The 65,382-nt window shown below is 48.5% G+C and overlaps 2 protein-coding genes across 2 annotated transcripts; both read left to right on the top strand.

Moving 5' to 3' along the window:
- Window positions 1-4,661: 4,661 nt before the first annotated feature.
- Window positions 4,662-34,394, top strand: prrt4b (proline rich transmembrane protein 4b). Its single transcript, XM_072471183.1, has 4 exons — window positions 4,662-4,963; window positions 9,156-10,405; window positions 19,043-19,141; window positions 31,006-34,394. Exons 2-4 carry the CDS (start codon window positions 9,220-9,222, stop codon window positions 32,973-32,975), a joined length of 3,255 nt encoding a protein of 1,084 aa, XP_072327284.1. The 5' UTR covers window positions 4,662-4,963; window positions 9,156-9,219; the 3' UTR covers window positions 32,976-34,394.
- Window positions 34,395-45,539: 11,145 nt separating this feature from the next.
- Window positions 45,540-61,680, top strand: gtf3c6 (general transcription factor IIIC, polypeptide 6, alpha). Its single transcript, XM_072471182.1, has 6 exons — window positions 45,540-46,576; window positions 52,767-52,847; window positions 54,248-54,311; window positions 54,905-54,949; window positions 59,883-59,993; window positions 60,920-61,680. The coding sequence occupies exons 1-6, from the start codon at window positions 46,430-46,432 to the stop codon at window positions 61,255-61,257; spliced, it is 786 nt and encodes a 261-aa protein (XP_072327283.1). The 5' UTR covers window positions 45,540-46,429; the 3' UTR covers window positions 61,258-61,680.
- The last annotated feature ends 3,702 nt before the right edge of the window (window positions 61,681-65,382 follow it).

The following is a 65,382-nucleotide window of genomic DNA, read 5'->3' as shown; positions in this document are numbered from 1 at the left end:
TTACAAACTCTCACCATTTTACCCCATTGCGCACATACTCATATTCACACCATCACACACACTCACTCACACACGACACACCCACACGATTGCTCACATCATGACACACTCACATTCGCACCATCACACTCACTCATACACACCATGACACACTCACACAATCACTCACACCATTACACACACACTCACATACATACCATTACACACTCACATACTCACACCATTACATACTCACTCACACCATTACACAGTAACAGTCACATTATCACACACACACTCACATCATCACACTCACACACGCTCATACCATTACACTTGCACATTCTCGCACACACTCACACGGACACCATCATGCTCACACCATTACACACTCACACATACCCATACACACACACACACCATCATACATACCATCACACACACACAATCAAACATTCATTCTCACACTATCTCACACACACTCACACCATCACACTCACACACAATTGCACACTCATACTCACACCATCACCCTCACACCATTACACTCTCACATTCTCACACACCATCACATACTCACATGTACTCACATATATACTCACATTTTCCATTAACACCATCACACACACTCACACATACTCACACCATCATACTCACCATCACACAACATAATCAAACATTCTCAACACTATCTCACACACATTCACACCATCACAGACAATTGTACACTCATACTCACACCACCTCATACCCACACTCACTATCACACACAATAACACATACAATCGCACATGCACACTCACACCATCACATTCACACCAACAAACACACACACCATCTCACACTTCGTTTCACACACACATACCATCTCACACACATACACATCTCACACAAACATTTTCACACACATACTCACACCATCACATGTTCCACTCACGCCATTGCACATTTTCAACACGACCACCATCATTCACATACTTGTAGATTCAAGCCTCCCAAAAGGGCTTGAGCAGGCTGAGGAGATTTCCCTGTGTCAGTGTATGGTGCAGAGGATACTGGAGAATTGCTGCATTGCTTTCACAGGATATGGGATTCGAAGGGATCTCACAGAGGAAGGAAAAGTGGTGGAGTACTTGGAAATCCCTTGCTGTTCCACATGGCCAGTCTAATGTGGACCTTACTCAGCTAATTTCACAATATTGAGGGAAGCATGATGGCACAGTGGTTAGCACTGCTGCCTCACGGTTCGATCCCAGCTCTGGGTCACTGTCGTGTGGAGTTTGCACATTCTCCCCGTGTTTGCGTGGGCTTTGTCCCCACAACCCAAAGATGTGCAGGGTAGGTGGATTGGCCACGCTAAATTGCCCCTAAATTGGAAAAAATTATTTGGTACTCTAAATTTATTTTAAAAATAATTTCGCAATATCTGCTACATCCTGGCGATCCTGCCGATCCAACAATCCAAAAGCCCTGGTGCAGATTCAAGGAACCTCCAACTTCTTCACTACAAGTAAGTGCATGATGGTGGTAGTGTTGAAAATGTGCAACGGTGTAAGTGGAACGTGTGAAGGTGTGGATGCGTGTGTTTGTTTGATGGTCTGAGTGTGTATGTGAGACTGTGTGTGTGAGAAACAATGTGTGTGTGTGTGTGTGAGACAATGTGTGAGATGGTGTGTGTGTGTGTTTGATGGTGTGAATATGATGGTGTCCAGTGTAGTACTGAAAGGTTGCTGCCTTACTGGAGAGTCCGTTACTCCCTTGTTCATAACCATCAAAGATGTAATTCAAATTGATTATTCATTCTCACTGGTGTTTGGGATCTTGCTTTGTTCCTTTGCCTCCAAAACAAGTCAGTGCACTTCAAAGCGTGAACTGTTTTAGTGTCAGTCTCCCACAGTCACCTTATCCCTTCCTCTCCTCATTCTCAGTTACTGGTCAATGGTAAGGAATTGGAAATTAGACCTTCGCTAGCCCAGTGACATTAAGGCCAGTGGTAACACCAGTACCGCTGCACAGTCGAGACCTGCCACTCACACACTTCTTTGGCATCTATGGTTTAGTTCCATACAATCCATCCAGTGCGGAAGACGGATATTCGGCCCATTGAGTCTGCACCGACCCTCTTAAAGAGCAGCCCACCTAGGCCCACTCCCCCTGCCCTATCCCCTCAACCCCACCTAACCGGCACATCTTTGGACTGTGAGAGGAAACTGGAGCACCCAGAGGAAACCCACGCAGACACTGGGAGAAAGTGTAAACTGACACACCCAAGGCCAGAATTGAACCTGGGTCCCTAGTGTTGTGAGGCAGCAGTGCTAACCACTGTGCCACCATGCTGTCCAATGTTTATTCTTCAACCAACATCACTAAAAAAAACAAATTATCTGGTCATTTATCAGATTGCTGGCTGTGGGAGTTCGGTATCTGCAAATTGAGGGTGCAGTGGTTAGCACTGCTGCCTCATGGCGCTGAGATTTGTATTTGTATTTGCTTTATTGTCACGTGTACAGAGGTACAGTGAAAAGTATTTTTCTGCGAGCAGCTCAACAGATCATTAAGTACATGAAAAGAAAAGGAAATAAAAGAAAATACATAATAGGGCAACATAAGGTACACAATGTAACTACATAACACCGATATCGGGTGAAGCATACAGGGGTGTAGAGTTAATGAGGTCAGTCCATAAGAGGGTCGCTTATGAGTCTGGTAACAGTGGGGAAGAAGCTGTTTTTGAGTCTGTTTGTGCGTGTTCTCAGACTTTTGTATCTTCTGCCCGGTGAAAGAAGTTGGAAGAGTGAGTAAGCCGGGTGGGAGGGGTCTTTGATTATGCTACCTGCTTTCCCCAGGCAGCGGGAGGTGTAGATGGAGTCACTGGATGGGAGGCAGGTTCATATGATGGACTGGGCTGTGTTCACGACTCTCTGAAGTTTCTTGCGGTCTTGGTTCCAGGTCCCAGGTTCGATCCCGACTCTGGGTCACTGTCCATGTGGAGTTTGCATATCCTCCCCGTGTTTGTGTGGGTTTCCCCCCCCCCCACAATGCAAAGATGTGCAGGCTAGGTGGATTGGCCACGCTAAATTACCCCTTAACTGGAAAAAAATGAATTGGGTACTCCCAAATATATATTTTTTTCATTATCTGCAAATTGGTTGCTGTATTTCCGAGCCAGCGACAGTAACTATAGTTCAAAAGTACTCTTGTTATTCTTTCATGGGATGTGGGTGTCAGTGGAAAGGACAACATTTATTCCCCATCCCTAATTACCCTTTAGACAGTGTTGATGATCTGCCACCTTGAATCCCTACAGATATCTGCCGCAGGTACACCCACCCTGCTGTTAGGGAAGGAGTTACAGGATTTTGATCCAGTGACAGTGAAGGAACGGTGATATATTTCCAAATCAGGATGGTGAGTGATTTGCAAGGGATATCGCACCTTGTGGTGTTTCTAGGTGTCTGCCAGCCTTGTCCTTCATAATGGTCGAGGTTGCGGGTTTGGAAGACTCTTGCTGAATTGCTGATGTACATTTTGCATATGATAAACATTGCTGCTGCTGTACGCTGCAGGTGAAGGGAGTGAAGATTTGAGATGTGGTTGGGGCGCTGATCAAGTGGTTTACTTTGTCCTGGATGGCGTCACACTTCCTGAGTGTTGTTGGAGCTTCACTCATCCTGGCCAGTGGAGAGTATTCCATCACACTCCTGGCTTGTGCCTTGTGGATGATGGGCAGACTTTGAGGAGTCAAGAGGTGAGTTATTCACGGCAGGATTCCCAGCCTCTGACCTGCTCGTGTGGGCACAGCGAATCCAGTTCAATCTGTGGTCCATGGTAACCCCAGGATATTGTCAGTGGGGGATTCAGCAATGGTAATGTCATTGAATGTCACGAGGAGATGGTTAGATTCTCTCTTCTGGGAGACGGACATTGCCTTGCGCGAATGTTACTTCCACTCTTCAGTCCAATCCGGGTCTGAAGAAAAGTCAGGCGGACTCGAAATGTTAACCCTGTTTATCTCCCCACGACTGCCTGACCTGCTGAGTTTATCCAGCATGTTCTGCTTTTATTTCAGAATGTTTTCCCAGTGTTGAATGGGCATGGTTGTGAAGGGCTTTGGGATATCCTGAGGTCGCTATATAAATGCAAGTTAATCCTTTATTACGAATTAAAAAAAAAAATACACATCAAAGAAGAGAGCTTGATCCATCGCTCAGGTAGTTAATTTTTTTTGGAATGATTTATTGTCACATGTACCGAAGTACAGCGAAAAGCATTTTCTGTGGCGACGGGACTTGTAACAGTAGACAAAAAAAATAATCGGCAAAGCACATGGACAAATAGTAATTGGTTACAGTGCAGAACAAAGACCAAACTGATACCTGTGGGATCTTGCTGTGCGTGAAACAGCATCATACCAGTCAGTGCACCAGCAAAGGAACCCGGATTCTGGGAGATTTCTGGGATTGTGTCAAGCCGCTGCGTGGAATCCAGACCGTCCTTCCTCCAGGCTGCCGAGAAAAAAACATTTTGCTCCGATTTTGCAACCAGTTAACAGTGTGCGAGCTCCCAGTCCTTAGAGAGAGAGAGAGGGGGAAGCTTCCTCCTGCATCCCTCCCCACCCCCTCTCATCGCTCGGTGCCTGACAACGGAGCTGCTCCCACAGTGGCTGCAGTAACATTTCTCCCATCTGACCATGATGCAAAGTGACCAGCAGCAGCCCTGCACCAACTCCCCCTCCCTCCCGTCTAGTGTACACAATAAAATAAAGACAGGGCTGGAGCTTCGCATTCCACCCTTTCCCAGCAGCTTTGACAGTTGGGTGATGCTGCTAAATGATCTGCTCGCTTCAGTCCTCCCCTTTTGTGCTGTTTGGGTATTTTTTTGTGTGTGTGTTGCTTTCCTGCATTGCGAGTTTGGAAAGGGAGAAGCTGGATTTTCGCTCAGGGGGTGTTACTGGGGGAGGGGGTAAATTGATCGCAGGAGTAAGGTAACAGAAACCTTTCTGAATTGCAATTTTCTGCCTGTGTGTGTATATATTGAGTGAGAGTGACTCACACAAGTTGAACAGAGTATCAAAATAAGTGCAGGGAGGCTTCACTCTGTCCACCGCGGCAGTCATGGACTTGAGCTCTTCTGCTGAAAGATGTGCTTCCAGACAATTGAATCACAGGCTGAGCGCTCGGAGAGGCAAGGACAGGGGCAGAGAGAGGGGTTAAATACTCCCTCCGTTAACACAGCGGGTAACCAGCTCTGTGTGAGTTGGATTGAAATTCGAGAGCAGCAGGAGCTGGAATAATAGCGCACAGTTAACCGTGTGTTTCTATTTGAACTTTGGTAGGTTAATGGTTAATCTGAAAACAATCGGTGGGACGTTTAAAATGATTTGATTGTTCTTGCTGGACGGTGAATGTTTTTTTTTCTTAACAAGTTCATGTTATGTTCGATTGCTGATGCTGGTTAGTGTTAAACACCCTCGTTTGATAAGACCACATTAAACAAGACTCGTTAAGGTCACGTACGAGATGCTGGCTGGCAATTAAATGCTGAGTTAAAACATCAACTGACCAGTTATTAAATAGTATTAATTGCTTCAAAATGATTAAACAATACGCCAGCTCTAAGTAAAGCTGTACTTACAATGTTGGAGCTTCAGTTTGTGATGCTAGTTAACACATTAAACCGGGCCAGTTATGTTGGAGATTGTATTGGTGATACTAGTTCATATATGAAACTGTTTGTATGTTTTTGTTGGTGATATTGTTTGACATGTAAAATGTTCAGCCTGTGCTCTGACAATTCTGAAACTGACTTGTACAAGTGGGTTGTTCTAAAAGGCAGTTTTATTATCCAAGCCCCCCCCCCCCCCCCCCCAAGGTTCCTACTGTCTGTCCACTTGCACCTTCTAAACCCAAGGCTCCATTTAAAGAGGTTAGTTTTCCCGATTCAACATTCTTCCCTGAGCCACTGCTGCAGGTCAGATCTGATTTCTCTCTCCCGGCCCAGGGTGTGTTTCCCGGCCCAGGGCGTCTCTCCCTGGGCCCAGGGTGTGTCTCCCGGCCCAGGTGCATTTGTGGTGCAGATCCTCGAGCGTTGTGCCAGAACTGGACGATGCAAAATGGTTGGGGTGACGTGAGGGGCGATTAGTTGGTATGAGGAGCTGGAGTAAATAAAATTTGCAAACCATTGGTTTCCTCCCAGACTCTGTCGTCTGCAAAGGGTTCTGACACCAAGCCAGGTTCCTTGGGGCACTCCAGTTCGATAGCACAGGGGGAAAGTGTTTTTTTTTTGGGGGGGGGGGGACTGAGAACGCCCACCTGCTCATCTGAATGCCTGTGTCATCTCTGGGAAGCCTATGAAATCCAGTTCAATGAGTCTCTACCCCATTTTCTCTTCACATCCCCGAAGCTCACCTGACCCTATTAAAGTTGCTGTTTGTTGTGCATTAGAAATGGTCCATGATAACAGCTTGCACTTGTATAGCCTTTTATATAGAAAACATTCCCAAGGCACTTCACAATGAAGAATCAGAAACATTTGATGGACAGCCAAGAATGGAGATATTAGGAGGGCTGACCAAAGCTATTCTCTGAGAGGAGATGGGTTATAAGTAGAATCTTAAAGGACAATGGGGATGCAGAGGGGTTTAGGGGGAACATTCCAAAAAATGGGATGGAGGTGACTGAAAGCATGTTTCCAATGGTGGGTGAAATGTGTGTGGATGCACAAGGTGCTAAATTTGGAGAACAAAAGGGAAGGATGTATAGTGTTTGAGGAGGTTGCAGACATGATGAGAGGGAAAACCATAAAGGAATTCGAACAGATGATAAAAATTCAAAGGATTGGGAGTCAATGTAGATCAGCAGGAAGATGGGTGCAGATGGACAAGCAGCAGGTTGTGTGTGAAAGGGGATATGGACAGCAGGGTTTTGGATGAGTTGAAGGTTATGGAGATTGAAAGATGGGTTTGTCCAGGAAAGCATTGGAATAGTTGAGTCTGGCTGAGGCAGGGGTGCAGACAGACTGTTTTACAGAGACGGAAAGTGGCAGTCTTTATGGTTGAGAGGATATGGGGTCAGAAGCTCATCTCAGAATAGCTTATCAAGGCTGATTCAACCTCCGATTCAACCAGGGCTAGACAAAGAGTCAATGGCGAGACCATAGAATTTGTGGTAAAGGGTGAAAACAGTGGCTTTGGTCTTCCCAATATTTAACTGCATGGAGCAATGGAAGGTTAGGGGGAGGTGGTAGAGAGAAAGAGCTGGGTGTTGTCTGTGGATGCAAATGGGGAAGAGGAGGAGCCAGTGGTAGACACCAGAGGTGAATATCTGGAAAAAAAGAAAATCGCTTATTGTCACAAGTAGGCTTCAAATGAAGTTACTGTGAAAAGCCCCTAGTCGCCACATTCCGGCACCTGTTCGGGGGGGGGGGGCTGGTATGGGAATCGAACCGTGCTGCTGGCCTGCCTTGGTCTGCTTTAAAAGCCAGTGATTTAGCCCAGTGTGCTAAACCAGCCCCTGATCTGTGAGGGGGAAGAGAATCCATCAGTGAAGATGCTTTGGCTAGTCAGAAGAGATGATGGCATAGTGGCAATATCACTGGACTAGAAATCCAGAGGTCCAGGCTAATGTTCTGGGTCACGGGTTCAAATCCCACAATGGCAGCTAGAATATAAAGCTGGCTAAATGATTATAGATTGTTGTAAAAACCCATCTGGTTCACTATTATCCTTTAGGGAAGGAAATCTGCCATAGTTGCCTGGCCTACTTATGACTTCAGACCCACAGCCATGTGGTTGACTCTTAACTGCCTAGGGAGTCATTCAGTTCAAGAACAATTAGGGATGGTGACAAATATGGACCTTGCCAATAATGCCGAAATCCCATGAAAGAATACATTTTAAAAACCTCAAATTCATTGAGTGCAGCATTTTGGGAATTTTAGGTTGCTATAAAAAATCTTTTGTTTGTGGCATATCAATTTAAATTCAAAGCTTCTGCAATTTGTGCCTGGATCCTGAGAGCTTGGTTCCATGATGTTTTGCAGACCAGTGGATAAGATCTCTGTTTGAGACTGTGTATGGAAACAGCTGTCAGTAGAAATGTATGGAACCCGTATGTGTTCAGATTGTCTATTAATGTGCACAAACAGGGTAAGAATTGTTACTGTTGATCCAGTGCTACTCGGTACAGAATGACCAATTTGTTAGACTCAAACACCAGATCATCTATTTTGATAAACAACAATAATGTTGCCTGTCCCCTTAGCAAAATGGGCATTATTTGTGTAGTGGTAAATTTAAATATATAATTTAGTCCTCAAATCATAATGCAAAGGAGTTAGAATTTGAATTCTCCCGGACAGGATTGGAGGTGGGGAGATTAAGCCTCAATCCTATCATTCCTTCCCCAACAACATCCATTTGCATTTATATAGCACCTTCAACACAGTAATAATATGTATTAGTGTCACAAGTAGGCTTACATAAACACTGCAATGAAGTTACTGCGATTGGACAGTTCTAGTCTGTCAATCTTTTTTCCATTTCCAATATTTCTACAATTAACAAATGGAAGTGTTGAAGAAAATATTTTTTTTTCAATGTCTCTCTGAGTTTGCTCACAGTATTGCCCTGGAGATTAATCATTCAATCCTGCAGGATTGGCAACCATAAATCCCAGAGATAATTTTCTATGGACCGTGAAACCAATCAACTGTAGAGCTGTTCTTTAGTGGCAATAATAACCGATTTTACAATTGATTTGGAAAATTACATGTTTATAACCAACAATAGCGTGCTTTCCAACCCCTCTATCAAAATGCTTTGCCTTTTCAGTTTGTTTCCCTTGCATAGTTTTCTCTTCTGAAGGCATTAGTGTTGATTGCTTTTCAGTACCTCACCCAGGTTTTCACATTTGAACCTGGGCAGTGATTGATTTTGGGAGGCATCTCAACCACACCCAATCCACCCGATTGTCCCATGGGCAGACTGTCGTGCAGCTGATTTTTCTCATTTCCCATCCTTCGGGATACTGGGGACCAGAGTAGAAAACCTACCACCACCGCAGCTGAGATTAAGAGAGATGAAAGCTGAAGTTCTCCATTGTTGGTACAAAAATATTGTTTGAGCAGAAAACACTGGAATCTTGTTATACTCACTGATAAATATATCTGTTTTTCAGGCTTTTTGAAGACCATTCCTAAAGAATTAAGGGTCAGTTCACAGAGTGCCTGGAGAACATCAATATGTTGTATAAAGGTATTATTCTTCTGAATGTTATTTCCACATTAATAATTGAACCAAAAGTTGCAGCTCTTGGGGTTAAGGAACATGAAGCATCTCCGATCAGCAGTTCTTCACCAGATGTGATTGGTCTTGTCAAGTTATCAACCACAAGACAACAAGAATTCCAACTAGACGTACCTATGGCGTCCTCTGCAATTCCTGCAGAAACAGATAGTAGTGCGGGCCCTTTGCTAGTGTCTCAGATGTCTACAACACAGCCTTCAGAAACACGAACTGGCACAAGACCATACTTGACACCTTGGGTACCTACATTGCCTGCTGTTGAAAGAGAAGCTGGTACTCAATCATTGCTGATTTCACACATCAGATTGGGGTCCAACAGCAAGACTGCGGATATCCTGTTGTTTGACCATGATGAAGTTGGTTCGCCCCAGAGTGCTGGACAACTGCATGCTATCTTGTTTCCAAACGAGAATCAGATGGACAACTTACTTACTACAGAAAGTCCTCAAGGATCCATTCCCTCAAATCTTCCAGAGTCAACGAGTAAAACTCTACACAGGAATTCAAGTGACTTTTCCGTTCAAAACCTACCTAATGCAGAATTACAACCAATGGGATCCATGGCTACATCATCCTTCACCCCAGTGTATCTTGCCACGCTGAAAAACACTCCTAAGTTTCCACAAGAACCTTCTCCTGCAGGACCAATGGTGTCAAGCTATACATTTCCTAGTCCTCCACAAAGACTAGCCACTGTGAAACCAATCAGCACTCAAAGTGCTGAGGTGCTAACAAAGACCCAAGCGCCAAGTGAACTGGCCTTCGACCTTTACGATACTGACCGCTCTGTGCTTTTCTCAGTGTCAGAAGTGCTGCCTGGGATCTTGAGGCCATCTTTGAGAAGTACTACCCATCAGGCTGTCACAATGATAGCGGACCAATCAAGCAATAGGTCATCAACTTACACTGTAACATTAAAGGATATCACCCAGTTCAGTAAAGATGTACTGTTCAATAGCACTGCGACACATAATACTGCACAGGGAAAGAGTGTTCCAACCAGCAGATCAGATGAAATGGGATCTCCCAACGAAGGAAGGTGGAACTCTTTACCCGTAATTATTCTTTCTTCGACTCCAACCTACCAAACGAAGATCAATGAGCAGCCAGAAAGGACAACAGGTGAGATTTTTAAGAACTAGATTTTCTGTAAAATAATGACCATATTTCAGAAAATCCTAATTACATAATAAAATGTTGTTTGGTACATGTTGTGAGGGTAGTGGATGCTGAATTGATGGATATATTCAAGGCTGAGATTGGAATCTAAGGGAGTTGAGGGATATGGGGATCGGCTGAGGTTGAGGATCTGCCGTGATCTTGTTAATTGGGAAAGTAGGCTCAAGGAGCCGAATGGCCTAGCCCTGGCCCTATTTCTTGGACGGGTTCTCCGTTGGCTGACACCAAAATTGGGAAATGCGATTGGGCGGAGAATAGGTTCCGATGCCAAAATAGCGGTGGGTGCCGATTTGACGGCAAATCACAATTCTCCGACACCTCGACAGCGGCGTCAATGCGGTCTGGAATGGACGTACATTAGAGGGCCTGACCCGGTATTCTCTGGGGCTTCCACGACTCTCTGCCTATGATGGTCCGAGTTCCCGACGGCGCAGTTCACTTGTGCTTTTAAAAGTCGTGAAACCAGCGTCATGGCTGCTGACGGGGAGAGGGGGTATGGGAAATGATCAACATCGCCATAGTTTGCAGACAGTTGTGCCGCTGGCCGGGGGGCTTCTGTCAGGACCGGGGAGGGGGGTTGGCCAGGAAGTGGGCTATGGGGTTGGGGGGGGGGGGGGTGGGTTGGCCAGGAGGTGGGGGGGGGGGAGGGGTTGGCCAGGAGGTGGGCTGTGGGGTTGGGGTGGATAGGCATGGAACACTATTGCTGCAACCGGAAAGGTAGCCATGCAGCTGTGCATGCCGCCACCTTGGCTGGGATGAGTGTGTGTAATATGTATATGTGGCTGCAGCTTGTCAGCCTCCCGAGCGTCAATCACGGACCTGACTAATCCCGCACCATTTTTCGTTGGAATCGATTGTGTTCCATGTGGCGCCGGTGCTAGCCCCTCCACCGTCGCTGAATCGGTCCAGGTTCAGCAACTGTTTGGCTGTCATTAAAGTTCATGAATCCTGCCCCGGCGTCAACACTTAGCCTCGGGAACAGAAAATCCAGCCCCTTAGTCCGAGTAACGACTCAAATTGGTGATGTAATAACCGGCTGCTTTTATTTCTGGTATATGTAAAACATTCTATCAAAGAACAACAAAAATAAATGAGTGGACAATTGAGCCTACTTACCACAATGTGCTTATAAAATTAGAGAACAGCACTGCCCAAAGGAAGGTAATTTCATCAAGTGTGCTTTTCAAAGAGCAGTCTGTTAGTCCCACTCTCTAGTTCTTTCCCCAAGTCCCTGCAAATTGTTTTCTCCTTCAAGTCCTTATATTCATAGAATATTCATAGAATACTTAAAGTGCAGAAGGAGGCCATTTGGCCAATTCAAGTCTGCACTGACCCTCTGAAAGAGCACCCGACCTCGGCCCACTCCCCCACCCATCCCTATAACCCCACCTAACCTGCACATCTTTGGACGTAATCAATTCCCATTTCAAAGCTAATATTGAATCTGCTTTAATCACGCTGTTGACTTGCTCCTATTGGGGGTCTGTCCAGCGTTCAGTTTGCAATATTCAGCACTCGGTTTCAATGGGCCCCAGTGGCTATGTTTAGCCATGGCTTACAGCCCCAGCTCAGGAATGAGGGGGAGGGAGCTGCAGTTGTATCATCTGTCCAGTGACTTTGGTGTCAAATTCTGTTTGATAATCGCACTTTTGGTCATTTAACCATCGTAGAGGTGCTATATAAATGCAAGTTGCTGTCTTTCGTTGCTACAATTTCCATCAGTTTCCCTTAGATTAGGCAGGAAATAAAATTGTGAAGCCCTTCAAAGTTGATCCACCTTTTGATACTCGCAGTCTGGGCTAGGAAACAGGGAATGGCCACTAAGCTGAGGCAGTGGACAGTAGACGCTTTCTGTGGAATGGACTTTCGCGAGAAGAGCAGAGACAAAGTGGAGAAAATCTGAAAAAGAACTAAAACGTTAGTGAAGTAATTAAGAGGCAGTGCTCTTCACTCAGAATATCAGATGGTTCACCGAGAACAATAATAGAAACTGTAGAAAATGTGAGAAAAATCTTAAAAGGAGAATCACTGCGGCATTTATCAGTATTCTGTGCATACCTGGACCTGATTTATATCGTTTGCTCCTTGGAGGGTTATGAAAGGAGCATATTAGAACCCAGCGCATGTACACCTAGATCTACAGGCTGCTTGCTCTCCTTATCGCTCCACCTCAGTCATTCACTGCGTCTCTAGCTCTTGCTGTGCCTTGGGCTCTCGTTCCCATTCTTGCTCCCCACGCAGCATCCCCTCTTGCTATGCATCCTCCTCTCACTCTGTCTCCGGCTCCTTCTCACACTCTTGCTCTGCCTCCCCCTCTTACACTCTCGTTCTAGCCCCACTTCATCTCGCATGCTCTCCCCCTCTCATGTGCTCTCTCTGCGTCTCCCTAATCCATGTTCTTTCTCCCTGCACTCTCACTGTCTCCCCTTCTTGCACGCTCTTGCTGTTTTCCCCCTTGCTGTCTCTCATCACTCACGCACTTAGTCTACCCCTCTCTCTTTCTTCACCAGTCCAAGCCCTGCTGTCGTTCCTCTTCCATTGTGATGTGAATGAAGGCCAGAGGCAGGATTAATTTACGGGTCACAGCACTCTGTGAGCTTGTTAGCTGAGACCCAGTTAAAATGAGGAAGACCTTCTGCAGTAGGTCAGGTCTATACATGAGTGTATGCTCACAAAATAAAAATGGTCAGCAAGGCCGAGAGGAAATGACTGGAGATGCACTTGTGAATTGATAAATGGTGACAGGACCAAGGATTTTACAGATTTACTACTGATGCTCCTCCATTCTCCTGTACCATGGGTCTCCCTCCCAATAGTCTGGCTCATATTCCAAATAATGAACCCCTCAATTGTGTTACAGTCTGTAATTCACTTCCAAAGTCTGTCACTCTATATAATGAAGTTCTCTGTTGTGTTTCCAGTACACAAGATGAAATCTTTCCAGGAAACATGGAAGTCCCTGGACATGCCATTATTCTAAAGATTATTTTATAAAATAATTATAAATTATAAGTCGATTGCATGGTTCTCCATTATATTTCAAAAGAAAAAATGAAGACTTATCACAACCACCAATGTCTGCAGCCACTTTACAGCCAGTGAAGTAGGTTTTGAAATGTTGCCAGTTTTGTAATGTAGGAAACGCAGCAGCCAGCTTGTGCACAGCAAGCTCCCACAAACAGCAATCTGATAGAACTAGGTAAGCTTCTTTGATAGAGGGATGAATGTTGGCCAGACCAGATGGGGTAACTTCTGCTCTTCTTCAGTGGCAAGGTATTTTTTTCATTCGCCTGTGGGGGCAGATGAGGGCTTGGTCAAACAGCTCCTTCAAAAGACGCACCATCTCCGACAGCACAGCATTCCCATGGTGCGGAATGTCAGCCTTGATTTTTGTGCTCCAGTTCTGGAGTGGGACTTGAAGCCAGAACTTTGTGACCCAGAGGTGAGAGTGTCGCCAGCTGAGTCGGGGCTGAGAGCAAGGTTAAAATTAGATAGCATTGGAAAATTCCAGTTATATTTTTACATTATTAGAATCCAACTGACCTACAATTTCTAGCCTCCGTTCCCTTATCATCAGCTGCAGATGACCTTTGTCTGGACTAACCCTCAGTTCAGCACATATTGTTTCTATTGAATGAAATGAAAATTGCTTATTGTCACAAGTAGGCTTCAAATGAAGTTACTGTGAAAAGCCCCTAGTCGCCACATTCCGGCGCCTGTTCGGGGAGGCTGTTACGGGAATTGAACCGTGCTGCTGGCCTGCCTTGGTCTGCTTTCAAAGCCAGCGACTTAGCCCTGTGCTAAACAGCCCCTGTTCAGTACCACGCCCAGGTGCTAATGTTGATAGTGGTGGTTTTGGGTTGAAATGTTATGTTGTATTTAGGTTGATTTTAACAAAAGCTTCTCGTGTTAGCCTGGTTTAGCAAGCAGCCAACTGGGGGCAGCAAATACATTTTGGATTGATTCACATACCGGGTCATTGAACCAAATGGTCACAGAATCACAGAAAAATACAGTGCAGAAGGGCCCTTCGGTCCATCGAGTCTGCACCGACACAGGAAAAACACCTGGCCTACCTACCTAACCCCATTTGCCAACACTTGGCCCATGGCCTTGAATGTTATGACGTGCCAAGTGCTTGCCCAGGTACGTTTTTATTTTATTTTAATTAAAAGTTTGCATTTTTACACTGTACATAAAAATAGATGAGACGGTAACAGTTTACCTGTTGATCCTTTTCTGCACCCCCCACCCCCCCAACCTCTCCTCTGCTGTTTCCGGGTCTTACCCCAGACTCTTTCTTGCAGATGGTTTGTTTGGTGTTTGTCTTCTTCTGGTGACTGTGTTGGACCCTCTGATCCCCATGTCGGTCTCTCTCTGGGCTCCCCCTTGGTGTTTCCTCCGGTCCCTTTCCCCTCCACACTGTTGGCCCCCCTCCCCTCATTCCTGTCTGCTTTCTGTCTTGGAACAGGCCGATGAATGGCCCCCATGCTTTGTGGAAGCCATCTTCAGACCCTTGGATCTTCTCCAGGTGGAGAAATTCCAATAGGTCTGCCAGCCAGTCTGCAGCTGTTGGCGGTGCTGCTCATCTCCAGCCAAGCAGGATTCTCCGGCGGGCGATTAGGGAAGCAAAGACAAGGGCGTCAGCCCTTTTCCCCACATGAAGTTCTAGCTGGTCCGATACCTCGAAGACTGCCATTCTTGGGCATGGCTCCACCCTCATTCCCACAATCTTGGACATTGCCTCGAAGAAGGCTGCCCAGAACTCGACAAATCTGGGGCATGCCCAGACCAAACATGGGCATGGTTGGCCGGGCCTCCCTGGCACCGTTCACATTTGTCCCAGGTATGTTTTAAAGGATGTGGGGCAACCTGCCTCTACTGCCCTCCAAGGCAGTGCATTCCAGACCCTCACCACCCTTTTGGGTAAAAACGTTTTTCCTCAAATCCCCCCTAAACCTCCTGCCCACATCTTGAGCTTGTGTCCCCTCATGATTGACCCTTCAACTAAGGGGAACAGCTATTCCCTATCCACCCTGTCCATGCCTTCATAATCTTGTACACCTCGATCAGGTTGCCCTTCAAGTCTTCTCTACTGCAGCAAAAACAACCCAAGCCTATCCAACCTCTTTTCATAACTTAAAATGTTCCATCCCAGGCAACATTCTGGTGAATCACCTGTGCACCTGCTCCAGTGCAATCATATCCTTCCTATAAAGAATTTCACACAGTACTCCAGCTGTAGCCTCACCAAAGTTCTATGCAACTCCAATATGACCTCCCTGCTTTTGTAATCTATGCCTCAATTGATAAAGGCAAGTTCCCCATATGCCTTTTTCACCACCTTATTAACCTGCCCTCCTGTCTTCGGAGATCTATGGACAAATACACCAAGTTCCTCGGAACTTCCAAGTGTCATTTTGTTCATTGAATATTTCCTTGTCAAATTACTACTTCCAAAGTGTATCACCTCACATTTTTAAGGTTAAGGTCCATCTGCCACTTATCTGCCCATTTGACCACCCCATCTATATCTTCCTGTAGTCCAAGACACGCAACCTTCCTGTTGACCACCTGGCCAATTCTTGAGTCATGGGTAAACTTACTGATCTTACCCCTCACATAGTCATCTATGTCGCTTATACAAATGAGGAATAATAGGGGACCCAGCACAGATCCCTGTGGTACGCCACTGGACACTGGTTTCCAGCCACTAAAGCAGCCATCTGTCATCACCCTCTGTCTCCTACAACTGAGTCAATTTTGAATCCACCATATCAAATTATCCTGTATCCCAAGTGCATTTGCCTTCTTTATAAGTTTCCCATGTGGAACTTTGTCAAATGCTTTGCTGAAATCCATATAAACTACATCAATTGACTACCCTCATCTGCACAACTGGTCACCTCCTCAAAACATTCAATCAAATTTGTTAGGCATTTTCTCCCTCTGAGAAACCCATGCTGACTATCCCTGATCAAACCCTGCCTCTCCAAGTGGAGATAGATTCTCGCCTTCAGAATTTTCTTCAAGAGTTTTCCTACCACTTACATGGGACTCGCTGGTCTGTAGTTACCTGGCTTATCTCTACAACCCTTCTTAAATAGTGGAACCACATTAGCTGTTCTCCAGTCCTCTGGCACCTGCCCTGTAGCCAGAGGTGAATTAAAACTTTGGGTCAGAGCCCCTGCAATCTCCTCCCTTATCGCCCACAACATCCTGGGACACAATTCATCTGGACCTGGATATTTGTCCACTTTTAAGCCTGCCAACATCACCAATACCTTGTCACTCTCTATGTCAATTTGCTCAACAGGCTCACAGTCTCTCTCTTTGAGTTTCATATCTACATCCTCATTCTCTTGGGTGAAGACAGATGTGAAGTATTTGTTCAACATCCTACCAATGTCATCTGGTTCTGCCCATAGATTGCCCCCTTGGTCCCTAATATGTCCTATTCATTCCCTGGTTATCCTCTTCTCATTGGTATACTTGTGGAACATCTTGGCATTTTCCCTACTTTTACCAGCCAGAGCTGTCTCATATCCTCTCTTTGCTTCCCTAATTGCTTTCTTAAGCTGCATCCTGCACTTTCTGTACTCCACTAATGCCTTTGTTGATTTGTCCCTCTTGTACATGCTAAAAAGACTCCTATTTTACTTCTCATCAAATCCTAAATACCTCTCGTCATCCAAGGTTCGTGAGCTTTTTAACTGCTTCCTATCACCCTAGAGGGAACATGTTGGACCTGTACCCTCCCCATTTCCTTTTTGAATGCCCCCCGCCCCCCCCCCCCACTGTTCTTCTGTAGATTTCCCCACAAGTAACTCTGCCCAGTCTACCTTGGCTAGAACCTGCTTTATTTTACTAAAATCCACTCTTCCCCAATCCAAAACCTTTTTTTGCAAATTGTTTACTTTTTTATCCATAACAAGCTTAAATTGTACTATGTTGTGGTCGCTATTACTAAAATGCTCCCCCACCATCTGAACTGGTAAATGGGTTGTTGAATTTACCAGTGCAGTGACTGTACTAACAACAAACTTGTATTTCTATAGCACCTTTCATAACCAAAGAATGACCCAAAGAGCTTTAAAGCCTAAAAAGTACTTTTGAGATGGAGTCACATTTGTGAATGTAAGGAGCATGGTAGTCAATTCTCACTCATCAAGGTCCGCAAACAATGGCCAGATAATCTGTTTTAGCAGTGTTGGTTGTAGGCTAAATATTCGCCAGGACTCTGGGAGAACTCCCCTGCTCTTTGAATAGAGGCAACCGGGGTCTCAATTTAACAATCACATCTGAAAGATAGCACCTCATACATTGGCGCATTCCCTCAATACTGCACTTGGAGTGTCAGCCTGGATTTTGCACTCAGTTCACTGGAGTGAGGCCTTTTAACTCTGTGGTGAAACCAATGGAGCCACAGCTGACACTAGGTATACGCTGGGTAAGCCTTCCCTTGTTGAAGAAGCAGTGATTGTGTAGTTCAACAGTAAATCAACCTTTAACCCACTCAACAAACAGTAAATCTATAAGTATGGTTACAGTGATCTTGCCTAATTGAATAAGCAGAACGGCGGTACAGTTAAATTGTTAGAAACACTTGCGCTGTTAAATAAACAGCACCAGAAACATCATAATAGATAGCACTGGTCAACAATGAAGAAATTATAGACCTGTTAATCTGGGACAAATAAGGATTGGTCATGTTTAAATAATTGTATTGAATCCCTTGAGGAAATGACTAATTATCAAGACAAAGGGAATGCAGTAGGGGTTTCCAAAAAGTGTTTTATTAAGAGCCCCATGAGAAGTCAGTAAGGGTCGAGGTTTGTGGTTTGGATTGACACTGGCAAGATTGCTTTTATTGCACTTACCCAAGTGTCCTGAGAAGGTGCTGGTGATTCTCCTCCTTAAACTGCTGTAGTCTGTGTGGTGAAGGTGCTGCCACAATGATGTTAGATAGTAAATTCCAGAATACAGTGACAATGAAGAAATGGTGATAAACTTCCAATCATAATATATGGCATGGAGCGGGGCTTGGTGTTGATGGTGCTTTCACACCATCGTCCTTCTTGATGAGAGAAGGTGCAAGGGAGGGAGATGCTGTCGAAGGAATCCTGGCGAGTTGCTCCTGTGCATCTGGGACATTGCATTGTAGCTCACAGTGCACCAGTGATGGAGGGGATGGATGTGGAGCCTAGTAGCAGGGGCACTAATCAAACAAGCTCCTCTACCCTTAACTGTTGGAGCTTCTCGATTGTTGTTGAGACCTATTGCCATTGTTGCTTCAATCTTAGTCCGTATGCCAAGCAGAAGTCCCAGAGAAATGGTTGTTGCTTCTCCAAAACGAGATATTGGGAGAGATGCCATTCCTCAGCTACAATGGGCTGAATGGACTCCTTGTGCTGTAATTCTGTGATTCTAGGAACTATTTGTGAACTAGTTAAATACTATTAGTATGTGGGGGAGGAGCCATTACTGAGCTTTGGATGTTGATGATTTGTGATCCATGTAAATTTCTTTCTTTCCAATGATGCTGTGCCAATGGAACCACACAAAATTATGCTGCCACAGTCGAGCAGGACACCAACAAGGGAAGCCTAGAAGATTGGGACTCAGCCAGGAACCTAATAACTCCCACCTCTGCTATTCCCTGGCAAGCAGAGCACACAGGTTGGTCTGAGATCATGGGTTGAACTGACAGCACAAGTCAATCTAACAACACAAGATGCAAAGATACAGATGTGGTCATTATCTCTTGCTTGTCATCCTGCTTTACGTGGCAGCCCAGTCACCTCTGGATCAGCAGGCTGTGGGTTTTAATTGAAGAAGAGCAGAGTGTCTGTCTGTGAACTGGACCAATCTCAGCCACTGAAAACGCTAAACTTATTTACTTATCTTTCATTTATGGCATCCTGCTGTGTGCAAATTGGCTGCTGAGTAGAAGTACAGATCAACAGTAATTCACTGATAACAAAGTGCTTTGGGATGTCCCGATAATGAAAAGGTGCTCAGATACGAGTTGTTTCTAATTCTGGAATACTAGTGCATTCCAGACAAAAAACATTTAAGCTTCACACTCCATTCCCATTGCTGCCTCTAATAAAGGATCTTTTGCGATGTGTCATTGAGCAGATGGATATGTGTTTGGGTCTCAATTTCCCACCCCGCTGTCTCCTTTCACCTCCAGTGAAATTGTGCTGTTGTCTATCACCATCCTTGGAGAGTTAGTTCCTTAGGGCCAACCAACTGTCCCCATGACAGGAGCAAATCTCTGGGGGAGGTTTTCCCCTTCTCCCACCCCCACACGGTACCTTACTGGACATTACTGACAGATATTACAACAGCCACTTGCAGTCTGTATTAATGACTCAGACAAAGAGACTGACAGTAATATATCCAGCTTTGCTGAGGGTACAAAGCTAGCTAGAAATGTAAGCTGGGAGGAGGACACAAAGAGGCCGTAATCCAAATAGGTTAAATGAGTGGGCACCAGGGTGGTGTGTGGAGTATAATATGAGTGAAGTGTGAGATTATTCACTTTGACGGTTTTGTGAGGGCCACGAAGAATCCAGCACGAGTTTTAAGGATACAAAGTAATAACATTTATTTACAATAACATATATATATAACAGCAGCAGCAACTTCCCTTGCTGCACACTCCTTCCTGCTGGTTCCTAAACTGGCTAGCTTTATTTATACTAGAAGTTTACTAATGGTTTCTCCGCCCCCCTCATTGGGGAAGCTCATACTCCCACAGGATTGTGGGATTGTCATTAGTCCCCAGCCAATGGTAAGTAGGCAGGTTATAACAGACGGTAAGTATAGAAAGGCAGAATATATGTTTTTTAAAGGGGTGGAACTTGTAAATGTTGATGTTCAGAGAGACGGGAATATATTTGAACGAGGAACGCAAAAGGTTATCATGCTGAAAGTTAAAATGCAGGTGGAAGGCAAATGGCATTTTGGACTTCAATTGTGGCAAGCCTTCTTTATTCTTGTACTTCCATTGTATAGGGCCTGGAGAACTGTGCGGAGGTTTGATCTCCATATCTGAGGAAGGATATGGTTGGCTTGGAGACAGTGGAGCAAATGCTGACTAGACCGGTTCCTGGGATGAAACGGTTGTTTTATGATGAGATGCTGAGTAAACTGGACCTAGAACTGTCTCGAGTTTAGAAGAATGAAAGATTACCTCATTGAAACATGCAAGGTCCAGAAGGGGCTTGACAGGGTAAACACTGAGAGATTGTTTCCTCCAGCTGGACAATCTAGAACATGTGGCAAGTCTCAGGATAAGGGATCAATCGGTTAGGACAGAGATGAGAGGACGTTTATTCAATCAGCGGGATGTGAATCCTTGGAATTCTCTACCCCAGAGAGTTGCAGATGCTCAATCATTAAATATGTTTCAGGCTGAGACAGACAGATTTTCAGGGTTTCAGGGAATCGGAGAGCAGGCAATAAAGTGGGGTTGAGGCAGAAGATTAACTATGATCATACAGAATGGCGCAACAGGCTTGAAGGGTCTACTTCTGCTCCAGTTTCTTATGTTCTTCAACTTTTGATCTGTGTCCCCTTCCAGCAGGGAATTCAAAGAGAGAGAGATATGTACATTTATATAATGACTTTCCGAACCCCTGGACATCCCAAAACAGCCAAGTATGTTGGAAGTGTATTCACTGTTGTCATATGGGAAACGTGGCAGTCGGTTTGTGCACAGCAAGATCCCACAAACCGGGCAGCACGGTGGCGCAGTGGTTAGCACTGCTGCCTCACGGTGCCGAGGTCCCAGGTTCGATCCCGGCTCTGGGTCACTGTCTATAAACCAGGAGTTTGCACATTCTCCCCGTGTTTGCGTGAGCTTCGTCCCCACAACCCAAAGATGTGCAGGGTAGGTGGATTGGCCACACTAAATTGCCCCTTAATTGGAAAAAATGAATTGGGTACTCTAAATTTATTTTTTTTAAACCCCACAAACAGCAATGAGTTAAATGAGCAGATTGTCTGTTTTTGGTGATTTCTTTTGGCTGAGGGGTAAATGTTGGCCAGGACATAGGAGAGAATTCCCCTACTCTTCCTAAATAGGTTTATACAGAGGTTAACAGCACAGAAATGGGTCATTTGTCCGCACTGGTCTCTGTACTTGTTTACGCACCACATAAGCCTCCTGAACCTTATTTCATTAATTTCACCCTCTCAACATTCTTTCTATTCCTTTCTCCATCACGCACTTATCTGTGGTATCTTTTATATCCAACTGAGAGGGCAGACATTAACCTCAATTTAACACCCTGGCTGAGAGACAATGTACTGCTTTAGTAATGCACTGGGAGTGCCAGCCTAGATTATGTGTTCAAGTCTCTGAAACAACTATCTCTTTATGCGGCTCATTATTAAATTTTGATTGATTATGCTCCTGTGAAGTGCATTTGATGTTATTACTATGTTAACAGAGCTGTATAAGTACAAGTTGTTGAACAAACTCATCGGGAATGGAATGTCTATAGAGAGAGTCGTCAAAGCAAAACATATAAACCTTTAAGAAACAATTGGACACTGAAATCGCATGTTGAGGAGCTACCTAGATGGATGAATTCAGAACAGTATCTTCATCTAGAGATATCTCAAAATTGGATAAATTACCCTCCCTATTTGATCTATCCTGTAGTGTGGCTCAATTATTTTCCTCTCTTTCTCCTTCAGCCTTTCTCATTACTTCCTTGTGCCACTATTATGAATGTTCCTTCTTGTATTTGCTCTTGCATGAGGAAGCTAAGGCAATGCATTGGAATTGGGCCATTTCTGGCGAAGACATGCGGGCCCCCGCAAGTTTTAATAGGGAACTTTCATTACTGCTGTGCATGCTGGGATAATTCTACTTCCATTGTGACCTCACACTCCAGTGAAGGAAATGCAGGCAAATGCTTGGAATTAGTGTAACATTGAGCTCCTGAAGTGAGAGGGCAAGAGATCCTGTCCTCACATGTAAGCCTTTTATCAAACAGCTGGTTCATGCGGAACCTCTGTGCGCCTCAGCTTTTTAACAGTAAAAGGAGCAATCCTCAAGCAGTCATACTGAGTCTCTCCGCTATGTATTGGCTACAGTGCAACACTTTCTGCTCAGAATGTTTCTCCGCTCAGTCACTTGGAAATTATGCATTGTAAACATAGGACCCATCTCCCATCGAGTGAAAGAAGGGATTTGGCTGAGTCTGTGCAATTCTGAAAAGCCACAAATCCCTCTCAATCATTCACATTGAGCTTCACAGTTGACAGGGTTTAACAATGTCCAGGGGATTTTGGATGAAGCTACGCAGTGCTCTGTTAAAACACTGCTGTCCAGTAGAAACTGCTGACACAATCAACATTGTTTAGCCCCTTGCACTCATTCTAGTAGAAAATGTCTTGCACATAATCCTTCACATGTGTATATTTGCTAAGCAAACAGTAAATAAAGCACTTGCAACAATCTATGAGACAAGTTCTGCTTTTCATGTTACCATTTTAACAACGAATGAAAAGATTAAATGTTCACAAGCACACACTGCCTGAATATGAATTCTGGTTCCGATGGCGGTTCTATTATTAATTTTTGTTCCCTGATCAGAAATGCAGTTAACCACATCTGGTTTCCCAGTTTGCCACATGTGGCCAGAGGGCTGTAGAAGCTGGATTGTAAAGTATGCTCAAGGTTGAGATAAACAGATTTATAATCAGTAAGGGAATCCAGGATTATGGGGATAAAGCAGAAAAGTGGAGTTGAGGATTATCATATCAGATCAGTCATAATCTCAGTAAATGGTGGAGCAGACTTGATGGGCGGAATGGCCTATTTCTGTCCCTCAGTCTTATGGTCTTATGCCCACTGCCAGGATTAGGGGGCAAGGTCATCCAGCCTGGACTGTGTAGCACTCTCCATAGAATTGATGTCTCTGTCCTGGTTATTTTGACTTTGTGGAAGAGTCTAAAATGGGCAGTATTGATTAAGCCGTCCATTCTATGCCTTTCTGGATTCTTACTACCATTCATTTTGCAGAGGTATTGTCCATATTAAACTATTCAAAGTCAAAGTGGGTCAGGGAGGAGTTTCGCTCATACTGCTTTCTGTTAAGACCTCGCCAATGGAGATCCACTCTGACCCTCATTTACCAGAAAACAGCAATGAATATTATTAACTAGCTCTCCCATCAATAGTGGGGCTGGGGTTTGACGAAGGAAGCAAGACTGCAATTATCACCTCATTGTGAGGAGAGCTTGTAGGTGACTTTGAAACCAGTAACTATCATTGGTGGAATTATTGTACTAATTGTACAAAGGAGGCCATTCAACCCATCGTGCCTTTAGAAGCTCCTTGGAAGAGGAGCTATTTGTCTCACTCCGATGATCTGTCCTGCAATTTCTTTTCAGGTATATCCTGCCGGCTTTTGAAAGTTATTATTGAATCTGCTTCAATCACCCTGTAAGGCAGTGCATTCCAGATCACGCCAACACGCTGCGTTTTAAAAAAAAAAAAATTATAATTCTTTTGAGAATTATCTTTTTTTTAAAATAAATTTTGAGTAACCAGTTTTAGTTTTTTTTCCAATTAAGGGGCAATTTAGTGTGGCTAATCCACCTAACCTGCACATCTTTGGGGATGAAACCCGCACAGACACGGGGAGAATGTGCAAACTCCACACGGACAGTGACCCGGGGCCGGGATCAAACCCGGGTCCTCGGTGCCATGAGGCAGCAGTGCTAACCACTGCACCACCGTGCTACCCTTTTTGCCAATTATCATAAATCTATGTCCCCCGTCTATCGATCCTCCTGCAAATGGAAACATGTTTTCCTTCTTTTTTTCAAAGTCTCTCATAACTTTGAATCCCTTTTTTTTCTCTACTCAAGGAGAACAATCATAGCTTCTCCAGTCTCTCCATGTAACTGAATTCCCGTATTCCTGATACCATTTTAATAAACCTCCTCTGTGCTCTTGCAAGGCTTTGACATGCTTCTTAAAGTGTGGTGCCCCACATTGAACTCACCACTCCAGCTGAAGCCTAAGCAGTGTTTTATAAAGGTATACTCTCACTTCCTTGCCTTTGTTTTCAATTATTCTATTTATAAATTAATGTTTTAAAAATAATTGTTCTTCTGGGGAAGCTGCACAGTAGCTGACTAATCACGTGTGGAGTTTTGTTTGTGTCTGTACTGGGAGTTACCCATACTATTTAAATTTAGAATGTTCCTTTCTTAATAAGAAGGATAATTAACAGTTTCACCATTTCCTGCATACGTTTTATTGCAGTTCCTGTTTTTATTTTAGTTTCCTTCTGTCTCCTAGTCAATTTCAGCAGCAGTTCTTTAAAAATGTATTTTTAGTGAGAGACCTTTTGATTCAGAGGGTGAGAATGGAGCCTCCCTTCCCTTCCCCACATCCATCTTCCATCGCCAGGAAGTTTCTGGGTATTGGGAACCTGTCCGTGGTATTGGATAACAGGAAGCAGTTGGTGGGGTAGGCCTCTTCCTCATGTTTTTCATCTGGATCTTCAGAGAGTGAGATGCAGAAAGTATAGAGAGGAATAGTGAAGGGTTGTTTTTCAAACTGGAAGGAAGTATACAGTAGAGTTCATTAGGACCACTGCTTTTTTGATGTATGTCAATGACCTGACAGGCAGGGTCGAATCTTCCGTTCTTGCTGGATGTCTTGCTCGCTGATGACATCCCGCTCGCTGAGAGCTGTCGGCCAATTAGAGGCTGGCAGCTCTTGCACTCAGCAGCACCATACAGGAGGCTTTGGCTGTTGACAAAACAGCCCCCAGAGTCCCAAGATCTTGGAGCAACCCAGGAAAAATGTGCGCTGTTGGAGTGGGTCTTGTGGGGTAAGGGGTAAAGGTCGTGGCAATGGTGGGGGGGGGGGGGGGGGGGACTGTGAGGGTCAGCAGCAAGGGCTGGATGTCAGCGGCCTCCCCCCTGTCCCATGCCCAATACCAGATCGAGGGACTCCTCCTACACCCCCAGCTGACATGCAGCACACACAGTCGTACAAACCTTATGTTGGCTGATCCGTCTGGAGCTGGGAAGATTGCAGTAAAGGTGGAAAGTGGCTCTTAAGAGGTTGTTAATTGGCCAATTAAGGGGTTCCAATGGAAGGTGCTTTATTTTCCAGGACTTATTTCAAGTGGAAACGGGAAGGTGCAATTATTGGTTCCGTCGCCAACCTGCCAAGTTCTGAGCCACACCCACCTCCTTCCTCATCTCCTGTGGGAACAGAAGATTCTGGACCTAGTCTTTCTCTTTTTTTTTTTAAATTAAAAATTCAAAGTACCCAATTCTTTTTTTCCAAATGAAGGGGCAATTATTGCACTGGTAGTCTACCTACCCTGGGTTCTGGGGGTGAGATCCATGCAGACACAGGGAGAATGTGCAAACTCCACACAGACAGTGACTCAGGGCCGGGATCGAACCCGGGTCCCCGGCGCCGTGAGGCAGCAGTGCTAACCACGACTTCCGGTGATGGCCATGGTGTGAGTGGTCGCACACAGGGCAGCTCCAGCTTGAAGGCGTAGGAAAGAGCTCTTTTTACCTGAAAACAGGTGCAACTTTGACAGAAAAGTGTAACTGAAGGTAGGAGAAGAAGTTCCCCATGGGAGTGATATGTCTGATGGTTATCAAATCCGGCAGAAAGATGACGGAGAGGAAAGGGCGAGTGCAAGTAGCAAAGCCCCAGATGGAACACTTGATGGTCTTCATCAAGGAAGAGATCCGCCAGCAGAGGAAGGAGATGCAGGAGGATTGATCAAAGGGGCTGCGGCTCCCTTCAAGGCATCGATGGAGAGGGTGGAGAAATGCTTGGAGGCACAGGGGTCGCAGATCTGAGAGATGGCAAGGGTGATATCAGACCACAGCAATTGGGTGGTGGCATTGGAGGCAGAGGTGGGGCTCTTGGGAGACCTTTGCAAGACGTTGAGAGCAAAGGTGGAGGAGCAAGAAAATAGGTCGAGAAGACAGAATCTGCGGATAGTGGGCCTACCCAAAGGAGTGGAAGGTACGAATGCCACGAGGTACGCTTCAAAGATGCTGGTGGTGGCGGCGTTGCTGGACAAGGCCCCTGAGGTGGAGAGCACATAGATCTCTGAGGCAGAAGCCTAGAGCAGGGGCGCCGTTAAGGGCGGTGATTGTGAGGCTCCACAAGTTTGTGGGGAAGAAGATTCTGCAGTGGGTCAGGGATAAATGCAACTGCGAATGGAAGGGGAACAAGGTCCGAATATACCAGGACATTGGAGTTGAGCTGGCAAAATGACGTGCGGGGTTCAACAGGGCCAAGGCGGTGTGGGGATGAGGTGAGGTTGGAGAAGAAACATGGTCAGGGGCAGAGAAAGGGGCCATCTTGGAAGGGCCAAGTACCTTAATAAGGGTAGAGCTGAAAGGTGAGGATGTGGATGGTAGGGGGGAATGGAGACCTAAGCACCCGGTACGGCTGATAATATGGAACGTGCGAGGGCTTAATGGACCAGTGAAGAGATCTCTGGTCTTTGCGCACCTAAGGAGTCTAAAAGCAGAGGTGGTCTTTCTGCAAGAGACACACCTCCGCATGAAGGACCAGGTTAGGCTGAGGAAGGGTTGGGTAGGTCAGGTTTTCCATTCGGGGTTTGATTCAAAGTCGCGGGGTTGGCAATTTTGATGAGTAAGAAAATGGGGTTTGTGAGCGCAAAGGAATTGAGGGACCCGAGTGGGAGATACGTGATGGTGAGGGGGGTATTAGAAGGGACCCCGGTGTTATTGGTGAATGTGTATGCACTAAATCAGGACGATGTACGTTTTATGAGGGGGTTGCTGGCAGCGATCCCGGACTTGGCCATGCACCAGTTGATTTGTAGGAGGAAATTTTAATTTGTCCAAGAGCCAAGGGTAGATAGGTCGAGACCCAGGTCAATGGGTAGAATATGAATGGCAAAGGAGCTGGGGGGGTTTATGGAAAAGATGGATATGGTGGATCAGTGGCGCTTCAAAAGCCCAAGGGGAAGGGAGTATTCTGTTTTCTCACATGTATTCAAGAATCAACAGAGAGCTTTTGGAGGGAGCAGAATATGGGGGGATAGTAATTTCGGACCATGCACCCCTCTGGCTGGAGATTCCGCTTAGATCGGGACCGAGAGGCCAGGGTGGAGGCTCAATTCAGGGTTGTTGGCAGATAGAGGGTTTTGCATAAAGTGCGGGCTGTGATTAAATATTATGTAGAATTGAACCAAAACGGGGAGGTGTAGGTGGCCACATTTTGGGAAGCGCTCAAAGCGGTGGCCGAGGGGAGATTATCTCATTCAAAGCACATGCAGATAGGGCAAAGGAGGGAGGAATATGAATGGCTAATGAACAAGATAGTGGAGGTAGATAGGGAGTACTTGAGGGCGCCCGCATTGAGGGATTAGCGAGGAGGAAAATATTACAGGGGCAATTTGATAGGTTGACAACGGGGAGGGCGGTAGGGCAGCTGCGTAGAGCAAGGTGGGTGCAGTAGAATACGGGAGAAGGTGGGTCGAATGTTAGTGCATCAGCTAAGGAGGCAGGCTGTCCAGGGATAAATTGAGGATACAGTCTGGGGCAGGGGATGTGGTGTTGGAGCTGGGAAGATAAACAAGGTGTTTAGGGTTATTATAAGGAGCTTTACAGGGTGGACCCGGGGGGTGAAGAGGGGGACATGGGACGGTTCTTAGATGAACTGGAGTTTCTACAGCTGGAGGAAGAGAAGAGGCAGGTGCTAGAGGAGCCCTTGGGGCTGAGGGATGTATTGGATAGTATAAGGGGTATGATGTCGGGGATGGCCCTGGAGCCCGATGGTTACCTGGCGGAATTCTATAAGGAGTTTGTGACAGACCTGGCACCACATCTCTTGAGGGCGTTTAGTGAGGCTTTGGAGAAAGGGGAGCTGTCGGAGACGATGATGCAGGGAAAAATTTGTTAAAACTCTATAGTTGTGTGTTGGAGAGTTTGTTCCCCGAATTGTAACCTTTTATGTACATTGGGAATAAAATACATTTTTTTAAAATAGAGTGTTAACCATTGCGCCATCGTCCTGCCCCTTGCCTTAGTCTTTCTCTTCCTATCTCTCCATGTGTGTCTGAGATTGTTGCTCTGGATCTGTGAATATGAGATTGCTCCACATGTGTTTGATACACGGTTCACTCCCTTTTCCGTTTCCTCTGTGTGGTGTGTGTGCACTCCAGTTGTCTGTTCTCTATCTGTGTGTACAACCTTATTTTTCTTCTGTCTTTTTTCTCTGTGATGGTTCTTATTCTCTCTCTCTCTCTCGGCTCCTAAACTTCGACGCTCCCACACTCAAGTCATTCAGCATTTTGATTGTTTTTTTCCACATCTAACCTGCTCCCTTATTAGCGATATCTACATTGGCTGACTGATGTTATGAAGGTTCTGTCTTTAGATAAAGTGAATTCATTGACAATTCGTCTCTCCTGAGAGTAATAATGAAAAGTTCTTTCTGTAACTATCAATAATCTCAATCAAACAGACCTGAGGTTCAGAGCTAGGTTGATGGATGTTAGAATGAGTATACAAACACCCAGTACATTGTGTTTGAAGCTGAGTGAAATACAACCTGTATTACACTGTAGCATGTTGATGCTGAAATGATTAACGAGCATGGATAGAATTATTGGAGGGTTGTGCTCAGTGCAACTTTGAATGGTCACAGCAAACTGGGATATCACGGACTCCACTGGGCGGGAGTCTGTTGACTTTCAGTAAGTGCTCTTTTTAATTAACAAACCCAGGCGAATGGCCAAGGGTCATAGTCCAGAAGACCAGCAAGGTTCAAAAGACTAGCAGGGGAGGGGGCATCAATCATGAGATGGCGATTAGGTGATGACGAGGAATAGTGCTTGGCTTTTTAAAAGGTTGTAAGAGAAAGGTAAGAATAAGTGAGGTGGGGTAAGATTACTGTTTGAATACAGCCATTAGTTGTCAGGCTTAGTCACCAAGTCTTGTCTCGGAGGCCGAGGGTTTGAAGCCAGCTCCAGGGTTTGCGTTTTGATCTCGGTGGACAATTTAGTGTAATACTGAGGGAATGAGGGATTGTTGAGTGTGCTGACTTTAAGCAGAGGCCCAGTTTGTATATTCAGGTGGATTTAAAAGTTCCACAGTATTATTTGAAGAAGTGCAGGGATTGTATCCAACTTTAGTCCCTCAGTCATAAACAGATTAATTGGTCGCATGGTTTGGAGGAGTTTGCTGTGTGCAAATTGGCTCCCGCATTTGTCTCCAAAATAATGGTTGTGCTTCACAAATGAGATCTTAGTTGTGAAAATATTTTGGGATGTCCTCAGGAAATGATGGAGCACAAGATAAATGCAAATTCTTTCTTACTGTGCTTTCCCATGTACAGAGCAGTTGAAAAATTGGAAAGGACATGAATAGAGATAGTGCATTGTCCTTTTTAATTTCTGAGGCCTGTATTTGAGGTAGAGCTTCCAACCCTCCAGGTTTGCCCTGGAATCTCCAGGAATTAAAATCCAATCCCCAGGAAACTGTTGTGAGCAAAAGCAAAAATGCCATTTGAGAAATAAAAGGCTATTTAAAAAAATAATTTGTACAGTTTTGTTTATAAGTTATAAAAATATCAGACCTGAGGGAAGAAAGGCTCTTTGGCAGTCGGTCAACAATCATCCAATGAGGTCTCTAATCGCTTCCTAATTAGCATGGAAGGTGGTGCACGTCACCTATCGAAATGTTGGGTGATCAATAGGAGTGTGGGAGTAGGGCAGTTGGAGGGAGAACCAGAGTTGGCAACTCTAATTTGAGCTAAATTTGCCAAGAGGAGGTAGAGGGTTTACAAACATGTGTAGATAGGTTAAGTGGCCCCACCCTCGTTGTTGCGTGTCATTGTATCTCAGCACCTTGCTCACATGCTCAGATGCCTGTCCTTGGCCTGCTGCAATGCCCCAGTGAAGCCCATCCAGTTGGGCACATTGCAGCCCTCAGGACTCGATGTTGAGTTTGGCAATTTTAGAATTTGACCTTTCTCCTCCATCTTAAGTCCCCCAAATCTCACCTTGTTTTAATTATCCCATACATGTATTGCTTCAATGCAAACCCCATCTCACACCAGACCATCTGTCTTTTGTTCTTAAAGTTGCTGAATTTTGTTGCAGTTTCTACAGCTCTAACATATTCACCCTCTTTCCAGTTTTGCTGAAGAGTCTCAGGACTCAAAATGTTAACTCTGTTTCTCTCCTCATGGATGGTTTTTCAAACAACCTCTGTTCTTGTTTCAGATTCCAGCCTCTGCAGTATTTTTTTAATTCAAAACTTAAGAAATAAGAATTATAGTAGAATTATACTTATTGAGTGGGCACTCCGAGACAAAGGAGATTTTTACAATGGGAACGATTGCAATGATTTAGTCCTTCAAATTCTGTACAATGGAAGTAAATTGCATGATTGTATTATTTTAAGTGTATTGTTAATGGGTTGAATATTGTGATGCGTGTGTTTCAGCTGTTGTATTCCTGCGTTATAGCTTTTCCCTCTCTCTTGTCTAGATCCCAGCTTTGGAGATGCAAGTTCTTCTGGTCTACACCCCACCCTGGCATCTACTGTGTCCAATGGGAACCAGAATCGATACAGTAGTTCAGATAACGACTGGAACTCCATTTATCCTGATACTGAAGGAACACAAGGCACATCTTTCAACCCTCACTTCCTACATGTCCCTCCATTGTTTGTGATCCTTCACACAGATTGGAACACTGCAATGGCTGAATGGGGGCTGGCTTGGGACCTCCACGTTTATGGACTGGGGTCACTCTTTGGCCTGGTGACAGTCATATCTGCACTCGGTATTCTCTGTCTTCCCTTCAGATCTCCACCAGGTCTTGGTTATTTCATGGTCCTCAATGGATTACTTTTCCTGACGAGCTCAATAAGAACTTTTGTCTTCCTTTATGATGCATACTGTTTCCAGCAAAAATTACCAACAATTGTTGCCTTACTTCTCTACGATTTGGTCTTCCCTTGCCTTACTTCCGCTTTTGGAGTCATAATCTTGGTTCTGTCTCTGAGGTCTGGGACACCAGCAATGGCATCAAATTTCCAGCGTTCATGCTTGCTAACCACAATTGTTTTTCTCCACTTCACCCTCACCGTGAGCACAATTCTGGTCATTACTCTGCTGAACCAAGCTCCCTTCCTCCTCTTCGTGTCACATGGTATCTTTGTGGTTTTGTTGACCATTTTGTCGATCCTGTATTTCACATTTTACTGTCATACCCACATGGTTGGCAGGCAGGTCTACAACCTGAAGACTTCAAAACCTTCCTTGGAGACTTTGAACACTGGGCCCTTCAGAGACACGGAGCACTGGGGAAGAGTGGCCAAGTTCGCCATTTTGACGGCAGCGTTTGGCTTGAGCTGCGCTGCCTTGCAGTTGTATGCTATTCTATACCGGCTGGGCTTGGCTGGAAACCATGATTTCCAGCCTTGGCCTTGGTGGATTTTCCATTTTGGCACCAGCTTGTGTGAGGTGGGAATGTGCCTCACTATGTCTCTCATTGGTATCTATCCGTTGTTTTGTGTTCCTAAATCTTCAAACCGTAACCGCTGGACCAAAATGTTCTGCCTTTCTCCAGCTCATGCATCCATGAAAGCCCCTATACTTTCAAATGCTTGTCAATGGTCATCCTCCCATCAGGAGAAGCCATTGAGCTGTGGTGCGATTGTCCGAAATAAATCGGAATGCCTTCCCCTCTACACCATGTCTGACAACCAACTGAGTAGTGGTGAGGAGATCAACTTGATCTATCACAACAGTGAGAGCAGTGAAGTAAAAACTCTGGACTTCCATTTAAAACAAGGGGGATCTTCCAGGACCTCCTCTTTCATTAGTGTACAGATGGACAGCGATTCCACTGTTGACCTAAGACCCCCTTCACCTATTAACCTAAGACGCAGTATAGATGAGGCTCTTTTCAGCGAGGCCCTCATTCCTGAAAGTCTCTTCCATTGGTCAAGACTACACAGTTCCAGCAATATGTCCATCTGCGGGAACAGGTCTATGCCAAGCAGCAGTGAAGTCTTCAAGGAGAGCGCAGCCGACAGAGGATTGTATCGGACGTCGTCTTGTGCTGGGATGGAGAGAACAGAAGTTGGCAGGGGTATCACCAACACCTTTAAGAAGCTCAACAAGAAGCAAACTTTATCTTCGGAAAGATGGGAGGACAACTCTGCAAGCTCTGTCTGCAGAGCATCACAAGCTGGATCCTCAGTAGTGCTTTGTTCCAGCCCTGAGCGGTGGGCCTTCTCAACCATTTGCTCTGAGCATAAATCTTTCAGGAACTCCTCTCAAACAAGCCTTCATGGTATTCCCCAGTTATCGAGGCAGTATCGGGCTCTGTCTTCTCCAGAGACCATGGACAACAACGATCCCCCGGATTCATCCACACAAGCTGAGTTCATAAAGATCTGCAGACAAATTGACCAGCTGAGTATTAGCAGCGACACAATAGAATTGTGAAACTCACAGCTGTGACCATGTCCAACCAGAACAATTTTACACTGCATCTTATTTAATATTTGCAAATGCTTATTGAGGGAAGTGTACTATCAAAAGTGAAATGCTTATCTTCAAAAGGCCAAAGATTGCCTGGCTCAGGACAGGTAGAGATTGAAATTGGTCTTGGGCAGTGACATAAATCATGAGGCAGTGAATTGGACTCTCTTTTTATGTTCTGTGATTTAAATGGAAAGGAAAATTTGCCAAGTGTAAGCACGCTGCCAATTTGCTACCACCGTTTATGCTCTACCACACAAGATTAATTTTTGTTCCTTTTGAACTTCTACAAATGTAAATGTGTATACATGGTGCAGTGTTACTGACCAGGATGAGCCAAGTGTTTACTGTATGCTGAGAATCTGTGAGCTTCTGGATTAGTCAAAAGGATACTTCAGTATTGAGGTAGAACTGTCATTAGATTTTCTTCTTTCTAAGTTTGTTTTTAATGTAAGGAAGTAACTTTTAGAATTGAGCTGAAATACAACAACACACACCAGCTGTTTTCGTGATAGTCTGCGTGAGTGTCTACCATAACTTAAGTGGAAGATCCAGGGAAAGGCCAGAGAAATAGCAGCAACAGTTCCTGTGGAACTTCCTTGATGGTTATGGTAGGTTATCAGGAGATCATTGGCTGAATGTTAACCGCTAAGTTTAAATTCAATCCCCAACGGTTTAGTTCTCAAAAACATTGTCTGTTTTCCTTCTGAGACACACCGGAAAGCCTTTGGCTCCATTTCTGTTCTCTGCTCAGTTAGCTGATGTCAGTTGGGAAAACAAATTGACCCCATTTAGGTGAGGAAACAAAAGAAATCAGCCAGAAGGTAAGGCAGAAACTGAGTTTGTGTATGGAACTGAGGTGAGAGCAGGACTGGGTTCCACTATGAAATATCCCTTCCTTCTGTTGAATGTCTTGCTGCCACTCATCATGTGGGCTCAAATATAAAGATACCAGAGAATTGTACCCACAAGCTTTCCAGACAGAGGGGATTTGAGCAAAACGTGTCCATTTGACCCAGCACTTGTTACAATGCAAAACATTGTCAGTATATGTTCACAATGCCAGGCCCCTGAGCTCTTTATTGTTCTGCAAAGATTCCTGACTGAGGGGAGAAGGCGGCAGTGCTGAAAAACCTTGAACCAGCGATCTCCAAAATGAATGGCGAAAATGGGGCCACAAACATGGGCTAAGTTTTTTGAAACAGGAAGAAGAATAAAGACGAGGTACCTTCCTAAACCAGTGATGTAATACACATTGCCTAGGTCAGTATTGGATCCCACTGAGAGTATTTTTACTGGTGCTGGCTGTTGCCCCTGGCTGGAGAGTTTAGAATTATGTCTGAGAATAAATGCTCAAACATTTCGGACTGAGATGAGGAAAAATGTCTTCATTTAAAGGGTGTGAATTTCTGGAATTTGCTACCTCAGTGAGCTGTGGACGTTCAATCATTGAGTGTTAAGACTTACAGATCAATTGATTTTTGGATACAAACAAAATGAAGGGATTATGGGGATAGTGCAGGAAGGGTGGTCATGATGGGGAAGTTCAATGCAATTGCGTATGGCTTTTAGCCTAAAATGTTGAGGGCAGTATGTGGTCAGATTTCACCCATGTCTGATTGAATACACTTGACATATCTAGCCAGATTTGGTTCTCCTGCATCTAATCCAACTGGGGGCCAAACCTAATTGATCCAATGAGTTATTGAACCCTGTACTTGACTCAGAGGTTTTTGAGATTTCAAAGGGTGCTGAGTGGTTAGCCAAATGTAATGGGAATTGTGCTTCATAAATTGGTGCATTGAGTACAAAAGCAGGAAAGCTAATAAGTTCTTGTTCAGCCACTTCTGGTCATATTTTAGGAAGGCTATGAAGTTCCTTAAGAGGATTCAGAGAAGATCCACCCGGGATGGGGAATATTAGCTATATGGTTAGGAAGGAGAAGCTGGGTTGTTCTCTATGGGAGCAAAGGAGGTTGAGGGAAAGTCTGATGGGAGTGTACAAGGTCATAACCGGGTTAGATAAGATAGACAATGGCCGCAAATCTCCCCCAAACTCTCTTAAGCTAATTTGTGCCGGGTTTTTCAGGGAGTTTCCCGCCGGCTCTGCTGATGAGTTCCCCAACGCTATCCAATGACACTCACTCACTTTTTTAGGCCCTGGGAAGTTTCACACCGGTTGAATCCACACTTCGAATTTTTTTTTAGCACTGGGGAGCTGAGCTCCGAGGTTTGGCCGCCATTTTGAAAAGATGCCCCGATCTCAAAGCGAGCTTGTGAGTCCCCCCCCCCATCCCCCACCCATGGTCAATGTCACCCCCACACACACGGACACTACCCACACCCTCCAAGGGAGGACACCCCGCTATGGTGTCCCCTCCCTTCAGGCCCACCCAAGCCCCCTTACAGCACCTCCCTCCCTTCTAGGACCACAACCCATCACCCCCCCCCCACCCCCACCAACCTCCCAGAGGCCCCTACTTACTTGCCCTGTACCCCCCCACCTTCATTTCATGGGCATGGCCCCCCTCTCCCGCTGGCCCTTGGCAGTGCCACCTTGGAACTTGGGCACCTTTGCATTGTCACCCTGGGAGTACTTCTGCTAGCTGGGCAGTGCCAAGGTGCCTGCATTCAGTGGGGGGGGGGGGGCCAGGGCACTATCCTACACTTAACCCTGACCACCTCTGATGGCCCGGGAGACCCCCCCCGGGTGCCATTCCGCCTGGTCCACGTTTGTTTGGACCAGCACTGATCGGTGCCCGGCTTCAGCATCTCTGGGGAAGCCGAAGAATCAAGTGAGGCCAGTGGATCCCGGGTAGGGTAGGTCGTAAGTAGGCTTATGACCTAATTCTGCAAGCGTCATTCGGTCCCGTCCATTCGGAGCAGGGTTCCGATGTCTCGTGGGACTCCGGAGAATCTCGCGAGGCGCGTAGGCTGTCAGGGGGCTCGCTGGAAGCCTCTCCCAACATTCTCTGGTCGTGTTGTGCTCTCTCTTGAGCGCAACGCGGCCGGAATATCACGCCTGATGAAAAGGTGTACACTTCAGTTGTTGGATGGTACACGGTCTAGGGAACACAGATTTAAGGGGCGGGATTCTCCCAGCCCGGGGCCGGGCCGGAGAATCCCCGCGACCGGTGCGAGGCGCGCCACGCCAGCCCGACGCCGGGACGCGATTCTCCGCAGAGCATCCCAGCGTCGGGGTGGCGCCGGCCCCCCTGCCGATTCTCGGCCCGGGATGGGCCGGGCCGTCGTCGCAAAGAACCCGAGTCCCGCCGGCGACGTTCTAACCTGCTCTCGGCCGGCGGGACCTTGGCGTGGAAGAGTCCGTGGGCGGCATGTGGGGGGGGGGAGGGGGGATCGACCCCGAGGGGGGCGCCTCCGTTGTGGCCTGGCCCGCGATCGGGGCCCACCGATCGGCGGGCCAGCCTCACGAGCTGGGGGCCTCCTTTCCTCCGCGCCGGCCCCTTTAGCCCAACGCCATGTTGCGTCGGGATCGGCGCGGAGAAGGGAGCCACTGCGCATGTGCCATTGACACTGGTGCCACTGCGCATGCACGGACCCCGCGGCGCCCAGTTGACGTCAGCATCAGCAGCTGGAGCGGCGTAGGTCGCTCCAGGGCCGTGCGGCCCCCTGTAGGGGCCAGAATTGCTGATCCTGAGGCCATGTTGACGCCGTTGAGGAACGCGACGGCGTTTCCGACGGCATCAACACAGCCTCAGTATGAGAAAATCGCGCAAAGGGTTTTGGGTAAGAGGTAAGAGGGAATGTGAGGAGAGAGAACTCGATGCCTATGAGAATGATGAAAGCCGAGACGATCAGGGATTTCAAAAGGAAACTGGATGGGCTATTGAAAGAAGCAAACTTGCAGAGTTACAGGGATCGAGTGGGGGGAATGGTACTAATTGGGTTGTTCTGTAGAGAATCAGCGTGGATATGATGGACTGAATGGCCTCCTTTTGTGTTGTAAATCACTATGAATTTGTGTGATCGAATCATGATGAAACACGGCAGTGGGGATTGTCCCAACGATGCATTAGATTTTGTTTCTTCAAGAATAGTCTGGCCTCTGAACCTCCCTGTGATCCGCGATACTAATCGACCGACTGACAAGTTGGTGCTTCTTTATGACTTGGAATTCAACTTTTCTTTTGCCAAACTACAGATACCTGCCCATGACTTACCTGAGAAAATAAGCAGAGATAATTTGTTCCCCGAACTGCCAGCTGATTGAATGGTGGTCCAATGTTCTGATGTCGAGGATAGTGGACTCTTGAGGATGGACGTTCCAGCACTTTATTCCCAGAGTAATGATGCACTGGGACCGACTGTTGTTGACAGCAGGTCTCCCTAACTCTGTTTAAATAGCTTTAAACATTTTTTTAAAAATCGTCAGTAAATTGAAGGGTTAATGAATTAATTGTCATCCCTGATTATTCAGAGAGAGAACTCCATGATCGCCTCACAAAGCAGCCTACATTTTCAGATCCTAGCTCTTGATGAGCTCAGTTCCCCATAGGGAGTATGAGGTTCCAGTATTACCCCTCTGGTTTCTTGTCACTATCCAACATCTGTCACCTGATTGGTTGGTTTGGGTACAGATATTGAACCTAATGGAAAATACATCATCCATTTAGGTACGGGGTGGACCATCTTCCTTGCTCACCTTCCTCAATATTAGGCCCTTGAGTAATATCTTGTTTGAAAAGTTGATAATTATCTTCAAAAGAGCTGGCCCAGACCTAAAATGTGCTGACAGTACAACGTTGATTCGAGAAACCAGCCCCAAATAAAGGTTTTGGGGTCTTTGGCCATGCCACTACTTCAAGGTGATTGACCAAGTTAATTTCCTTTTTAATATAGAGGATTTTTACTGCTGTTTTGGGAATTGGAATCCTACCGATACTCGGTATCAGCTAAATCCCTCCTCTCTCAATGGACACAGATTACTATGGATTTAAAGCTGGTGTATCAATCTGGGAAGGCTGCCATTGGAAAAGATGAACGGAACTGTCAGCCCCCCCCCCCTTCCCATGTTTGTTCAGGGGATCCAGACATCTGACAATTGCTGAACATTGTCCTTCTGGTCGGTCAGAGGAATCGGTGAGCAAGGAGAGGACTGCACCCATCACAAGGGCATGAGTCCACAATGCTGAATACTCACGCAGCTTATGAGCTCTTGCTGATTGTGGTCTGCAGCTCAAAGGCTGCACTAATACATCTGAGTTCTGGCTTTGAATCCAGTTCAGCTGCTGTGCAATAAATTGGCGGTAGCTGATGGTTGACACCAGGGTTGCAAATCCAACACAATGGCCGGAATTTTCTTCTCCTGTTGGCGCGGGCAGGTATGGCGACGGGAGCGGAAAATATCACAAGTAATGCAAAGTCATTTTATATTGGCGTGAATGTGTGACGTGATTATCAGGCCCGTATGCCAAAATCAAACCTAACCCCATCAAAAAATCAATGGTGATGTGACAGCAGAACAGCATGAAGCGCGACTGGTCTCCTAAGATGTGCACCTGGTGAGCAGACCTCCCAGGGGAGCTCAGGTGAGTGCAATGCTCATGGCGGGGCGGGGGGCATGCATGCCCGGGCACTGCCAGGGCACTGGCAGTGATGCATCACAATACCTTTTACATGAATTTTTTTTTTTTACCTAAGTCCAGACTAAATGGCGGAGAGAGCCACAATTGCAGTCGGCGGATTCAACACAGCTTTTCCCACCCTATGTCCAGGAAGGAAATTCCCGGCCAATGGACTCATGGATTTGCACTCCAGTGAAAATGGGAATAAAAGATAAACAACTTACACTTGCTATCTGTGCCTCAACACTAGAATATTCTCATGGTGTAGTCCCTGTAACTTGCCCTTTGAGATCCATTTCCTTTTCTTTCCTCATTACGTACTGAACTGTCGGCACTCCAGGGAACATTCCTGAATGTTTTCCTGATGACCCTGCGTTGGTCTGTGAACAACTGACTCGCCTATTAATACAAGAAATGGTAACTAAAATTAAATATGAATGTATTTATCGATATGAGTTTTCTGCATTAGCTGTTGTGCAAATTGTTATGATTCAAGGTCAATCTTTTTAAAAAAATATTTTTATTCAGTTTTTTAACATTTGGTTATTTTATACATAAAACAAAACACCAAGCAAAAAGAATAAAGAAGAACCCCCCTCCCCACTCGACCAACCAATACATATATGACACGTGAAATAACCCCCATCACCATCCCAGACCCCCTCCCAAACCCCCCCCCCCCCCGCCTTTGCCGGCTTTGGCAGCTAAAGGTGACCAACTCTTTAAAGTGAAGACTGAACAGACTCCAACCCATCAATCACCCCCCCTCAAAGTGAACTTAACCTTCTCAAGATACAAAAACTCCATCAGTTCCCCCAGTCACACTGAGGCACAGGGCGGAGAAACTGACCTCCACTCCAACAGGTCCTGCCTGTGAGCAGTCAGCGAGGCAAAGGCTAAAACATCCAGCCCCACCTGCAGCTCCAATACCCCAAACATGGCCTCCAGGGCACTGGGCTCCAAGTGCAAGATCGCCAACATGGTGCTGAAGAATGAACTCCAAAACTTTTCCAACTTCGGACAGGAGCAGAACACATGGACATGGTTGGCCAGGCCTCTCCCACACCGCTCACAAGTGTCCTCCACCCCCTCAAACAACCGGCTCATCCTTGGCCTCGTCAGATGCACCCTTTGCACCACCTTTAATTGTATTAAACATGGTCTCGAACATGAGGTTGAGGCGTTCACCCCCTGCAACACCTTACACCACAACCCCTCCTCCAGCACCATCCCTAGTTCCTTCTCCCACTTGGCCTTAACCCCATCCAACGATGCCATATACTGCTCCAAAATCTCTGAGATGACCCCCAACCCATCACCAACAACACCACCTCCGACAACGGAGTGCAGTGCCCCCGGAAATGTCGGAAATACCTAACTTGCAAAATCCTGCACCTGCATATACATAAAGGCCTCCCTCCGTGTAATACCAGACTTATCCGCTAACTCCTCCAAGCTCGCAAACCGCCCTTCCAGAAATAAGTCCCACATTTCCACCACTGTCCGCTCCTCCTAGCCCCTAAAACCTAGCATCCAATCTCACCGGCTCAAACAAATGATTCTCTCGAATCAGCATCACCTTCAACCTCGTCCCTAACGTAAAATGCTGCTGAAATTGCTTCCATATCCTCAGTGTGGCCACCACCACTGGACTACCTGAATATTTCCCTGGGGCAAATGGGAGTGGCACCGTGGCCAGTGGCCACAACCCCAACCCCCACATGAGCCTGCCTCCATTCTCACCGACATTGCCTCCGGCTCTCTACACCAACCCCGCACCCTCTCGGCATTCGCTGTCTAATAATACTGCATCAGATTCGGCAGAGCCAAATCCCCTGACTTACGCCCTCTCTGAAGCACCGCCTTCCAAATCCTCGCTACCTTACCTGACCAGACAAACGGCAAAATCAACTATTCCACCCCTATAAAAAATGCTTTTGGCAAAAAGACCAGTAAACACTGGAACAAAAATAAAAACCGCAGCAAAACATTTATCCTTACTGACTGTACCCAGCCTGCCAATGACAGGGGGAGGCTGTCCCACCTCAACAGAGCCGCCTTGACCCTATCCACCAGGCTCGTGAAATTCAACTTACGGAACCGGGCCGAATCACGAGCCACCAGGACCCCCAGATAGCTGAAATGAGTAGTCGACACACGGAACGGCAATCCCTCCCAAGCCAACTCCTGTCCTCGATGGGGAGACCAAAAAGCACTCCTCCTTCTCCAAATTCAATTTGTATCCCGAAAAAGCTCCAAATTGCTTGAGCAAGCCCATTATATCCCCCACCATGGGAACTGGGTTGGAGATATACAACAAAAGATCGCCAGCATAAAGGGACACCCTATGCTCTACCCCACCCCCTTCAAGAACAACTTCCTACCCTTTACAATCTCCGCAACCACTTGCAGGAGGCACTACTCCAGTCTAAGCGGCAACACTTTGTCAAGAATCTTTAATTTAATGGTATATTGGCCGATAAGACCCACACTCCACTGGGTCCTTATCTTTTTTCAACAAAAGCAAAATAGATACCACCCTAGGTACTGCATCTTTAAACACCTCCCATCAACAGCGATGCCAGTCTGAAAACTTCTTATAAAATTCCACCAGGAACCCATATGGCCCAGGTGTTTTACCTGTTTGCATTTTCCCTATTGCCACCCAAACCTCCTTAATCCCCACTGGCTCCTCTAACCCTGCCCTATCCTCCTCTTCCACTGTGGAACATTCCAGCCCCTCCATATCTGACTCATACACCAGGGACTCCGACCTATACAACCTCTTATAAAACTCCGCAAATGCCCTATTCACTTGTTCCGAAGCAGTCACCAACTCCCTCACCCCATCCTGGACCTGAACAATCTCCCAGGAGGCCGCTTGTCAGCGGAGCTGTCCCGCCAGCAAGCGACTGGCCTTCTCCCTGTCCTCGTAAACCACACCCTTTGCCCATCTCAACTGGCATACCTTTCCTTGTGGACAAAAGATCAAACAGACTGCAGTTTTTTTCTACTGGCCAAACATTTTGGAGTGGGATCTTCTGAATTCTTCCCATCAACCTCCAAAATTTCATCCACCAGCCGCTGCTTGAATCAGTGACAACAATCTCAGACTGATGTACCTGGAATATTAAAACAGTACCGGATATGACTGCAAATTATCACAGCAATTCCTCAGCATAAATTGCATCTTACCAATTACCTCCTGCTCTGAGTAGCCATTGAGTTTAGTAAGCTTTGGAAAATGTAAGGCAATCTAATTTTGCTTCTAATTCTCTCTCTGTGTGGGAGTGCACCAGAAACCAGATGGTCATCCAGCACTGATCTCCTGGTCTTACCTTTCCTCTCTTCTCTTTCCTCTTCCCTATATTAAAGAGGTGCTTGAAAAGTATTTCATTAGCTGTGAAATGCTTACTGGGACAGTCTAAGGTGATGTAAGGCAATATGTAAGATGTAAGTTCCATAGAATCCCTTCAGTGCAGAAGGAAGCCATTCGGCCCATTGAGTCTGCCCCGATCCACTGAAAGAGCGCTCTACCTAGGCCCACTTCTCCCACCCTATCCCTGTGACCCTGCGAATTGATCATGGCCAATCCACTTAACCTGCACATCTCTGGACACTAAGGGGCAATTTAGCATTCCCAATTCACCTAACCTGCACATCTTTGGACTGTGGGAGGAAACCGGAGCAGCCAGAAGAAACCCATGCAGACGTGGGGAGAAAGTACAAACTCCACAGTCACCCAAGGCTGGAATCGAACTCGGGTCCCTGGTTCTGTGAGGCAGCAATGCTAACCATTGTGACACCCAGTCTTCTTCACTCCCCAACTATCAGATCTTCTAATAAAATTAGTCTTAGACTTTTGAACGCTAGCCAATTCTGGAGTATCTAATATAGGACAGCTGTCCAGCATATTTCAATATATATTACATTGGTAATTAATCTCACCAAGTTCATTCACTGACTTGCTGCACACTGTTACACTTGTATAACAACTCACCCTCACTTCTGTTCCCCATCTTGGATGGGTGGGGATAACACCACAAATTAAATGTCTCCATAAGGAGACAGCTGTGCAGTGATAATGCTCTTACCTCTAAGTCAAAAGGTGGTTTCAAGCCTTACTTTAGCAACTTGAGCACATAATCAAGGCTCACGCTTCTGTGTAGTACTGAGGGCGTGCATATCAGGTCATTACTTCTTAGTGGTTTGTAGGAATTTACTGTGTATAAATTGACTGCCATGCTCCCTACATTACAGCAATGGCTGTACCTCAAAATTATGGTGAAGCACTTTGCTACATCCTGAGGCCATATAATTCATTGTTATCTCTTCTAGGTATATCTGATATTTGAGATAATGTACAAAGGGCAGCAAGGAAATTTGACGGAAGATTACTGAGACCAGGGACAGCATTGTGCCTTGTTAGACGGGTGCTGTTACATTTATTTGTGCTGTGTTCCTCCTATTTATTCCTGTCTCCTGGACCTGTTTACTCAATAAGTGTTGTCAGGATCTTGGAACTTGGGAAAGGGGCAACAGAGCCAAAGCCGTAAAGCAAATTCCACATGTACGGATTTTCTAGGAGCAAAGAATCAGGAGCAAGAATCCTGGCTGATTTATCCCTTTCGTCTAGTAGCAACTGTTCTATCAAAACTCTTACCCCTGATATACGGAGCAATAGGATGTTAATTCACATCTGATCTGTATATTCAGAAATAAACCAGAGAGGCTATAAAAAAGGTGGAGGGACCTTGTTTATATTTCCTACAGCATCAATCCTTCATGTGTTTGTGAATGAGGATTTTTCAAGCAGCAGGGGTAGAAGGGATAAGGGATACTACCTAATACTCTTAACTTTAATCAATGCAACTGGACAAAAGATGTTTTCACTCATTTAAAAATCTTCCTATCTCCTCGTAGCTTGTGTTTCTTTGATGAAAATAACCCAAATTCCAGGAGCTTAATCCTCAAAGAATGTACACCATATAATTTGTTGGCTTGTGTTGGTGGTGATGGATAACCACCTTAGAACTCATTTGACAAAGAGTCATCCAGTCTCGGAACATTCGTTCTCTTCTCTCTCCCTCTCCACAGATGCTGTCAGCCCTGCCATTCTGGCTCTGAACCGTGAAGAGAGGCTGATACCCTCGGATTGTCAAGTTTTCAAACGGATAATTCTGACTGGAATTATTTTCCAGCCATTTTCTGTGTCGGATTCAGATTCCAGCATCCACAATAATTTGCCTTTTAAAAAAAATCAAAACTCATTTTGGTAGGGCGGCATGGTGGTGCAGTAGTTAGCACTGCTGCCTCACAGCGCCGAGGACCCGGGTTCGATCCCAGCCTCAGGGCTCTGTCTGTGTGGAGTTTGCACCTTCTCCCCGTGTTTGTGTGGGTCTCACACCAACAGATTGGGTACCCTAAATTTATTTTTTAAAAACTCATTTTGGTGGAAAGCCTTTGATCTGGATCCAGCTGTTTCTGCTGACATTGCCCTTCTGGCTGTGAAACGTGAAGAGAGGCTGATACTCTCGGATTGTCAAGTTTTCAAACGGATAATTCTGACTGGAAGCTTTCACCAGGCACAAGAGGTGGGGAAGGTGGGCCTTGTCCTGTTGGGTGCTCTGCTACATAGATGAACCAACACGGTGGCGAATGGTACAACACAGTTTTATTACTAACTTTATATACAATGGTTAACTGGTCACCGTGGTTTGTTCATTACCCTAGTATCTGTGAACCTAACCCTAGCACTAACTAATAGACACATTGAGCACATGGTGAATGTCTGAGTTGCTTGCTGTGAGCTCTGTGCCCCGAGCTGTCTCCTGCTGGAATGCCCGGGAAGTGTCGTGTTCCCCGTTTTATAGTGTGTACGCTCTTGTCTGTGGTGTTGTGTGTGTTGATTGGTCCGTTGATCTGTCTGTCAGTATGTATGTACCATGATGTTTACCTGAATATCATGACATCCCCCCTTCTTTACAAGAACATGTGCCTATGTGGTGATAAATAGAGATATGTACTGAGTGCAGCTGAATGTGTGTGTGTGCAATATTTACATCATATGCATGAGGCTAAACTATATATATATGGGACGATGTCAGGTGCAACATGGCAACGAGGTTGTACCATAAACAAAACACATGGAACTAGTAAACGGCAAAACGAACTCCTGTAACGACAAGAAAAAAAGAGAAACATGTTAACACAGTGGTATAAAACGTCAGTGAGTTCAATGTCCACACAAGCTCATAAGTCCAGCCTTGTAGGTGGGCGACGAATTCGGGTTGACCGTCAGGGTGGCACACCATTCATCACCCGGATTGAAACTGTTAACTGGCATCGGCTGGTGGGTCCTGGATGGAGACATCTGGTTCCTATAGATTACCGCAACACGGAAGGCGTCCCGGTCGTCTGTGTCACTGTTTTGGAAATCAGCTGGGAATGACGCATAGTCCGGAGGCTGAATGGTCCGCACGTTCCTGTGAGGCTGTCGGAATTGGGGAGCGTTGGCCGGTTGAGGTGCTCTACAGCAGGCAGCGTAGTGGCCCATCTTGCCACAGAGTAGGCATGGTCTGTTCTTCGCCGGACATTGCCGCTTTAAATGCGTGGCACCACAGTTGCCGCACGTCGTGACGTCATGGCGTTCGTTACGCCACCGCGCATGCGCAGTTCGGTCTGGAGTTGAGCGCGCCTGCGCATCGACGTCCTATTTGGCACGCACAAACGTAGGAGGGCACGTAAAGCGCGCAAAATGGCCGCCCTCATCCAGGCCGTGGACCGGGAGGCACTCGATCGCCTGGACCCGCTCGGCCTCGTAGGATGCGGCCACGTAGGACTCCTGCCGTGCCGATTTGGCCGCTTTAAATTGGGCATAGCGGCTGGTCGCGTTTTCGTGAAGGACGCAGGCTTCGATGGCGGACGCTAGGGTGAGGCCTTTTATTTTGAGGAGCTCCTGGCGTAGAGTGCCCGAGGTGACCCCAAAAACAATCTGGTCCCGGATCAGTGAATCGGAGGTGGCGTCGTAACCGCAGGACTGCGCGAGGATACGGAGGTGTGTAACGAAAGATTGAAAGGGTTCATCCTTACCCTGCAGGCGCTGCTGGAAGAGATACCTCTCGAAACTCTTGTTTACCTCGACGCTGAAGTGTTGGTCGAGTTTGAGAAGGACCGTCTTGTATTTGGTCTTGTCCTCACCTTCAGCGAATACCAGAGAGTTGTAGACATGGGTGGCGTGTTGCCCTGCCGTGGAGAGGAGGAGGGCGATCTTCCTGGTGTCCGAAGCGCCTTCCCTTTCGGTGGCTTCCAGGAAGAACTGGAAGCGCTGTTTGATCAGCTTCCAGTTGACGCCCGAGGTTTCCAGCGATTTGAAGCGGCTCCGGCGGGCTAACGGTGTCCATGGCGCAGGATGGCAGATTCGTTAGGTAGGCCTCGCAGTTACCGGACCCCACAGGTCTCTTCATGGAGCAAGGCAACAACATTGCTGTGGGGTGGGGAGGAGAGCCCCCACTCATGCAGTATTTTTGTATCGAGACATCTTGCACGGATTGAATTAAGTGAGAGTAAGAACTGCCCCTGGTTGCATGTTCACTTACGGTGAAATAAAGCAGTTTAAAGCTCCGTGTCCGACCTTTTCCAACGTGCCTCCCGGCTCTGCCTTTGTGGGGATTGAGCAGTTGGATGTGAAGGAAGTCTGCCTGTTCGGAGGCCTTTACATGTGGAAAATGATTCACAGCAAACTCCTCCGCCGTGCAGTCAATAAAGGCTCTCCGTGTGTGTGAATGCTGTTTGTCTCGGGGTTGGTCGCTCTCACTGGACGCGGTCGGTTTGAATGCTGAGGAGAGCACTGCAGGCGTCGATCCGAATTCGATTGGAGGTGCGGTTCGGCGATCGATTGGCGGTGCTGGAGCGGCGGAGCGGCGGGAAGATGGCGGCGGGGAACGTCCCGGTGCCGCAGGACGGGGGCTGGGAGGAGGAGGTGAGGCCCGGCCCCGGTTGCTGAGATTAAAGGGGAAACGGCGCCTCCCCCCCCCTTTCCTACACCCCCTACCTCTGCCATCCCCCCTTCGCCTGCCTACCCCCCCTTCCACTCCCTACCCCTGCCCCACCCACTTCCCTACCTTCCCCTACCCTACCCTCTCCCCCTACCCTACCCTACCCTCTCCCATTCCCCCTTCCCCTTCCCCCCCCTCTTCCCACCCCCTCTTCCCCCCCCCTTCCCCCCCCCCTGCCCGACCCCCCCCCTCCCCTGCCCGACCCCCCCCTCCCCTGCCCGACCCCCCCCCTCCCCTGCCCGACCCCCCCCCCCTCCCCTGCCCGACCCCCCCCCTCCCCCTGCCCGACCCCCCCCTCCCCCTGCCCGACCCCCCCCTCCCCCTGCCCGACCCCCCCCTCCCCCTGCCCGACCCCCCCCTCCCCCTGCCCGACCCCCCCCTCCCCCTGCCCGACCCCCCCCTCCCCCTGCCCGACCCCCCCCTCCCCCTGCCCGACCCCCCCCTCCCCCTGCCCGACCCCCCCCTCCCCCTGCCCGACCCCCCCCTCCCCCTGCCCGACCCCCCCCTCCCCCTGCCCGACCCCCCCCACCCCCTGCCCGACCCCCCCCACCCCCTGCCCGACCCCCCCCACCCCCTGCCCGACCCCCCCCACCCCCTGCCCGACCCCCCCCACCCCCTGCCCGACCCCCCCCACCCCCTGCCCGACCCCCCCCACCCCCTGCCCGACCCCCCCCACCCCCTGCCCGACCCCCCCCACCCCCTGCCCGACCCCCCCCACCCCCTGCCCGACCCCCCACCCCCTGCCCGACCCCCCACCCCCTGCCCGACCCCCCACCCCCTGCCCGACCCCCCACCCCCTGCCCCCCACCCCCTGCCCCCCACCCCCTGCCCCCCACCCCCTGCCCGACCCCCCCACCCCCTGCCCGACCCCCCCACCCCCTGCCCGACCCCCCACCCCCTGCCCGACCCCCCACCCCCTGCCCGACCCCCCACCCCCTGCCCGACCCCCCACCCCCTGCCCGACCCCCCACCCCCTGCCCGACCCCCCACCCCCTGCCCGACCCCCCACCCCCTGCCCGACCCCCCACCCCCTGCCCGACCCCCCACCCCCTGCCCGACCCCCCACCCCCTGCCCGACCCCCCACCCCCTGCCCGACCCCCCACCCCCTGCCCGACCCCCCACCCCCTGCCCGACCCCCCACCCCCTGCCCGACCCCCCACCCCCTGCCCGACCCCCCACCCCCTGCCCGACCCCCCACCCCCTGCCCGACCCCCCACCCCCTGCCCGACCCCCCACCCCCTGCCCGACCCCCCACCCCCTGCCCGACCCCCCACCCCCTGCCCGACCCCCCACCCCCTGCCCGACCCCCCACCCCCTGCCCGACCCCCCACCCCCTGCCCGACCCCCCACCCCCTGCCCGACCCCCCACCCCCTGCCCGACCCCCCACCCCCTGCCCGACCCCCCACCCCCTGCCCGACCCCCCACCCCCTGCCCGACCCCCCACCCCCTGCCCGACCCCCCACCCCCTGCCCGACCCCCCACCCCCTGCCCGACCCCCCACCCCCTGCCCGACCCCCCACCCCCTGCCCGACCCCCCACCCCCTGCCCGACCCCCCACCCCCTGCCCGACCCCCCACCCCCTGCCCGACCCCCCACCCCCTGCCCGACCCCCCACCCCCTGCCCGACCCCCCACCCCCTGCCCGACCCCCCACCCCCTGCCCGACCCCCCACCCCCTGCCCGACCCCCCACCCCCTGCCCGACCCCCCACCCCCTGCCCGACCCCCCACCCCCTGCCCGACCCCCCACCCCCTGCCCGACCCCCCACCCCCTGCCCGACCCCCCACCCCCTGCCCGACCCCCCACCCCCTGCCCGACCCCCCACCCCCTGCCCGACCCCCCACCCCCTGCCCGACCCCCCACCCCCTGCCCGACCCCCCACCCCCTGCCCGACCCCCCACCCCCTGCCCGACCCCCCACCCCCTGCCCGACCCCCCACCCCCTGCCCGACCCCCCACCCCCTGCCCGACCCCCCACCCCCTGCCCGACCCCCCACCCCCTGCCCGACCCCCCACCCCCTGCCCGACCCCCCACCCCCTGCCCGACCCCCCACCCCCTGCCCGACCCCCCACCCCCTGCCCGACCCCCCACCCCCTGCCCGACCCCCCACCCCCTGCCCGACCCCCCACCCCCTGCCCGACCCCCCACCCCCTGCCCGACCCCCCACCCCCTGCCCGACCCCCCACCCCCTGCCCGACCCCCCACCCCCTGCCCGACCCCCCACCCCCTGCCCGACCCCCCACCCCCTGCCCGACCCCCCACCCCCTGCCCGACCCCCCACCCCCTGCCCGACCCCCCACCCCCTGCCCGACCCCCCACCCCCTGCCCGACCCCCCACCCCCTGCCCGACCCCCCACCCCCTGCCCGACCCCCCACCCCCTGCCCGACCCCCCCCCTTCCCCCTGCCCGGCCCTTCCCCCTTCCCCCTGCCCGGCCCTTCCCCCTGCCCGACCCCCCCCCTTCCCCCTGCCCGGCCCTTCCCCCTGCCCGACCCCCCCCCTTCCCCCTGCCCGACCCCCCCCCCTCCCCCTGCCCGACCCCCCCCCTTCCCCCTGCCCGACCCCCCCCCTTCCCCCTGCCCGACCCCCACCCCCTGCCCGACCCCCCACCCCCTGCCCGACCCCCCACCCCCTGCCCGACCCCCCACCCCCTGCCCGACCCCCCACCCCCTGCCCGACCCCCCACCCCCTGCCCGACCCCCCCCTTCCCCCTGCCCGGCCCTTCCCCCTGCCCGACCCCCCCCTTCCCCCTGCCCGGCCCTTCCCCCTGCCCGACCCCCCCCCTTCCCCCTGCCCGACCCCCCCCCTTCCCCCTGCCCGACCCCCCCCCTTCCCCCTGCCCGGCCCCTTTCCCCCTGGCCCGGCCCCTTTCCCCCTGGCCCGGCCCCTTTCCCCCTGGCCCGGCCCCTTTCCCCCTGGCCCGGCCCCTTTCCCCCTGGCCCGGCCCCTTTCCCCCTGGCCCGGCCCCTTTCCCCCTGGCCCGGCCCCTTTCCCCCTGGCCCGGCCCCTTTCCCCCTGGCCCGGCCCCTTTCCCCCTGGCCCGGCCCCTTTCCCCCTGGCCCGGCCCCTTTCCCCCTGGCCCGGCCCCTTTCCCCCTGGCCCGGCCCCTTTCCCCCTGGCCCGGCCCCTTTCCCCCTTGCCCGGCCCCTTTCCCCCTTGCCCGGCCCCTTTCCCCCTTGCCCGGCCCCTTTCCCCCTTGCCCGGCCCCTTTCCCCCTTGCCCGGCCCCTTTCCCCCTTGCCCGGCCCCTTTCCCCCTTGCCCGGCCCCTTTCCCCCTTGCCCGGCCCCTTTCCCCCTTGCCCGGCCCCTTTCCCCCTTGCCCGGCCCCTTTCCCCCTTGCCCGGCCCCTTTCCCCCTTGCCCGGCCCCTTTCCCCCTTGCCCGGCCCCTTTCCCCCTTGCCCGGCCCCTTTCCCCCTTGCCCGGCCCCTTTCCCCCTTGCCCGGCCCCTTTCCCCCTTGCCCGGCCCCTTTCCCCCTTGCCCGGCCCCTTTCCCCCTTGCCCGGCCCCTTTCCCCCTTGCCCGGCCCCTTTCCCCCTTGCCCGGCCCCTTTCCCCCTTGCCCGGCCCCTTTCCCCCTTGCCCGGCCCCTTTCCCCCTTGCCCGGCCCCTTTCCCCCTTGCCCGGCCCCTTTCCCCCTTGCCCGGCCCCTTTCCCCCTTGCCCGGCCCCTTTCCCCCTTGCCCGGCCCCTTTCCCCCTTGCCCGGCCCCTTTCCCCCTTGCCCGGCCCCTTTCCCCCTTGCCCGGCCCCTTTCCCCCTTGCCCGGCCCCTTTCCCCCTTGCCCGGCCCCTTTCCCCCTTGCCCGGCCCCTTTCCCCCTTGCCCGGCCCCTTTCCCCCTTGCCCGGCCCCTTTCCCCCTTGCCCGGCCCCTTTCCCCCTTGCCCGGCCCCTTTCCCCCTTGCCCGGCCCCTTTCCCCCTTGCCCGGCCCCTTTCCCCCTTGCCCGGCCCCTTTCCCCCTTGCCCGGCCCCTTTCCCCCTTGCCCGGCCCCTTTCCCCCTTGCCCGGCCCCTTTCCCCCTTGCCCGGCCCCTTTCCCCCTTGCCCGGCCCCTTTCCCCCTTGCCCGGCCCCTTTCCCCCTTGCCCGGCCCCTTTCCCCCTTGCCCGGCCCCTTTCCCCCTTGCCCGGCCCCTTTCCCCCTTGCCCGGCCCCTTTCCCCCTTGCCCGGCCCCTTTCCCCCTTGCCCGGCCCCTTTCCCCCTTGCCCGGCCCCTTTCCCCCTTGCCCGGCCCCTTTCCCCCTTGCCCGGCCCCTTTCCCCCTTGCCCGGCCCCTTTCCCCCTTGCCCGGCCCCTTTCCCCCTTGCCCGGCCCCTTTCCCCCTTGCCCGGCCCCTTTCCCCCTTGCCCGGCCCCTTTCCCCCTTGCCCGGCCCCTTTCCCCCTTGCCCGGCCCCTTTCCCCCTTGCCCGGCCCCTTTCCCCCTTGCCCGGCCCCTTTCCCCCTTGCCCGGCCCCTTTCCCCCTTGCCCGGCCCCTTTCCCCCTTGCCCGGCCCCTTTCCCCCTGGCCCGGCCCCTTTCCCCCTGGCCCGGCCCCTTTCCCCCTGGCCCGGCCCCTTTCCCCCTGGCCCGGCCCCTTTCCCCCTGGCCCGGCCCCTTTCCCCCTGGCCCGGCCCCTTTCCCCCTGGCCCGGCCCCTTTCCCCCTGGCCCGGCCCCTTTCCCCCTGGCCCGGCCCCTTTCCCCCTGGCCCGGCCCCTTTCCCCCTGGCCCGGCCCCTTTCCCCCTGGCCCGGCCCCTTTCCCCCTGGCCCGGCCCCTTTCCCCCTGGCCCGGCCCCTTTCCCCCTGGCCCGGCCCCTTTCCCCCTGGCCCGGCCCCTTTCCCCCTGCCCCCTTAGGTGGGTTAGGTGGATTTGCCATGCTAAATTGATCCTGGTGTCCAAAAATGTTGGGTGGGGTTACGGAGATAAGGTGGGCTTCAGTAGTGTGCTCTTTCCAAGGGCTGGTGCAGACTTGATGGGCCATATGTGCATGTTAAGTAGGGTTACTGCGAGCAGCACGTGGTGCAGTGGTTAACACTCAGCCTACGGTGCTGAGGACCTGGGTTTGAATCCCGGCCCTGGGTCACTGTCTTTGTGGAGTTTGCACATTCTCCCCTTGTCTGTGTGGGTTTCGTCCCCACCACCCAAAAGATGTGCAGGATCTGATGTGGATTGGCCATGCTAAATTGCTCCTTAATTGGAGAGAAAAAAAATTTGGTACACTATTTATAAAAAAAAATAGGGTTACTACGATAGGATGGGGGTGTGGGTCGAGGTAAGGTGCTCTTTTAGAGGGTCAATTGGTCGAATGGCCTCCTGGATTCTGATGAAATACGAGTAGGAGTAGACCACATATGCCCTTCCAGCCTTTTCCACCCCTCAGTCTGATCTTGGTTGATCCTCCATCTCAACACCATACTCCCACGCTCTCCCTATACCTCTTAACACCCTTGGTGTCTGGAAATCTATTTATTTCCTTCTATTCCATGACTTGGCCTCTGTATTCTACATTAGAGAATTCTACAGGTTCAGCACCCTCTGAGTGAAAAAATTTCTCCTCATCTGTCCTAAACCGCCTCATCATTATCCAGAGATGGTGGCCCCTTGTTCCCCCCCCTCCACCAGAGGAATCGACATCCCTGCATCCAGTCTGTCCAACCCTGGCAGAGTTTTACATGTTTCAATTAGATCCCCTTTTGATTCTTCTAAATTACAGTGAATACAGACTCTGACTCTCCTCGTATGACAATATGTCATCTTAGGAATCAGCCTGGTGAATCTTTAATTCAGTACAATCATGGCTGACCTTGGACTTCAACTCCACTTTCCTCCCGCTCTCAATATCACTTAATTCCCTGAGACCAAAACTATAAATGTCCCAACCTTAAACTGGTTGCTGAGTTCCCTACAGTATAACCGTGAATACACAAAGAAACACTTTCCCTCAGCTCAACCTGAGTATGTTCTTTCTTTGCTCCTTTTCCAAACAACTCTCCCACAAGTTTCTGGATTTGCTAATAAACTTGGTTTTGATGCAGTCTGACTGCTCCCTTCCTCGACTCACTCGTATGATGTGCTGGTGGAAGAAGTTGCTTGATGGCTCTCTCTGCTGAGCTGATTGTCCCCTGTTTTTGAACTCTACAGGAGCAGCTGGTAGTGGTGGAACTGTCAGGGATCATTGACCCAGACTTCCTGTTGAAGTGCAGGAATGAGTGCAAGATTGTGGTAAGTGCATGGCATGCAGCTGCCAGTCACGCTGCCTTTCATGTATATAACCAAAGGGCCCCTGTTTTATGCTAACTGCTCTCTGCGATGGGTATATTGTCCTGAGTTCCATAGCATAATGTGGGAAAGTGGGTTTCTCTCCCTGGCTGACAGCAATTGTCCTCCGCTATTTAGGAGGAATTTCCCAGTGGGGTAAACCCTTGATCAAAATACTGTGGCTCAGTCGGTAGGACAGTCGCCTCTGAGTCAGGAGGTTGTGGGTTCAAGTTCCAATCCAGAGACTTAGCACAAAATCTAGGCTGACACTCTAGTGCAGTACTGCGGGAGTGCTGTACTGTCAGACGTGCTCTCTTTCAGTTGAGACATTAACCCCCTCAGGCAAACATAAAGAAATCTTATCAGATCATTTGAAGAAAAATCAGAAGTTTTCCTGGGTGTCCTGGCCAATGTTTATTCCTCTACCAACATCTTAAAAACCACTGATCTGTTCATTTATCTCAGTGTTTGTGGGAGCTTGCTGTGTGCAAATTGTTTGTCGCGCCTCTGATATGACTGCACTTCAAAAGTATTTAATTGGCTGCAAAATCTTTTGGCATGTCCTAAGGTCAATTGTCTACCATGTCGTGAATATATTAAATCATCTTAGAAGCACTTGTCCATTGCTGTACAAAGTAACCCTGCTATTTTACTGATCCATCGTGGCAGTGGTAGGTGGTTCAATGGGTAGCACGTTGTCATTTATCCTTTCATTCTCCAGTTACCTCCCACCAGCTCCTGTTCTTTTGTGAATGTGGGAAGCATAAATCTCAAGTTGTTTTGGCTAGCAGGGAAATTCAGTTCAGTGCTGATATCCACACAGGCCACTGAGCCAGCAGGGAAACATGTGTGACCTCCTTCCGTGTTTGGAGCAAGCACACAGATATTGAACGTTCTCCCATTTGTGGGAGCTGCTTTGTATGATTCTGTATGGGACCAAGGTTGTTCCATATAATCATGGAACCATAACAAGATCTGGATAATGCTGGAAGCTGTCCGTATTGATTCATTCAATTGCAAGTGAGAGAATAATGTTTTTGAAATAAATGTGTCATTTGAGATATGGCATGTGGTCAGTGTAGCTTGCTAGGAAGGAACATGTGACTTTGGCTGCAAGGTTCCCAAAGTTTTCCACTCGTGTTTGGGTAGATTAATTGTGAGAGATTGATTAGTCGACAATTTCATTAATGTTGTGTCCAGCATGATAGAAGGAAAACTAAATAGACGTTGATCCTTTTTCAACTAGCAGTTCTTCTGATTAGGGAGCAGGCTCCAAGTTTAATACAGTCTGTTTACTGTGGGGTTGCTTGAACCATTTCTAATTCACCTGAAACATTTGAGGTTCTCTCCCCTTTCTCTTCCAGGGAATAGACACTGAGCAGCCAGTCATGCAGGTGGACAAATGCGTGTTTGCTGGAGAGTACGAAGGCCAGTGTTTCACTTCATCAAGTGTTTTGTGCAGTGGTTATTGCAGGGGACGGATGTGCATGAATAGCCCGTGGGGGCTAGTACTAGGTTCTCAATACCAGGAAGATCCTGGATGCGATCATTGGCATCGCAGGGACAATGGGTGGGGTGTTAATGTTTCCATGTGTCATGGGCTCAAGAGGAACCTTACTGCCATCCAACCCATGCTGGAGAGACTCGGGTGAGGAGATGATCAACTATGAAGACTCCCATGTGCGACTGACTGGAATTTGAGGGAGCTAAAAGAATAAATGTATTACACAACTCTTATAACTTGGGGTAAAAATCACGTGTATCCCAGTTGTGTTTCAGTCTCGTTCTGTGTTCTTAAATTTTTTAAGCTCCCTGTAGACATTGCACTGATTCGGTCTTTGAGCTTCATTTGCACTTTATATAGATCCATGTTCTATTGAGAAGAGTTTTCATTTGTGACAGCACTATACGTGAAATTACACAGTAGAAAAGAACTGAGTGAAACTGAATGTGGATGAGGGTGTGCATGCATCAAACAAATTTAGTCTCTACTAACTTGGGGCCGTTTGTTCCATTACTAGATGTGCTTGGAACATGTGTGATATTTGAAGAGACATGCGAGCCAGGTAAGTGTGGTATGTTTTGAAAATAGCAACAAATGTACTGAAAAAGACTTGTGCTCAAGTCCCATTCCAGAGACTTGAGAACATAAATCTTGGCTAACACTGCATTGCAGTATTGAGAGAGTGCTACACTCACATGTACTGTTTTCCAGAAGAGTGGTAAGACCACGCATGGAATACTGTGTTCTGTTCTGGTCAGGATATTGTTAAACTAGAAAGAGCGCAGAAGAGATTTATGAGGATGCTACAGGATTTGATGGGCTGAGTTATAAGGAGAGGCTGGATAGGCTGGGACTTTTTTGCCTAGAGCATATGAGTCTGAGGGGTGAACTTATAGAGGTCTATAAAATAATGAGGAGCATAGATCTTTTCCCGAAGGTAGAGGAGTCTAGAACTAGAGGGCATAGGTTTAAGGTGAGAGGGGAGAGATACAAAAGAGACCAGAGGGGAAATTTCTTCACAAGAGGGTGGTGAGCATTTGGAATGGGCTGCCAGATGCAGTGTAGAGGCGGATACGATTTGTCTAAAAGCAGTTAGACAGGTACATGGGCAGGGTGTGTATAGAGGGATATGGGCCAAATGTGGGCAAGTGGGACTAGCTTAGTGATAGAAACTGGGTGGCATGGACAAGCTGGGCTGAAGGGCCTTATTCCATGCTGTAGACATCTATGACTCTAGTTATTAAACCAAAGCCTCCACCTGCTCTCTCCGGTGGACATAAAATCTCATGGCACTATTTTGAGGAAGAGCTAATGTTGGTCATTATTTATCTGTCAATCCGAACCACTAAAACAGATCATCCGGTTATTTCCAGGAACTTGTTGTGTGCAAATTGTCTGCTTTATTTCATACATATTGAAAATTTAAAGCACAGGAGACAGACATTCAGCCAATCAAATCTCTGCTGGCTGAAACGAGCAATCCAGCCTAACCCTACTTTCCTGGTTTCAGTCTGTTCTTATGGCACTTCAGGTGCATATCCAAGTCTTTTTAAATTTGCTGAGGGTTTCTGATCCACCCTTTCTCACAACAGTGGCTACTTTAGAAAGTACTCCATTAGCTGCAAAGTGCTTTTGGCCATCCTGAGGTTGTGAAATGTGTTAAGTAAATATTGGGATAGAGTAGAGAAAATATAGATAGAAGATACTGTGATATTGAATGGTAGAACAGGCTGAGATCTTATTGAATGGTAGACCATGCTGAGATCTTATTGAATGGTAGACCAGGCTGAGGAACTATTTGGCTCCTATTTCTTATATCCTTAAATGTAAGGTTTTTTTTTTGTTCTTAAAATACACCGCTTGCTTCCCACGCTGCAGTCCCAAACAAAACCGTGTGTGTCGCACTGCACGAACAAAGCCACTCCCTCTTATTTTTCAAAGTGTTGTTCCTGCCTCTTTCACTCTGCTTGGACTCTACTTGACTTCTCTCTTCATTGGTGAGGAATGTGGCAAGCAGTGTTCCCTCCGTACCAGCCTGTGCAGTAGTTGCCCTGGGAGTATTTTGATGAGATAGTATAGAGGGAGCTTTTCTCTGTATCTAACCTGTACTGTACCTGCCGTTGGAGAGTTTGATGGGATAGTGTAGCGGTAGCTTTACTCTGTATTTCACCCACTCTGTGTCTAACCCATGCTGTAACCTTTTTCAAGATTTTTTTCATTCATGAGAGGTGGGCTTTGCTAGCAAGGCCAGCATTTATTATCCAAATCTATTTGCCCTTGAAAAAGGCCCATTGAGTAGCTGATGGGGCAGCATAGAGGAAGCTTTGTAGAAAACTTTGGATACATAATTGCAATTGGGGTGATGAAAGCCATTTATCCCATCAAAGCTAATCTCTGAAGCATATTTATGGTAGTTTGAGTATACTCAATGTTTTGCCCCACTTATTCTGCCTGGTACATTATTCCAGATATTCCTGACACTTGAGAGTTTTCTGTTGCCATGTCGGAAATATGGAAGCCAATCTCAGTACAAAGATCCTGCACAAAAACAATGAGATTACTTTTGATGTGAGTCGAGGGATAAATGTTCATCAGGAATCTCTTGGAGAGCTCTCATGCTTTTCTTCAGATGGTGGCATGGGATATTTTATACCCAGCATAGAGGACATAAAGGAGTGTGGGGGTAATGTATTATCTGAAAGACAGCACCGTTGACAATTCAGTACCGTACTGCACTGTACTGCCTGCCCAGATTGTGTGCAGGACTATGGGATGGAGCTTGAACTCATGATTCTTCTGTTTCAGAGGCAAGGGTGCTACAAATTAAGCCAAGGCAGACCCTGAGTGAGAAGAATATACTTTGATTCTTTCTCTTTTTCTTTCTTTCTCTTTTTCTTTCTTTCTGTCTCTCTCTCTCTTTCTTTCTCTCTCTCTTTCTTTCTCTCTCTCTTTCTCTCTCTTTCTTTCTCTCTCTTTCTTTCTCTCTCTTTAGTTAGTCTCTCTTGTTAGTCTTACTTCGGTGGTAGGCAAAGTAATGGAAAGGGTACTGAAGGATAGGATTTCTGAGCATCTGGAAAGACACTGCTTGATTAGGGATAGTCAGCACGGATTTGTGAGGGGTAGGTCTTGCCTTACAAATCTTATTGAATTCTTTGAGGAGGTGACCAAGCATGTGGATGAAGGTAAAGCAGTGGATGTAGTGTACATGGATTTTAGTAAGGCATTTGATAAAGTTCCCCATGGTAGGCTTCTGCACAAAGTAAGGAGGCATGGGATAGTGGGAAATTTGGCCAGTTGGATAACGAACTGGCTAACCGATAGAAGTCAGAGAGTGGTGGTGGATGGCAAATATTCAGCCTGGATCCCAGTTACCAGTGGTGTACCGCAGGGATCAGTTCTGGGTCCTCTGCTGTTTGTGATTTTCATTAATGACTTGGATGAGGGAGTTGAAGGGTGGGTCAGTAAATTTGCAGACGATACGAAGATTGGTGGAGTTGTGGATAGTAAGGAGGGCTGTTGTCGGCTGCAAAGAGACATAGATAGGATGCAGAGCTGGGCTGAGAAGTGGCAGATGGAGTTTAACCCTGAAAAGTGTGAGGTTGTCCATTTTGGAAGGACAAATATGAATGCGGAATACAGGGTTAACGGTAGAGTTCTTGGCATTGTGGAGGAGCAGAGAGACCTTGGGGTCTATGTTCATACATCTTTGAAAGTTGCCACTCAAGTGGATCGAGCTGTGAAGAAGGCCTATGGTGTGCTCGCGTTCATTAACAGAGGGATTGAATTTAAGAGCCGTGAGGTGATGATGCAGCTGTACAAAACTTTGGTAAGGCCACATTTGGAGTACTGTGTACAGTTCTGGTCGCCTCATTTTAGGAAGGATGTGGAAGCTCTGGAAAAGGTGCAAAGAAGATTTACCAGGATGTTGCCTGGAATGGAGAGTAGGTCTTACGAAGAAAGGTTGAGGGTGCTAGGCCTTTTCTCATTAGAGCGGAGAAGGATGAGGGGCGACTTGATAGAGGTTTATAAGATGATCAGGGGAATAGATAGAGTAGACAGTCAGAGACTTTTTCCCCAGGTGGAACACACCATTACAAGGGGACATAAATTTAAGGTGAAAGGTGGAAGATATAGGAGGGATATCAGAGGTAGGTTCTTTACCCAGAGAGTAGTGGGGGCATGGAATGCACTGCCTGTGGAAGTAGTTGAGTCGGAAACATTAGGGACCTTCAAGCAGCTGTTGGATAGGTACATGGATTACGGGAAAATGATATAGTGTAGATTTATTTGTTCTTAAGGGCAGCACGGTAGCATTGTGGATAGCACAATTGCTTCACAGATCCATGGTCCCAGGTTCGATTCTGGCTTGGGTCATTGTCTGTGCGGAGTCTGCACGTCCTCCCCGTGTCTGCGTGGGTTTCCTCCGGGTGCTCCGGTTTCCTCCCACAGTCCAAAGATGTGCGGGTTAGGTGAATTGGCGAATGATAAATTGCCCTTAATGTCCAAATTGCCCTTGGTGTTGGGTGGAGGTGTTGAGTTTGGGTAGGGTGCTCTTTCCAAGAGCTGGTGCAGACTCAAAGGGCCGAATGGCCTCCTTCTGCACTGTAAATTCAATGATAATCTATGATTAATCTAGGACAAAGGTTCGGCACAACATCGTGGGCCGAAGGGCCTGTTCTGTGCTGTATGTTCTATGTTCTTTCTTTCTCTCTCTTTCTTTCTCCCCCTCTCTCTCCCCGCTCTCTCCTTCTTTTTCTTTCTTCTCCTTTTTCCTTCTTCTCCTTCTTTTTCTTTCTTCTCCTTTTCCTTCCTTCTTCTCCTTCTTTCCTTCCTTCTTCTCCTTCTTTCCTTCCTCCTTTCTTTTTCTTTCTTCTCCTTTTTCTTTCTTCTTTTTCTTTCTTCTTCTTTTTCTTTCTTCTTCTTTTTCTTTCTTCTTTTTCTTTCCTCTCCTTCTTTTTCCTTCCTTCTCCTTCTTTCCTTCCTCCTTTCTTTTTCTTTCTTCTCCTTTCCTTCCTTCTTTCTTTTCCTCCTTTCCTTCTTTCTTCTCCTTCTTTCCTTCTTTCTTCTCCTTCTTTGAAGGTATCTTCTCCCAATTGCATGAATAATGTTTGGAATAATTTACCAGGCAGGCTAAATGCAGCAAAATAATGGTCCACTGAAATGAGCAGAAATATACCTGAAGGATGAGCTTCATTGAATTTAAATCCTTTGTCCCAATTGCCATTATGGAAGCATGGGACATAATTATACAATAAATCTGAATAAGCACAAAAAGACCCAAAAGATTTTGGGAGTGATAGTGGGAAGGCAACAATGTCAAAAGACAATTAAAAAAAACAGAATAGGATTTTTGTTCCCAACAGCACAAGTGATGTTGCAGCTGATTATGTTATGTTAACTGGTGCATTCCTCCTGGCCCATCCTCCATGGGCTCTGACTGACAGCAGGGAATGTAGCCAAGGCTGAAATACCACAAGGTCTGTGCTTCGTTTCAGACCCTGAGTTGGAAGATAAACCGTTGCTGAAATACAAATGTCACACAGCAAAGAAGTTGCTAATGAAGCGGACGTTCCTGAGTGAGAAAAAGGAAGGAGAAGAGAGCACAGGTTTGATTGATTCTATTCCCTTTTCTTTCTCTCCCTCCCCTCCCTCCTCCCCTGAAACTGCTGCTGTTCATAGTTGCAATAATGCAGCAACCTATGAACCCTCACCCATATCCCATCTTCCATTTATAATAAATGTCAGCATTGCTTTTGGAAATAAGCTCAGTGCTATCCTCCTTCAACAACTCCATGTGTACTTCCAGCAGTGGTTATTGGAGGAGGAACAGCCATCATTTCACCTTCCATCTCTCCCATGCCCCTTAGCCGAGGGGAAACGGAGACAAATCCTCTCCCAGTTCTGAAGATACAGTGACAACCCTTCTCCAAAAATGCCCAACTGCCACAGACTGTTTTTCCCTGTCTCCTAAATATTTTGTGCATATTTCAGCCACTAAGAACCAATGTAAACATGAAAATGCTGGGTGTGCTGCAGAGGTTTAATTGTTCTCATTCAGGATTGGGCCCCCATTTGGCACAAACAATGCCGTAAAGGTGGTGTGGACCTGGAGCCATAAAACCATCTGAGGCAGCCATGGTAACATTGTGCAGTACCATATTGAGGTCAGACCACTGTGGGGGCCTCCTTTATAATGCCTCATCTGAAAGCTGGTACCTCCAACTGTGTAGGGTTCCATCACCACTGCCCTGGAGTGTCAGCTTGGATTAGGTGCTGACATTTCTGGAATGGAGCTTGAAGAAATAACCTTCTTATTCTGAGGTGAGAGCACTACCCACTGAGCTTCAACTAACAATGGCGAGAGAGGAGGGGCATGATGTGTTTTTTTTTGTTCTGGATCGGTTCATTCGAATCGGCTGTGTGAACGGTCTCATTGGTTTCTATTAAGAGCAAGCTGTCTTCTGTAATGGGGCGAGGATAGGTTTGGATTCAGATCTGTGGTAATGAATGTGATTTGGTGTTTTCTATCCAGGAGGAGTGGAGTATTTGAAAATCAAAGAAAACAATTTCACACGGAGAAGTGGTCTGATTTGCAGCTTTCTCCCGAACCGCAGCAGCTCGAAGGATGATGGTGGTGGAGTGACCTCCAAGGAAGCCCTTGATCCATTGGCAGTGCAGGATAAGGACCTATCTAATGCCAGCTCAGGCACAGAGGGTGAGGCCAGTGACCAGGAGAGCGCAGACCTAAGCCGAGAGCTGGAGAACATCACAGACGAGAATCCTGGTGCAGACTGCGGGATGAAACCTGATGCTGACAATAGTGTAATTGAACTCGGGGAGCAGGGCTCCAAGGGAGAAGATGGGAAGTGAGCAGTGGTTTTCTTCTCTGGTACAGCTGAGGCTGACGTTCCAATCCATTGCTTTCCATTGGAAATCCCCCCTTGTTTCCTGAAGGTCAGGTTGGCTGCTGCCGTCCCAGTCCCACAGACACTGGCATTCTCCGATACGTAATTTAAATGCAGTAGCCGAGATTGTGACTTGGCAGGCTGTGAGACCAATGTGTGGTCCTGTCCGCATGTGTGTCCTGTCTGCAGTGTGGTGCACGCATTTGCAGGTGTGTGGTTATGAGCTGGACACAATGCAAGAAACCTTAACATTTTTTATATGAAATATTTTTGGTATTGCTTTGTAGTTAGTTGGAGGAATATTTTGAATTAAACGGTAGCTTCTCAGTGTTGTGGCTGTGAACTTTGTAAATATGCTGAATACCTATACATTAAAGTTTGAGTGGAATCTGTGGTTAACTTCTTTGGGATTTAGCAGCAGCAGCCTTTTTGATAGAAATCGAGAGGCGCAGTCCATTTCTTCCATCGGCCAGGGTTTGATACGTTCTTTGAGGTTTGCTGTGCACTTTTTTCTCCCTCTTGCCTCCCATCACTAAATGTCAGAGGCCCCTCCTGACTTGCTGCTCATTCTAACTGCTGCTGACCAGTCCCACCCTGAGCAACGATGCCTCTTATTAACCCCCTACTTCCATCTACCGGCATGGTAGCACAGTAGTTAGCACTGTTTCTTCACAGCGTCAGGGGCCAGATTTGATTCCCGGCTTGGGTCGCTGTGCGGAGTCTGCACGTTCTCCCCGTGTCTGCGTGGGTTTACTCCGGGTGCTCCGGTTTCCTCCCACAAAGTCCCAAAAGACGTGCTTATTAGGTGAATTGGACATTCTGAATTCTCCCACGTTGTACCCGACCAGGCGACTAGGGGATTTTCACAGTAACTTCATTTCAGTGTTAATGCAAGCCAACTTGTGACACTAATAAAGATTATTATTATCTACTGCTAACCTCCCTCCACCAGCATCAGTAATGTAAGGGAAACGGAACCCTGTACTGACAGAAAGAAAGCGCAATATTTACATTTTGAGAAATGGGACATGAGAATATTTTTCAACCTCCGCTGTGGCTGCTGGGTATCCAGGTCAATGGATTTGATGCAACTTGCCATATCTTGGAAGCGGTAATTTCACTCAGCCCTATGCTTCGCCAATCCTTGCTGCTTTTCTTGGCCAAAACGGCAGCAATCTCCTGGCAGCATTCCCTACTTGTGTTGGAGATTCTACCTCTGGGAGGAAGTATAATGGCAGTTCGAGGGCAGGGGTGAATCGCAGAGTTGTTACAGGGCAGAAAGGAGGCCATTTAATCCATTATGTCTACACTGACTCTCTGTAGGAGCAGATCACTTGGAGCCATTCTTCTGCCTTTTCTGCGTCACCCTGCACATTCTTCCCTTTCCGATCAGTGTTTAATTCCTTTGTGAATGCTTTAATTGCACCTGTCTTCACCACACTCTCAGGCAGCGCATTCCAGACCTTTACCACTCACTGTGTGAAAAAGCTTTTTTCTCATATAGCGTTTGCTTCTTTTGCCAATTACTTTGAACCTGTGCCCTCTCATTCTCGAATGGGGATATATTTCCTAACTACACTGTCCAGCCCCTCTTGGTTTTGAATACCTATATCAAATTTCCTTTCGGACTTCAGGAAACATAGTCCCAGCTTCTCCAATCTCTCTTCATAACTGAAGTTCCTCCACCCTGGAAACATTCTCATCAATCTTTTCTGCACACTCTCCAATGCCTTCATACCTTTAAATGCCACACCCAGAACTGGATGCAATACTCCAGCTTAGGCTGCACTAGTGGTTTATACAAGTTCAACATAACCTCTTTGCTCTTGTACTCTCTGCCCCTATTTATAAAGCCCAGAATACTATATGCTTTATTAACTGCTCTCTCGACCTAATTTGCCATCTTCAATGATTTATGTACGCATGCCGCCAGGTCGCTCTGCTCAGCCACTCCTTTAGAATTGTATCCTTTATTTTATATTGTCTCTCTGTGTTCCTCCTGCTAAAAATTAATGACTTCACATTTCTCTGCATTGAACCTCATCTGCCACCTGTCTGTCCATTCCACCCACCTGTTTATGTCCTTTTAGGCTCCACACTATCCTCTTCAGAGTTCACAATGCTTCCAAGTTTCGTATCATCTGTAAATTTTGAAATTGTGCTCTTGACGCCAAGGTCTAGGTCATATCAGGAAAAGCAAAGGTAGCAGCAGCAACCCCTGGGGAAGTCCACTACACACTGTCTTTGTTGCTTTTATTCAAATCAGCTAAAACGTGGCTCACTCGCTTTTGCAGCACTGTTTCAAATGCTTTTTTGAAGTCTATGTCCATCACATCAATAAGATTACCTTCATCAATTCCTTCTGTTACCTCTTCAAAAAATTCCCAAGTCAGTTAAACACAATTTTCCCTGAAGAAATTCATGCTGGCTCTCCTTAATTAACCCACGTTTGACCATGTGTCTATTCATTTTGCCCTGAATGATTGATTCTAGATCTAGACGTTTCCTCACCAAAGTTAAACTGGCTGGCCTGTAGATGCTGAGCTTATCTCTTTTTAACAAACATTTTATTGAGGTATTTTTGGTTTTACAACAACAACAAAATGAACAATGTACCTGAATCTATAAACATAGTGCAAAAGCCGTCTTCCTCCCTTACAGGTCCACCTTTATTAACCTCGTACTCTAAGCTAAACTAACCGCCCCCCCCCCCCCCCCCCCCCCCCCCCCCGCCTTTCTGCTGACGATTAATTTTCCACAAAGAAGTCAACGAACGGTTGCCACCTCCAGGCGAACCCTAACATTGACCCTTCATGGCGAACTTGATTTTCACCCAACAGAGATAGCCAAGTCTCCGACTTCGGCGGCTTAGTGTCCCTCCATTCTAATAAGATTTTCACCCAACAGAGATAGCCAAGTCTCCGACTTCGGGGGCTTAGTGTCCCTCCATTCTAATAATATCTGTCTCCGAGGCTACCAGGGAAGCAAAGGCCAGAGTGTATGCCTCTTCCTCCTCCTGAATTCCTGGATCTTCCGACATCCCGGAAATCGCCACCTCTGGACTCGGTACCATCCTTGTTTTTAACACCGTGGACATGACATCTGCAAACCCCTGCCAAAATCCCCTAAGCTTCGGACATGCTGAGAACATGTGGACATGGTTCGCTGGACCTCCTGCACACTTTGCACACCTGTCTTCCACCCCAAAGAATCTGCTCATCCGGGCCACTGTCACGTGAGCCCGGTGAACGACTTTGAATTGTATCAGGCTGAGCCTGGTACGTGTTGTGGACGCGTGGACTCTACTCAATGCGTCCGCCCATAGACCATCCTCTATCTCTCCTCCCAACTCTTCCCACTTGCGCTTCAGCTCCTAGGTCTGCATCTCCTCTTACCCCATAAGTTCCTTGTAAATGTCAGAGACGCTCCTTTCTCCCACCCACCCTCTGGAAACTACCCTGTCCTGTATCCCCCTTGGTGGTAGGAGTGGGAAGGTTGAAACCTGTCTACGTAGGAAGTCCCGTACCTGTAGGTACCTGAATTCTTTTCCCCTCGCCAATCCAAACTTCTCCAGCGCCCTCAAACTCAGAAAGCTCCCCTCTATAAACATATCCCCCATCCTCTCAATCCCTTCTCTCTGCCATCTCCGAAACCCCCCCCCCATCCATACTGTCCAGCGGGCACGGTAGAGGCGTCGTTACCAACGCCCCCAGACTGGTGCCCTTGCATGAAGCCGCCTCCATACCACCCTAAACGGCAGTTCCGCCAATCGTCTCTCCTGCCCCCTTGCCTGGACCGCAAACATCTCACTTTTCCCCATATTTCGTTTATACCCCGAAATCCGGCCAAATTCCCACTACCACCCTAAACGGCAGACCCTCCGCTATCTCTTCCAACCCGTTCCTAACCCTTCTACCAGCTCCCCGTCCACCTTCGGGAAGTTCAGCCCCCCCTAGGAAATGCCTCATCCTCTCCTGCCCCAATGGGGGTTCCGACCTGTGGAGCCTACTATAAAACTCCTTAAACGCCTTATTCACTTCTGCTGAGTCTCCCACCTGGTTCCCATCTCCATCCTTTACTTTCCCTATCT

The sequence above is a fragment of the Scyliorhinus torazame genome, chromosome 13, assembly GCF_047496885.1.
Source record: "Scyliorhinus torazame isolate Kashiwa2021f chromosome 13, sScyTor2.1, whole genome shotgun sequence".
In the NCBI taxonomy this organism is placed as follows: domain Eukaryota; kingdom Metazoa; phylum Chordata; class Chondrichthyes; order Carcharhiniformes; family Scyliorhinidae; genus Scyliorhinus; species Scyliorhinus torazame.
This window is presented reverse-complemented; position numbering and strand designations above follow the sequence as displayed.

What these genes read in the sequence shown, in the direction of transcription:
- prrt4b (XM_072471183.1), top strand. Translation starts at nt 9,220, where the DNA reads ATGTTGTATAAAGGTATTATTCTTCTGAATGTTATTTCCACATTAATA. An exon ending in GCAGCCAGAAAGGACAACAG is followed by an intron (nt 10,406 to 19,042) that starts GTGAGATTTTTA and finishes ATGCTGCCACAG; the next exon opens with TCGAGCAGGACACCAACAAG. An exon ending in CTGGCAAGCAGAGCACACAG is followed by an intron (nt 19,142 to 31,005) that starts GTTGGTCTGAGA and finishes TCTCTTGTCTAG; the next exon opens with ATCCCAGCTTTGGAGATGCA.
- gtf3c6 (XM_072471182.1), top strand. Translation starts at nt 46,430, where the DNA reads ATGCTGAGGAGAGCACTGCAGGCGTCGATCCGAATTCGATTGGAGGTG. An exon ending in ACGGGGGCTGGGAGGAGGAG is followed by an intron (nt 46,577 to 52,766) that starts GTGAGGCCCGGC and finishes TGAACTCTACAG; the next exon opens with GAGCAGCTGGTAGTGGTGGA. An exon ending in TGAAGAGACATGCGAGCCAG is followed by an intron (nt 54,950 to 59,882) that starts GTAAGTGTGGTA and finishes GCTTCGTTTCAG; the next exon opens with ACCCTGAGTTGGAAGATAAA.